General features: G+C 40.9%; 4 protein-coding genes, 2 long non-coding RNA genes and 1 other non-coding gene across 14 annotated transcripts; 5 read left to right on the plus strand and 2 right to left on the minus strand.

Annotated features, from left to right (window-relative positions):
- The first annotated feature begins 2,814 nt into the window (after window positions 1–2,814).
- LOC131241656 (U6 spliceosomal RNA) lies at window positions 2,815–2,917 on the plus strand. The gene has a single exon (XR_009169215.1). It is a non-coding gene; the product is annotated as a U6 spliceosomal RNA (small nuclear RNA).
- Window positions 2,918–4,288: 1,371 nt separating this feature from the next.
- LOC131239237 (uncharacterized) lies at window positions 4,289–23,819 on the minus strand. 4 transcript variants are annotated; one of them, XR_009168103.1, is made up of 8 exons: window positions 23,639–23,819; window positions 16,853–17,295; window positions 16,030–16,215; window positions 11,906–12,013; window positions 9,956–10,153; window positions 7,169–9,258; window positions 5,922–5,989; window positions 4,887–4,956 (listed from the first exon to the last, which is right to left on the minus strand). XR_009168103.1 is itself a non-coding variant. In XM_058236840.1 (7 exons), exons 1-7 carry the CDS (start codon window positions 23,712–23,714, stop codon window positions 4,413–4,415), a joined length of 3,645 nt encoding a protein of 1,214 aa, XP_058092823.1. In that variant the 5' UTR covers window positions 23,715–23,802; the 3' UTR covers window positions 4,289–4,412. The 4 variants fall into 4 exon arrangements, 3 of the variants coding, with proteins under 3 accessions (XP_058092823.1, XP_058092824.1, XP_058092825.1); XM_058236840.1 differs by lacking the exon at window positions 5,922–5,989 and having other exon boundaries at window positions 4,289–4,956; window positions 23,639–23,802; XM_058236841.1 differs by lacking the exons at window positions 5,922–5,989; window positions 9,956–10,153 and having other exon boundaries at window positions 4,289–4,956; window positions 23,639–23,801.
- A 3,099-nt stretch (window positions 23,820–26,918) lies between these two features.
- Window positions 26,919–40,877, plus strand: LOC131239238 (uncharacterized). Of its 4 annotated transcripts, none has more exons than XM_058236845.1 (12): window positions 26,919–27,214; window positions 31,589–31,661; window positions 31,766–31,874; window positions 33,051–33,275; window positions 33,608–33,690; window positions 33,819–34,043; window positions 36,300–36,454; window positions 37,016–37,152; window positions 37,689–37,859; window positions 38,052–38,276; window positions 39,907–39,980; window positions 40,050–40,186. In XM_058236845.1, the coding sequence occupies exons 1-11, from the start codon at window positions 27,079–27,081 to the stop codon at window positions 39,961–39,963; spliced, it is 1,596 nt and encodes a 531-aa protein (XP_058092828.1). In that variant the 5' UTR covers window positions 26,919–27,078; the 3' UTR covers window positions 39,964–39,980; window positions 40,050–40,186. The 4 variants fall into 4 exon arrangements, with proteins under 4 accessions (XP_058092828.1, XP_058092826.1, XP_058092827.1 ...); XM_058236843.1 differs by lacking the exon at window positions 39,907–39,980 and adding an exon at window positions 40,735–40,877 and having other exon boundaries at window positions 26,923–27,214; window positions 40,050–40,283; XM_058236844.1 differs by lacking the exons at window positions 31,589–31,661; window positions 39,907–39,980 and adding an exon at window positions 40,735–40,871 and having other exon boundaries at window positions 26,925–27,213; window positions 31,761–31,874; window positions 40,050–40,283.
- Window positions 36,940–37,356, minus strand: LOC131239240 (uncharacterized). Its single transcript, XR_009168104.1, has 2 exons — window positions 37,223–37,356; window positions 36,940–37,178 (listed from the first exon to the last, which is right to left on the minus strand). It is a non-coding gene; the product is annotated as an uncharacterized LOC131239240 (long non-coding RNA).
- Window positions 40,878–48,069: 7,192 nt separating the features above from the next.
- LOC131239241 (ribonuclease TUDOR 1) lies at window positions 48,070–57,085 on the plus strand. Of its 2 annotated transcripts, XM_058236848.1 has the most exons (18): window positions 48,091–48,220; window positions 48,326–48,487; window positions 49,206–49,370; window positions 50,057–50,131; window positions 50,240–50,353; window positions 50,465–50,569; window positions 51,215–51,421; window positions 51,537–51,746; window positions 51,835–51,942; window positions 53,002–53,172; window positions 53,267–53,464; window positions 53,586–53,954; window positions 54,072–54,302; window positions 54,377–54,565; window positions 54,649–54,729; window positions 54,815–55,009; window positions 55,829–56,206; window positions 56,561–57,085. In XM_058236848.1, exons 3-18 carry the CDS (start codon window positions 49,221–49,223, stop codon window positions 56,747–56,749), a joined length of 2,970 nt encoding a protein of 989 aa, XP_058092831.1. In that variant the 5' UTR covers window positions 48,091–48,220; window positions 48,326–48,487; window positions 49,206–49,220; the 3' UTR covers window positions 56,750–57,085. The 2 variants fall into 2 exon arrangements, with proteins under 2 accessions (XP_058092830.1, XP_058092831.1); XM_058236847.1 differs by lacking the exon at window positions 48,326–48,487 and having other exon boundaries at window positions 48,070–48,220.
- Window positions 51,949–52,687, plus strand: LOC131239242 (uncharacterized). Its single transcript, XR_009168106.1, has 2 exons — window positions 51,949–52,324; window positions 52,381–52,687. It is a non-coding gene; the product is annotated as an uncharacterized LOC131239242 (long non-coding RNA).
- Window positions 57,086–67,903: 10,818 nt separating the features above from the next.
- On the plus strand, window positions 67,904–68,924 carry LOC131239243 (uncharacterized). The gene has a single exon (XM_058236849.1). The coding sequence runs from the start codon at window positions 68,114–68,116 to the stop codon at window positions 68,816–68,818; it is 705 nt and encodes a 234-aa protein (XP_058092832.1). The 5' UTR covers window positions 67,904–68,113; the 3' UTR covers window positions 68,819–68,924.
- Window positions 68,925–70,991: the final 2,067 nt, after the last annotated feature.

A 70,991-nucleotide genomic window follows, 5' to 3' on the forward strand; every position in this document is an offset into this window, starting at 1 on the left:
AACTGTCAATTACTACTGTTTTCTATCCTATGGTCCACTTGAGATTGAGATCTTTTTATTTTTTGGATCCATTTTTCAAATGGGATGCTGCCCCTGCCCATCTCTAGCCACGAACCAGCAATTCTGTGGGCAAGCCCACCATGATGTATCATTTTATCCACGTTGTCCATCCCTTTTCTCATCATATTTTAACATGTGCCCAAAAATGAGGCATATCCAATGCTCAAGTGGAACACACTGAATAATAAGTTGTATTAAATGCAATAGTCATTTGTAGTATGGTCCACTGTAGCACTGGATATGCTTCATTTTTGTGACCATACGTTGAATTGATCAAAGAAAAGGTATAGATGGCGTGGATAAACATATACATTATGGTGGCCTACCTACGAAACTGCCCATTCGTGGCTAGAGGCATGTGAGGGTAGGACGCAATCCGCATCCCCTAAAATGAGCTTTCAACACAAATTAACATCGTAGATGTGAGGAAAATACATCACAATGGTCTTCACAATATGGGATCCCACCCACCTCAATGGATCCACTCCAGTTTGGCCAGTGACATTGGCCAATAACTAGATCACTACAAATTAGTGCTTTATAGGCCTCATCATGTTGCATGTGTTTTATTTATGCCGTTTATCCATTTTTCTCATATCATTTTAGGACTTAATCCCAAAATAAGAAAAATAAGGCATATCTCAATCTTACATAGATTACACGGGAAAAATGGTAATGATTGAATGTTCATGATTAAAAACCTCCGAAGGGTTCCTGTAATGTTTATTTTATGTCGTACTTAAAGATTGGATCCTATAAACTTGGATGAAGGGAAAAACAAATGTTAGTCTGATTTTAAACCATTCTTTGATGTTATTTGTTTTTGTCTTTATTTTCCTTACATTATTATAAAAATATCTTATTTTAAAAAAATAAAAATTTTTGTTTGAATGTGTTACCTTAAGTTTTTTGCCCAAATTACTAGCATTTCGAAAACATTGGCTTATTTTTATGGCATACCTGTTGATTAATTTAGCCTAAAAACCAGCTAAATTATTCATTTACATGGGCTTAATAAATTGAAATAATTTTATTCTTTTTTTTATGTGTCAATTTGATCTTTCAATGATTCCTTATTTTAACTCTATCTCGTGTAAATATTCAATTTATTATTGATAATAAAGTTACAATTTATCCAAATACAAAAACAAAATTATCTTTAAGTAAGTTATAACTTACATCCAAAGAAGATTACCTTTAACTTACTTTTACAACTTAAAAAATGCTACAGGCATCTAAATAGATCCTAAAATAACTTCCAATTGCTAAGTATTGCAAATCATAGGAATCGAGAAATTCACATAACAAAAACATATGAATAGGATTCCAAATCTAGAAATTTTTATTTTTATTTTTTTTGGGTGGGGGGATCTCTGTGTGTCTATGCGTGTGGAGGGATCTCTCTCTCTCTCTCTCTCTCTCTCTGGAGGGGAAAGGGCACACGGATTGCATACTGAGACTCCAGTAGTGACCTCACTCCTAGACAGTGCTATGTGGGCCCCCACAATGATGTGTCTGTTCTATCCACAGTGTACATCTATTTTAGATCATTAATTTAGATCACAATCCCAAGAACGAGGAAGATAAAAATCTCAGATGGGCCACACAACAGGAAAACAATGGTGATTTAACGTTTATCATTAAAAAATATCCTAGAGCATACTGTAATGCTTATTTGCCATCCAACCTATTGATTAGGCCACCCACAGACCTGGATGAAGCGAAAACATAAATATCAGCTTGATCCAAAACTTTTGTCCCAAAAATGAAGCAGACCCAATTATACCATACCATAAGAAACAGCGGTGAATGATCATTAGTGGGACACAAAAGTTTTGGATGAAGTTGATATTCGTTTTTTCCCTTCATCCAATCCCATGTGACCTTATCAACAAATTGGATGGGAAATAAGCACTACCAAAACATTAAGGCACGCCCTAAGAAATTTCTAACCGTAGGGCCTTCAATTAACACTGTTTCCAAGAGTATGGTCCATCTGAGATTTGGATCTTCTTCATTTTTTTTATAATGACCTAAAATGATCTAGGAAAACGGATGCAAGGCATGGATACAAAACACATACATCAAGGTGGGCCCCACGGTATGTGCCGCACCATGTTGCCTCAGATGGGACCGCTCTATAGCTGATCTGGCCAACTGTCTCTACTGCACAGAGGGAAAGGGGTAGGAATATATTCAAGTGGTTTCGTTCTAACAGGCACCTGCACGCTGCCACTCGTGCCACGTGGTCAGCTATGTATGACATCAGAACCACCTATCAGATGGGACCGCCCTATGTATGATCTAGCCTCTCTCTCTCTCTCTCTCTCTCTCTCTCTCTGGTGGGGTTCCAGTGGTTTTCATCCCCACGCGCACTTGCCGACAGCCATCACTCGCCAAACTCTCACGTGTGCACGGCATCAGAACCGTCTAGCAGATGGGACCACCGAACAGATGATCCAGCCAAAAACTCGGACTTGCCACCAATGAGAGAAGCCCCACGCGTGAGACGAGATAGACCACCGACCTTGTTAATAGCTCACAGTTTTTTCGCCAGACGATCTTTTGTGCCATCGGTCCCACGCGATAGACGGATAGGATGTCCTGTGATTTGGCATGTGGGGTCGTGTCGATGGGGCTGCAGATGCTAAAGAGCTGTTGGGTCGTGTCGCTGGGAGGGCTTGAAGATCGTCCCACATCGGATTTGTTTTTCAAGAAAGACTCCTTTTAAATTCTGGAGAGGCGTATCATATTGTCTCTTCGGAGACATCCGATAAAATTGGAACGATACAGAGAAGATTAGCATGGCCCCTGCGCAAGGATGACACGCACAAATCGAGAAATGGTCCAAATTTTTTTTTCTATTTCTTCCCATCTCGTTTACTTGATCCGAGCCGTTCAACAGGCGGGCCCAGCACTGAAAAATTACAGATTTTTTTTTTTTTATTTTTAAAAAAAATTTGCCCCCTCTTCCCGATTCTCATGTGCCTACAGGTACGGGCATTCAGCAGTGAATACGTGCAATTACTCAAAATTAGTCCCCTCATCTCATTAGATGGACCACGCACTTTGGGACACCAGAACTCACATGAGGTGGGCCATGTGGAGATGATGTGGCAGAAGGGTCAGTATGATCCACTTATCCAATCGAATGGCCCACACAATCCATTGACCCGCCTGATTTTCAATTCAGGTTATCAACAGTGGGACCCTCTTGATGCACGGCTCGGATGGGGCATAGAGTGATGATGTCGCAATGGGCTTAGCAAGCACAGGAGTCGCTAAAATGCGCGTTGGTAGATGACGCTCACACATGGAAAATGCGAAGCTACTTTCCCAATGGAATCACACCTGGCATGTGTGAGGGATCCGGGCTTCTCATCATATTACCCTCACCATCTAAATGACATGGCCGATGGCCGGACTTATTAGGTTCAGGTGGCCCACATGCATTCTGCCCTCACCATGTACATGCTGGATTCGTATTCGTTAGAGATCTTGGTATGATTGGTGATGGAAAAGCTGTGGACCCACCATGATGTGTGTTTTATCCACACGGTCTATCATTTTGGATCATTATTTTAGGCCAAGAGCCCAAAAATGAGGCAGATCCAAATCTCAAGTAGAGCACACCACAAGTATTTTGTGATGATTGAACACCCACCATTAAAAATTTTCTAGGGCCCACTGTAATATTTATTTGCCATCAAACCTGATGATTAGGTCACACAGACCTCAATGAAGGGAAAAAAAAACATATAGCGGCTAGTTCCAAAACTTGTGGCCCCCAAGAAGGTCCTAGTGGTGGACACTCAATCGCCACTGTTTCCTGTCGTGTGGTCCAACTCAGATTTGGATCTGCTTCATTTATGGGATAATGCCCTAAAACGATCTGGAAAGATGGATGGATGGCATGGATAAGACATATACATCATTGTCAGGCCCCCAGTACCAGTCATGGATGGATCACTACCTAATCCAAGTCCGTACAAGCCATGGCCGATGGCCCACCATGCACATATATATATATATATATATATATATATATCCTTTCTCCTTTCACTATGTGTTTTAGTCCAAAACGCCTTAAACCCGGAACTTTTCATTCTGAATTTTTAGTGTTCCTGCCATCGAAACTGAATTAAAAACTAACATTTCGACTTCTTTTTCTCTTTTTTTTTTGCCATAGACAAGAGGTAAACTATCAGACCAGATTCCATTCTCCACCTCACTTCAATGCTCAGTGAATTCAATACCCAAGCGACCCCAGGATATCGGGGCAAATATCAATGTGGGGTAACTTCCAAACACAGAAACATGCTAAAACACAACATGGTATTAAGTTAAGATAATCAAACAGCAGCAGATGGCTTCTTAATGCAAAATACAGGACCAGCATTCAAAGGCAATAGACTCCAACTAGAGCCTTTGCTGTCAATGCAACAGCTCTGCCATATGATTTGGTAGCAACCCTCCAGAAAAGCAGATACATCAAGCAAGCACGTTGAAAATCCCTGCCCCCTCTCATTTGCTTCAAAACCCACAAAAGCCTTCACCAGACCCGCATCACCGCCAACCCCATGATGCATTCTTCCGCCATCCTCCCTCATATGAAGCAGCAGCAACTCATTCAAATCCACCATTTCGTCTGTGTTCCAAGGCTGGAAGTCCAACTGGGTCTGCTCCTTTCTTTCTCCATTTGCTTCGGGTAGGCGGTCTGATGCCTTGACTGCAACAATGCAGTACAGCTTAGAGACATGAATTTGAGACTTGGGTGATGTGTTTTTCATTTGGATGCAGAGATTCAGGGAGAGGTGGAAGCCGCGGGAGATGGAGATCCTGCCAGAGTTCCGTGTATCTGCATTGAAAGCAAAGAGCTCGGCACCGATGCAGGGCCTGAAAGAAAATTAAAGATCCAACGCATGATATGGTTAGGGAAGCACCGCTTGTGCAATGACGTAATGGTACATTGCATGTTGAGGAAGTAGGAAATGGCGATGATCCCATCAGGACCTTGAACTTTAGCATAGATAGAAATGCAGAGTTTTAACTAAGGCACACTGCCGAGATGTTTAAAAATGATAACATGTCACCAAATTCATTTATCTTCGACACCATTTAAGGTTTGAAAAACAACATTCTTTTAGTTGATCTTATTTTAATTTGTACTCTCACAGAGACACTAGGAACCATTACGACATGATATTCTGATAGGAATGGAATGTCTGGGTCATGGATTGGGTGTCCGCCCATCCCTATAGAAAACCACATGAACACCACAAACCCTTGATTGGTGCACTTTTGATGTTGTATCTGGACCATTTAGTTAGTGGTTGCATGAACCTTGGCCCAAAAATCTTACCATCTTGAAGTTCATCACCCATTTTGGAAAGTCAAGAAAAGTTGAGGAATTTCCCAGAAAGAAAGAAAAAAAATTGGATCAAATTTCAGAAACAGATAACAAGTCCAATTTCTTGATTGATTGACACTCTTCACACATTTTACCAAACGGCACTGGATGCAAACTGGATCCAGCCTCATTTACAAGGACGTGCATAGGACCAAGCAACATTCAAAAACTCACTAATGGACATTGAACTTAGCTGATTGATTAACTTGGCCTAGCTCCTAGCATGTCAAGTTAAGCTCCAATCCTATAATGCCAGAATTGTATAAGAGCCTGTTCAAATTCACCCTCCAAAACGGTGTTTGAGTCCTAATTGCCATTTTGATCCAAACAGGCAGACAGACTTTCTATGGTGGGTAGGCCGTGGATATCACAGATGTTGAATTACATTGTAAACAAATGCTGTTAATGGCCGCTAGTCATCATCACACACAGGATGGAGCAGGTCAGTTATCTGACCGTGCAGAACTAGAGGGTGTTGTTCCCAGCCCAGAATCTAGCAATCCCTTGATGCTTCAGGTCCTAATAAAATAACCAATCTTCAAAATCACATTGCCTAACATATTGTTGTATAATTCCAGTATATAACTGGTGTACACATCAATCATGCCTGTGATCTGATTTTGATTAAATAATCTGCATTTAGCGTTGAATCATTCTTCACAAAGTGAGAAAGTGAACTGTCCAGAACTTGGGTTCGAGCATGGAAATACCAGGAAATAGTGCGTGAGAAATGCTAAGTTATGGACGGGTTCATCATGGTACCCATGCCAATGAGGCAACAATGTGTAAGAACCTGGCCATTCATCAGGTGGTGCCCAACCCAAAAATGCCCTGGCCCAAAGTCAGCAGGTAGGCCAGGCTTGTATGAGAAATATGTGCAGTTAGAAGAAAACAATTAAAGTCCATAGACTCAATACTCAATGCATGTGGGGCCCAGCTGATGAGTGGTGGAATAACCTCATTTTTGGGCCAGATGCTTGGCCAGTTCTGTGAAGAAAACCTTCAATCCTCTTTGCATGGATCTCTTTGGCATTTCTCTAGCTATGTATATCCACTATCATCAAAATCTCCATGTAGAAAAACAAGAAGTACATGCTATAAATTTGAGTGGAAATCATATAAAAAACTACGGATCAATCGTATCTGCAAGACAATCATGAGTGGATTCTAAGTCTGACGAAATAAAATTCACAGCTCAATCGCATCTGCAAGACAATCAACCATTTAAATATTCTGATTAAAAGAGCTGTCCACAAGCCCGGAAAAGGGGACAGGTTAAGAGAGGACACCTACCCTTGATTTGTTGAGGGGCCCACCATGTTGTGTATACAAAAGCCAGGCCATCCAGACCCTTCATATGCCCTGGTTGAAAGGCCAGGACAAATATATATATATATATATATATATATAAGGTTGTTCAACAAGTCGGGTGGAACCCGGTGAGCATCCCGTCGCGCCTTGTTCCCTATGTTATGGCCCACCAAAGTTTTGGATCAAGCTGATTTCCAGGCCTTGGGAGTAACCCAAGGGATGCATTCAATGGATAGGTTGGATATGATACACTGTGGGCCCTAAATCTGCCCGGTACCATCATTGCTTACGGTGGTACTGGTACCACTGTAGTGCACCTCTCATAACATAGAGTTGAATTAGATCCCTGTCTAAATCCAAAAAGGAGATTTGAGTTAGCTCACATACCTTACTCTAAAGAAATATTGGGGTATCAGGAAAGGCATGTACATCCATTTCCTTACTATGTCGGAAAGAAGTTGCAGCCCAGCCTGGAAAAGTCGGCATAGATCCTCCTCATTTTGCACTCCCTTCAACTCTTCTTGCATGCGGAGAACGGATGATACAGCAACCCTACAAACCATCAAAGTAGCTCTCTCTTTATGGCCACAGCTAGATATCTGCGTTCTTGACTGTAGGTAACTACTTGGCTCACCCATACTACTCAGAAACAGCTGGAGATCTGTGCTGGTCTTGCTGTCTATATGCCACAAGCGCTCAATAAGATCCTGTATCAACATCGAAGGTGAAAACTTCTCTGACTTTTCTAGAATGCAGGTTATGATGCTGTTGTGACCAGGTTGATTCCTGAAGTATATAGCAAAGCCAGCACAGAAGGCCAGAAATGAACAGTTGAGTGCGAGCCTCAAGATGCTTCTAAAGCTTTTGTAATCAATGCCTATGAAAGATGTCGCGAGAAGATCAAACTCTTTTACTAATCTCTTCAGTCGAATAGAAATATGAGTCAAATTGTACTTTAACGAATGCATATGTTGTTTATGTATTGGAAAACCAATCCGAGCACATTCTTCAACCCGACCATCTTCATTTACACCTTCACCAGTACTTTTCATGGAACTCAAGAGCCCAAGTAGATCTATGACAGTTTCGAGAACTTTAGCTCTAAGACTCAAAAACCACCTTTGAAAATAAAAGGGTTGATCCACAGCGACAGCAGCAACCAACGTTTTTTCAGCAGAGCGAACTCTGTTATAAGCGGTGGCAAGCTTTTCCCGAAAGTTACACAAATCAGCACTTTCTAAATCGCCTGGACCAACTTCCCCTACACTCCCATCACCATTCACCTGTAACCCACTGATTAACTGGATCCCTTGTCTCGGAAAAAGCATTAATCGGATTTCACTTTCAGCACCAGAAAATAGAGCCAGAGACTCTAACCAGTGACGACAGGGATCTGATTTTGCTTGTTTTATCAATAGCCTAAATGTAAACATAGCCGCAAACCACGCATCCTGACAAGCAGCATACTTTCCGGCCTTGTACGCAGCCCAAAATTTACTCTCTGCTATCATCTTCTTTGCGAACTCAAGTGTCATCTGTTCATGATCCACCCAACAATCATAGTGAGCTTTGCTTGAGCAAGCAACTAGCTCTAGTTTATTCAAGTCTTTGCTTCTGTTGCCAGTCGTGCCATTCTCGCTTCCAGAGCAATACCACATGAGGCGAGAATTCAAGAGAAGTGAGAAAATCATGCACATGTTGTGGTAAAAAAAGCCAGTCCTTTGTATGCATTCAACCAAAAGCTTCACCAAGTTATAAACTTCACTAGTAATTGCATCAGCTTCATCAAGTGTTTCCAGGAAAGCTCCAACAAACCTGCATAGGTGCAGTATAAGGTCTGAAGCAGTAGGATCCACTTCTTTGCCTTTGAATCCCATGAACCCATGACAAGAAGAACTTGGTTTTTCAGAATCTATGTCCATTTCAGAGACTTCTCCATGAGCACCATCAGCTTCAACATTGAAAGCAGTGCATGTGTTCACAAGCAGTTCTATTGAGCATCGGACACTATCCAGAATCATGAGACCCAATGTAGGATATTCTCCAACCAGACGAAGAATATGGTTGAGCAAGTACTGGCATTCTTGATTCACCTTAGAGGTGGCGGCAACATCAGGGGTTTGTGTCAGTGTATGTACTGACCCTTCTACATGGGACCCACCATGCACTTGTTTTGCAAGCGAGATGACCTCATCTATTACTAAAAGGGCAACACGCTGTGGGAGAGGTCCCATGCCATCTGCTACAGTTCGCATACTGTCTTCAGGATGTCCACGTGGAATTGACAACTGTTCAAGACTGTGGCACCAATGCCCTCTCGGCATCCTCTTGAGGATGCATGATATATCTACAAGCAGACTGAGAGCCAATGATTTCTTGGAAACTATGGGAGATTTAGCCGCACTCTCAACAATTACTATCATCTTAACGAATTCCTGTGCATCCATGTCGGGAAGACTTGGTAGAATACGAGATATCTGCAAATTCCCATGAACACAGTCAGCGACTTTAAGGGTACAACAATCACATGGTACAACACAAAACAGAAGAATATGTTGGTATTGAACTTCGGCACAAGATGTCAAACAACATGATTCAAGAAAGCCTCCCCCACCCCCCCCCCCCCACACACACACGATAAAAGTATTACAGTACATGTAGTCATACATTAAGAGCTTGCCAATTCCACACGGGTGTGTAGCACAGCCTACCAAAATGCTGCATATGTGCGAACTTGGAGTGGATTACAATGCATGAAACAAATGGACAACTTAAAAAACTTGGCTTGGTTCTTGTTGCCATCTATTTGTTTTAAATACATGGTCCACCTGCTGAGTGTACCAGTCTGACCTTTTGCGCCTGAGCATCTAGATGGTGGGACCCACATGATGGACAGCTCAGATGTTCCACGTCTTCCACGCAAGCACGTGTGACAGCACAAACAAGGCAGGGCTGTACATGTGTGTTGAATAAGCAAACGTCTATATATTATTAGTTATTAGTTCATAAAAGTGTAAGATATAGAAAATGTAGACAGACAAGCAGAACTATTCTAAAGCTAGAAGTGTGGAATTACTACAAAACAAGAAAAATATGGCACAAATTGATACTTTACAAGTGGAGTGACTTTTTAAATATTCATCAAGTAGAGAATGGGAGCAGAATGACATTCACCTTATGCAAAATCTGTAAACCTTCACACTGCAAATCCAGTGAAAAGTTGTCATTATCTAGCATTTTGGAAAGTGCTGTTAGTACATTCACATTGACAGGAGAACAACAGACTCCCTTTGAGAGGAAATGCAGACATTTCAGTGCAGTAGGCACAAGAGAAGCAGATTGACAGCCAATAAATGATAAGAGCAGGTCTACCTGCATCCAGAACAACATATTGAATGAAAGCCTGTGTAAACAAAAGTTTCTAAACATCAAAGCTCAAAACTTTCCTATTAGAATTTTAATTTAAAAAATAAAAAATAAAATAAAAGATGAGAGAGAGGAACTTTCTGAAAGATAATATACAGCTCTAGGTAAGAAAGTTAAAGATCTGGTGGCAATCCCAGCCCTGTGATATGTACGGTGTTTGTGATCTAATTGGAGGTGTATCGTGTTGTGAACAACACCAAGAAAAGGACGAATCTAAGATGCCCACTGGTCGATGGTCAGTAAGGTTATAGGTGATTAGCAAAGTTCCTCTCAATGTTGCCCACAGGAGGAATCTAATGATTACAATCTTAAGGAGAGGATAGCTGAGTCTTTCATTGAAACATTGAACTTGACTGAGGACTTGGGGAATGTTTAGATTCGCACACAATGAAAGGGAAGAAATGCCTCTTAAATTTCTTGGCTTAATGGAGCGTTGAGCTTCTTCGTACCCATAGCGAAAAGGCCAGCTTGTCTTGTTTTCCTTCTCAGCTCAGTAATTTGCAATTCAAAAGATAAAAGAACATATCTGGATTGATAAATAGAAGCAAAAGTTTGCAGAGAAAATCAAGCTCATGTCATTTTATTCCAAAATGAATAGTGAATTAATTAAAATAGGCATAAAACCTTTCTACTGTATGTATAGGGTCTTTCTAGAAATATTATGGTTCTTTCAATTCAAGGTTTAGCACCTCTCTGAAAATTTTAAGGTGGTATTGGTGTAGTATCTATTCATGTTTTTCATTAAGCTCAAATTGATTCTTCTTGCGGAGTCAAATCGTGCTGTTATTAGTGATGAATTCATGGTGATTAATGTGAAACATGTCAGGTTAAACTCTGCCTGGAATGGCAGACCAGCCCTGGGCAAAGGAAAATGGTTGATGTCCAACCCCGTCATCAAACTTTCGTCCAGAAATCTAGAGAACGAACTGACCCCAAATAGCTGGGACAAGGCTATGATGAAGATGGATACAACTGTGGATATCAAGTGCCATCCTACAATTGCTTGACTAGTCAGCAATTGCATCAGTACAAACCTTATGAAAGTTCTGCAATGCATTTAATCCTTTGCTCATGGAGAATCATTAAATTGCCAAACGTCTCACACAGCATGAGAATAAAGCAGGAGCCTGACACAGGTTAGGCAAAGAGGAAGGTTGATGTCTAGTAGGCAATCATAAAACTTCTGCCAATCTGCAATTTAAAAGCCAACCAAATTTTCTGGAAAACAGGTAAGATGTTGATGACGGACTCTTCAAAAATATATACCATATGAGTTAAGGCCAAAAACTATGATCGGACTTTTCTAGTTTTGCATTAAATATCACAATCCAAGAAACATATCAACCATCCTAGAAAACAAAATGTATCTTCCAATACAATAATAGTTTAGCCCTATCTCCACATTGGGATTCATTCAATACATCTGCTTTGGAACGTGAAATTAAGATAATAGTCTAGCCCTATCTCCACCTTGGGATTCATTCAATACTTTGCTTTGGAAAATGAAAATAAGACTCCCATAGAATGTGGAACACAAATTTAATGGGAACAAAAGGCACTCCTTAAAGAACCACAGATTAAGCAAGTCCCATTGCGGATCGTCTCATTCTGTATCAAATAGAACATGTCTGCATTATATATAAGTGAAAACCATGACATGAGTGCTGATTCTTTGCAAAAAATGGACAGAACTGATACCTGCTCATGAATCAACAGCATGGACTTGAAAGAGAGTTTTGATAGTGACAACAGCATCTCAGCTACAAATTCTTCCGGTGAAGAGGCCAGCACCAGCTTCTTACAGGCCTGAAAGGGAACAATGGATGATTATATATATATATATATATATATATATATATATAAAGAAAAAAAAAAGTTATAATATAACATGACTAGAGACAACAAATATAACAACTGCATGCAAAAATGTATCTAAAAGGAAGATAAAGTCGACAACTACAACATTAAGTTTAAATTTTACTACTTTGGACATTGAATATGTGTTCAACAATGAATTATTTTTGTTCAAATTTAACAGAACCCTAAGAAAATAAGATAAATAGGAGATGGGGCTTTGATAAGCCCACATGCACAACTCCAAGCACCTCTACATGAAGTGACATGTGTGGAACATCCAAGCCAAGATCAAGCAGACCCCCCACCATGTAGATGTCCTGGCTCAAAAATCAGACTGGTCAACTCATCAGGAGTTCCAGGCATGTACAAAAACAATGAACAGTTCAAGAAGAAATTGCCAGTGGTAAATAATCAACTACACATATCGGCTGCCTAATAGTGCACTGGTCTCAATGTTGGGACATGTCATTTGCACAATTGGACCCACCTAATGCATGGCTCAGATGTCCCACATGTGTCATCAGCGCTCTAGAGGTTCATGTAGAGAGGTGCTCATGGGCTCAGCAAAACTCTGCAAGACAAACACCAGGGTGGTCATCTGTAAACTCGCATTGTTCAATAAATGGCTATGAAAAAAGAAATATTATCTGACATAAACATATGGTTGCTTTAGTGGGTCCTTTGCAAGCTAGGAGTGATAACAAAAGAGTTGCCTCTGATGGCAACCAAGCTAGACATATTCGATGAGCAACTAACCAATCGTTTTGCATGGATGGAGAAGATTGTTGGTGTACAACTGCCCTAAAGGAATAATTACCTGGGGCACTACCTTTCAACTCTTCACTAAATACTTTTTATCCAAGAAACTAAGACCGTTGAGTTTACAACAAAGCTACTCTAGAATGACTACTACTATACACAATTTCTTGAAAGTTTAAAAAAATAGTAAATTCTGTTTAAACCCCAGTAAGACCTCAATCCTCAATCACTACAATGACTCTCTTTTAAGTTACTACAATTGACCCTGTGGCAAGCAGACTACATTAAGCAGGAAAACGGATCTTTAGTGACCATTAGCCAGCATGCTCCATGCTATATTTTGTACAGAATAGATATAATCCCAAACGGTTGTTGGTATCCAAAACAGGACCTGTGTGTATAAAGTATAAGTGAATCAAATATCTACAATCTGCTTTTTTTAATAGGTTGCATTACAGAGCCTGAAGCTCTTTAGAGCTCTTCCCTCATAAGAGATCTCACACATTCGGTATATTGTGTCAATCCAACTTCTGATTCTGAGCATGGAAAAGTGGAATCATCCTAGGTTGGAGCCCCTAGTTTCATCAAACCTGTGCCTTGGCCTTCCTGTTACAGGGATCTTGCCATAAGAAATAAAAAATTAATAAAATAAAAACAGAAGCCAAGTTATTGAGACCTTCTGACAATTGCTGATGTTTGACGACTAATCAATGTAATACATTGTCATGACAACAATAGACTAGGCAAGTTTTTCTTAATATTAAGAAATTGCCGAGCTTTTTCAAATCGGTGCACTCTTGGCACCATCTCAGAATCAGCTCAGAGAGTTGTACTTGCATTTAGGCCCTTCACACTTACACTGGATCCTCTGGAATCACTCCTAGGAAAACCTAGTATGCTAGAACATGCTGGTTTCAAGAGAATTGCAGCACAAAAATCTATGATTGCCATAAAATAAAATTAAATGGGTACTACGAAGCATGCAAACTACAACCCTTGAACCATTATTTTAAACTAGAAGCGTGAAACATCAGCTGAACCCAATTTTGGATAAGGCTTAGATGATAATGATGAAGTGTGAAACGTCCTACAATACCGAGATATGAACATCAATGACTGGCTCCTGATACCATAGGACATGAATACTTGTACCGACCCTAATAGCTTAATAACTTAATACCATGATTATTAGTCTATACAATCTTGTGTGTACATGCAGACCACCATACTACTAGTGTGCAGTCTTGTGTATGTACAGAGCACAATTCTAGAGAATAAATCTTTAAAAAAAATATTGTATTTAATTAATTCTAGCTAAGCACTTGTAATATTGAAATATTATAAATACAGCATCATTATGGGGAGAGATGCAACCCATCCTTTCTCTCCATTTATTCTCTTTTCTTTCTCTATTATCATTGTATCAGAGAGTTTCTTATTCTCTTCCCTGTGCTCTCCTTTATTTCCATTCTTACTCTCTCGTTCTTCCTCCTCAATATCCCCTATTCCTTTTCAAACTAAGGTTGCAAATGCTCTGGCTGATCCCAACTGGGAAGCAGTGATGGTGGAAGAGATGTTTGCCTTCGAAAACAACCAAGAACAAGCTTGATACCATCACAATTCACAAGTATAGCTAATAACAAGCCTGCTACAATAGGAGACCAAAACTTTATCTTACAAGTTACAACTTAAGACTATCCATGTAGTAGCCATTACCAAATACTGGTATTGGCACTGTATAATACAGGTGATGCGCCTGGGTAAACCGTGACCCCATGTACAAACGGAGGTCTCAGGAATCCAATTGGCATATGTGTGCAGGAACAGCCATTAGTGGGGTGTCCTATTGGATTGTAGGCCCCACAGGTTGAATCGAAGTATCATAAACCCTCCCCCGCAATTTATATTGTACTGTTCAGCCATGGCATTCTATTCTAGAATCCAGAATATATAAAACACCCATATGCAACCACCCAGCCCTCCAGAGATCTTTGTGGAAGTATAAATGGTCATGCGCAGCTCTCTGGGCAAACGCACAATCTAAATGTGGAAGGGTCTATAACTGTTGGAGATGTGTTTCTTGACAGGCAGAAAATGCTACAATGGACAAGAGCAGCAGCTGTTGGTATATTTGGGAAGATAAAACAAAACCTTATGGTCTTGTAGATCCATACAGCTGTGTATATAGCCTATAATGGAAATAGGTGTGCAGTCTTTGTTCAGTGATAGATATCTCTATCATGAGCTTTGCTAGGCCCACATGAGTGTGCAATAAAGCTCATGTACAAGCCCAACATGTGCCAGCACAGCACAATAGGCCCGACATCCAATCCACCCATCAGAATGGCAACACTATATTGATGCCCTCGCCCAAGAGTCATGTTGATCCATTCAGGTAGGCCACAGTTAGCAAAACAAATGTACAGCTCTGAAAAACTTGGCTGAAGTTTGCTAACCCACTCACCTGTTTCTATTGAGGCCAAACAGGCTGAGTGGACCAGACATACTTTTGGGAAGCATGTACAAGGTCGGACCAACATGATGGATGGATTGGATCTCACACCCATGTGCCATGCTGCCACATGTGTGGCATGTACATTAGCTATTGCACAAGCAGGTGCGCTTAGCAAAGTTCCTTTAGTATTATTTCTCTGTTTTGATTTTCTTAATAGTAGTTTCAGAGATTTTCTGCTTGTAACAGCATACAACAGGAAAGACCCAGAATATTCAGTATGCAGTCTATAAAAAACTGCAGCGCTCACAAACAGGACAGACAACTCTGATTTAATTAAATAGAGTTCTCGATGTTTACTTAAATGAATTAATTCATGGTAATCATGGATGCTAGTTTTTAGACTAGTGGACTGTTTGAGCCCAGCCAATAGTCCTTTGTTTTAGTTTTATTTCAATTCACTGCTATGTTGTAGGTGTTTGGATCTCCATTTGGTACGTTCACTTGCAGCTTTTGTCTGGTTTGAAGTATTCCTACAACAACAGGTACCCTAAGCATATGAAAGTATATGAGTATATTCCTAGGAAACAACATTTTGTTGCCAATAAAAAAAAGGAACTTTAACAATGATTATCCAAATTTTGCAAAGCTAGCAACTATACTTTCACTGTAATTAGAATATTTTCCATCAAGATGCAAACAGTAGTTCATATCATGTTTATCTAAATATGAGATGGGGAAAGAAACACAGCACCTTGTAAGCTCTACATGCAATTAAAGATGAGCACCTCATTTTAGCAAAAGCACGTGCAGCCGCCAGCTTCACATCACCAGGTGCTCCTTGTGAGGTTACCATATTAATCAGCATCTCTAGAATGATGCAGGCAAAGTCCTCCGATAACTCACAAAAGCAACCAGCAGCAAATAATGATGCTTTTACCTGCCAAATGAAATAAAGACAACAAATCACCTCTTTAAATATTGATTAGTCCTTTTAAATTAACATATCATCTGGCACTGCACAGGTGTGGAAGGAAGAGGAAAAAAAAAAAAAAAACATTAGCCAACTTAAACAAGATGCAGCATTTAATTTTCAAATGCCATTACCTCTTAATTCGCCTTTCAAAATATATACATAATTTTTAAATGCAATCAAATTCCAAAAATCCATTTCAATAATGTCATTTCGGTTTTAGAAAATGATATTTAAACTATGTTATTATACATAGGCTCATTGCCACTTTTGGAATTGGCATAGTGCCAAAAGTTTGTGTTATAATAGTAAAAAGTAGAAAAGATTGTAGGCATCAAAAGGAGAGGATGGAATATCAATTTCCTCTAAGGAGGGTGTATTATAACTACTAAAAAAATGTGCATTATAACTAGTCATCGTTTCACTTCTTTTGAATGGAATTATCATCTCACTTTACTGCAAAAAAATGCATTTGTTTTTATGAAAATTATATATACTTCAAGAAAGGACACTTCTATTAAGCACACAGTATATTAAATTAGGAATAGATCACTGTGGAAAGAGGAAAAAAAGTGCTAATGCTGGAAAGAAATACTAACCTCACCTCCAAAAAGTGGCGTGACTCCAGAGTTGACAGAATCATGTGGCGTATTTCGGCACTATCCTTTGCAAGATCAGCCCAACAACCAAGGAGACGTAAAGCTAATGCTCTTGATTTGACATCACCCGTGTCAAAAACTATCTTTACTCGTTTCAGTAGCTCTATATAATTAGGTACCCTCTCCTTGGCCAGAATGCCATTGTATAGTTTACCCTTCTTGCTACGGTTTTTCAACTCCGAAAGAAAAACCTTTAAAACACAGGCCCTCATATGGTTGTCCCCAGACCTAAATGCATCTGCAAGCCTAAGAAGAATCGCATTTGCAAACAACCTATCTTCTCCCTGGACTAAACCAAACATGTTTGATATTGCCATCGAAATGGTTGGCTCTCTGCTCCATTGTTGGAGTTTCGGCCCAATCTGTAACACAGACTCAATGGGTTGACCTGAAACCATAGAAAAAAAACAAGTTACCAGGGAGAAATATCAACAAAAATGTGTAGAATATTGAGCCATGCATATTAAGTATGAACTAATTCAGGTGAAACTGTAATGTCACTTTAGATCAATTATGGTTATAGCTAGATGGTTAAGTGTCCTCAGCAGGTTCATCCAGTACTTTTATTTCTTTCTTTTCTTTTCTTTTCTTTTCTTTTCTTTCTTTCTTTTTTTTTTATTTCCTTTTATCTTTTTGAAAGATACTGATATTATTCAAGCCAAAAAGGCAGAAAGAAAGCCAGGCTCATCTAGTATGCATGCTCTAGAAATAAAATGTCTGCAAATTCCCCTTTCCGGATTGTGCACAACACTCATACTAAGGTGCAGAATGGTGCATGAGTGTGGTGACATGTAAGTGGTGTGGAGATCATGTATCAACGGGACCCCTACTATTTTGTGAAGCTAACTACTCGAGAGTGACCCTTCATATGTGTCATGGGTGTTTTGTGCTTAGCGGTTTGCCTGGCAGCTGCCCACCATGACCCTACTCTATTCAATTGCCCTCTGCAGTGTATGTGCTCATGTGTGCATGTAATAATCAGCTTGCAAGTCAATATTGGGTGGAATCAGTGTTCAATGTATTAGTATTGCTACAAGTTTCGCTAGCCGGAGTTACAGAAACAATATTGATACCACCGATAACCAGAAATGTAGGGAAACATGGGGAAAACGGTGGAATTTTTCAGTGAAACATCGGGAGATGCTAAAATACAAATATTTGCATATTTAAGAATTAAAAATTTGTAAAAAGAATGAATACATAATAAGTTTCCATTTAATGGGGGCCTAAAAGCATGTGTTGTCGTAAGAAACCATTCCAACCATCCCATCTATCCATCCAAGCATCCATCAATGTTTCAGAATATCAACAACATACAATATTTTGTCAAGAAATTGACAACTAGAAAGGAAACGAAAGATTGTGGTTAGAGCTGGGCATTCTTGACCCGATCCGGTGGATCCGACCCGATCAGACCCGATCCGACCCGATCAGAACCGAATCGACAGCCTGAATCGGTGCGGATTGAGTAGGATCAATCAGATCCGATCGTCTTTTGGATCGATGCCGGATCGTGGTCCATCCGAACCGACCCGACCCGAATCCCGACCCGAACCGATCCTACCCGATTCGGAACGGGTACTTCCTGTCTATAACTTTTAAGTTTTTTACCTTCATACTTTTACCGCTCTTTCTTTCCGCTCTTTCTTTCTTACCCTACCCATCGAACGAATTTTTACCCTCTTTCTTTCTGACCCTACTCGTTGAACAATCCTCTCTTCTTCTAACCCTAGAGCAATAAGTCCGGCTGTCCCTCGATCCTCTGTTCTTCTAACCCCACGGCAACGAGTTCGGTCGTCCCTGATTCGAAGAAGACAGGTACGCTTTCTTTCTTCTTCTTTTTTTCTTTTCCCTAAGTCCATAACCGAATGATTCCAAACCCTAACCTAAGTCAGATAATCAGATCTACTAGGTTGGAAGTTAGAACCATCACGGGGTTCATCTGGTGCAGAAATCAACCCTATCTGCTCCTCAGGTGGGCCACACATGAGAACAATGTGTAGCCATTGATGAATAGAAAAATGTAAATGTGGTCCACCTGATGATTCGATATGGAATTTTTACTTATAAGGTGATCATCATGTTGGTGCCAACCTATTGGATGGTTTGGATGTTGTACATACATGAAAGGTTGAAAGTTATCTACTAGTTGTACCGTAACTTACGGTCCAACCCGCTGGACTTAAGACCTGCATATGTAATTATCAGAAATCGGATTGCGTACTGAGTTACACCTGTACGCTTTTTTCGTACTGAGTAAACTCAGTTGGGCCCACTGTGAATGTATGTGGTTTATCCACACCGTCCATCAATTTTTCCTGCTAATTTTAAGGGTTGATCCCAAATTTGAAGTAAATCCAAAGCTCAAGTGGACCATACCACAAGAAACAGTGTGGAATGATGATTTCCACCGTTGAAACCTTCTGAAGGCCCACAGTAATGTTTATTTGTCATCCAACACGTTGGTAAGATTACAAAATCATGGATAAAGAGAAACCACAAACATCAGCTTGATCCAAAATTTCTGTGGCCTCCAAGAAATTTTCAATGGTAGAGGTTCAATCACACTGTTTCCTGTGGTGTGGTCCACTTGAGATTTTTATATGCTTCCATTTTGGGCTCAAGTCCTAAAATTATCTGTTAATATGGATGAACGGAGTGGATAAAATACATAAATAACGGTGGACCCCACAGAGCTTACTCAGTACGCAATCCACTTCCAACGTAGCTAATCCGCGTCCCTCACGCCAGCTGCACTGACAGGCTGTACGTGTCGTGCGAAGACGACCGCGCACGCGCCTCGAGCTCCGAGTTGTACGAACGGCTCAAATGAGATCAAAGGTACATGGCCCCCCCATGATGTATGTATTGTATCCACGCCGTCCATCCATTTGGAGAGATCATTTTAGGGCAAGATCTAAAGAATGAGTTAAATCCAAAGTTCCAGTGGACCCCAGCAGAGAAAACAGTGGGGCAGTGACGCCCACCATTAACAACTTCGAGAAGTCGTAAGCGTGTTAGATCAACCTGATATTTGTGTTTTCCCTTCTTTCATGCCCTTTTTAACTCCTGAACAGGTTGGATTTCAAATAAACATTATGGTGGGTTGTAGGATAGTTTCAACGGTGGGAATCACTCTCCCCATTGTTTTCTGTGGTGGGGTCCACTACAAATTTTTATCTACTTTATTCTATGGTTCATATTCTAAAATGATATCTCAAAATGGATGGACGGTGTGGATACAACACATACATCATAGTGGGCCCACAGAACTTGGTGACATCACTCCAGTAGCTTAATCAACCGCTAGCCGTTCGTACAACTCGGAGCTCGAGGAGCATTAGTGCTCGTTTTCGAGCGACACGTGCCTAGAGCTGCTTATAGCTGGTGTCAGGTAAGTGGTATGTTTTTTTTTTTTCTTTTCTTTTCTTTTGTCAGCTTGTCATACCTGATTGATAACACTGTACTTGAAATTAAAATTTCTTTGGGAAGCCAACTTGAAACTTCTCTGGGAAGCCATGAGACGTGGTATCTGGTGTGAGCTTGTGTGAGGGCTGTTTTGAATTTTTTGGTTCATCAACACCGTCCATCAGTTTTTCCATATCATTTTAAGGGTTGATACTAAACTTTAAGTAAATCACATCGTAGGAAACAATGAGAATAATGATTTTCGTACCATTGAAAAAATGAATGATTCGAACCTTTTCCAATCCGATCCGACCCAGTTTTCCTAACCGGGTTGAACACGGATCGGTTCTAAGTTAGCAGAGTTCGGGTCTGTTCGATTCCGATGATCCAGATCCGGTACCAGTTCTGATCGAGTTCAGGTCGCACCCTACAAATTTCGAATCAAGTCGAGTTGGACCAAATCCGATCCGACTCGGTCCGATGCCCAGCTCTAATTGTGGTCTTGACATCACCCATGTTGTGATAACGATAATATCATGATATGATTGATACTATCATCGACAATTTGAGCATTGCATACAACAATATGCTCCCATAAATTTATTTTTTTTTTAAATGAAATGGAAATTTTTTAAACAAACAATTTTTTTTGTGGTATCGAATATTAATACATTGGCGATATTAGAAAAATATCGCCGATACACAATACAAGCGACAACTTGAATTTACACAGCCGAAAATATTGGCGATATCAATACATTAACAATATAAGCGACAACTAGAATTTATACGGTTGAAAATATTACGATACATTGGCGATATCAATAGATTGGCGAGACTTTGTGATACATAGCCGATACCTAGAATTTCTACAACTGCCAGTGTTATCAATATCGCTACCAGTGTTATTGGTATCACCGAGCTGGAGATATAGATAATATCAAGGATATTTCGATAGTATAGGGGATACTACTAACAATGGATGGAACTGAGTTAGCATGTAAATGGTGTCAATGTGAGCTTCTGCCATGGCTGGTTCCCACTTCCAAGAGCCCATGTAAAAGAGGTAAGTTGTTGTCTGCTCACAGCTGATAGTAGAATCATTGTCAGTCTACCATTTAGGAGCCAAACCAAAATTGGTAGCAAAAAGGTTAGGATGATGATGACGAGGACAACTAAACAAAAATTAATTAATTATACCTGATATATGCATAAGGATGCATTTGGCTGCACCAAATATCATGAAATTTCATGATTAACCAGTCTAATTTGGTGTCTAAATTTTCATGAAATTTTGGTGCATCAAAACACACCCTTTACTTACCGTAAAATACAATCAACAAAAAATACACTAAGAACTACATAAAAAGTATAAGCAATGTTAAAAATACATGAAGAAACAACTGAAGGCTTCTCCTAACATAAGTGTCAACATGTCTACAGCAGATCCAGCCTGGCTATCACGCATGAAAATTTTAAGAAAATGGAGCGTCCTGATAATGTGAATTGTGTTCATTGATCAGAAACCTTCACTTGCATCGAGGAACTAGCATAAGAGGTTAAAGTTGAACAGTAAACTTGGATCATAATTTCATAATCCTTTCTACAGTTTTAAACAAGACAGAGAAAAGAGAAACTAAAAAACCTTAGAAAACATGTTAGCCCAAAAAGGAATTCTAGCATGGTGAAACGAACAAAACATTCCTAGAGTACCCCTGGCACATATCTATGGTGGTCACTGCTATTGACTTGGCAGGCTATGTTGTGGATGTATTGTCAGCCAAAAATCAAGGCAGCAGCCTCAGTCCACATTCAGAAGGCAAAATCACAACCGTTTGATGGTTAAATTACCCAGTCATCATAATCTTCAGGTAATTTCTCAACATGGTGGCCTGTACCAGATTAATTATCCTGATCGATATGCAGATTAGACAAGTGTATGGTAGGGGTCTGCTGTGTGGAACCTTTTTGCAATGTGTATCATAATGGCATTTCTCATACCCAAAACAACCATAACCTAGCATGCGTACATCAAATTTTGGTTATTTTCTGATATTACACAACATTTCTAAAAGAGGTCAATCAAAATGATTCTTGCAGATCCATCTAACAGCCATAACCAACTCTAGGCTGGTTATTGTAGAAGAGTCTGTTGCTTTTGTTCTCGACAATATACTAACAACCATATCCTGCTCTAGGCTGGTTATTGTGGAAGAGTCATTAGCTTATATTCTCAAGAAATTAGGGACATCATTTTAGATTAAAATTTTCATTTACCCATGTGGGTAGAGTAGCAAACGATTTCAACGACTATTTGGGGACCTCTCTCTCTCTCTCTCTCTCTCTCGGTATTGTATTTTCCTCTTTTTTTTTAAATCTCTCTCTCGGTAATGTATTTTCCTCTTTTTTTTAAAAAAGCCAATAGTTCATCCTTGATAGAGTGGAATTGCATAACAGGATTCTGCCCAATTAGCTGGGATAAGGCTTAGATGATGATGATGAATCAAAGCCAATAGTCCGTGCATAGTGGTCACTGACGGGTTATAAACTACCCCATCAGACAATCCTAGAAATCCAATTTTTTGCCTGCAATGAATGGTAAAATACTTGTATGTAACCAATCTTCCATATGTGGTGGGACAAACTTCACCATTAGATGGCTGGAGATGTTCAGTGGAGGTGGATTTTGGTCCATTGTGCACCAATGGTGTGGCCCACCAGACAAACCTTGAGTCACTAAGCCGGTGGGCCCCACCCATGTGGACAGGAGTGCGGGCGCGAATTGAAACAAAGTTAATTCGTTCTGAACATTGTACAATGCCTCTTCAAACAGCACTATAATTATAGCAGAAATCTTCACAAAGTTAAATAATTTGGACTATCAGTTCATCTTCGTGTAGGGCTAGACTATGCTGTGAGTTTGCTACGCTGTAAGGTGAGGGCTAGCAACGCATCCGGAGTACATGGAGCATGTTGCAGCCCCAAAGATCAACACTGCTAGAGGCGATCATCACCATCCACTTGGTGGTCATCAAATAGTCAAAAGTTCAAATGCTTGAGACCGCCCAATCATTCGGACTTTTGGGGCTATGCTCTATAAAGAAAGGGCCAGCAATTTGGATGGTCTGGATCGACGTAATTTCTGACACCTATACTGTTGATGCATTGCACACACGCCCAAGTCTCTACAGAACTGTTCCCTAATAAATAGATGAACGAATAATCGAATTTTTCCGTGGCCACTAAGTAGTTGCATCTCCAACGAGTTGGAGGAATCGACGGTCAGATTTGCAAGTGAACTAGAGAGTGGTTAGATTACAGACCAGGATTTTTCGATCGGAGGCCTTTTTCGAGCTCGATGCTCCATTCCATGGCGCAAGCTGCCGAAACCCTCTCCATCTCTCCTTCCCACCGTCCTAGGTCCGGCTGCTCTCTCTCTCTCTCTCTCTCTCTCTCTCTCTCTCTCTCTCCGGTTCGTAGCACTGTTCGTTTCTGCCGTTTCGCGTCGGCTCCTTTCGGGATGTGCCGGCGGCACGAGAAGTTACGATGGCGCGGGGAGAGACGGATGAGCGAGAGGGAAATAAATTGTAGTCATTGAATTTTCAAAATCCATTTATAAATTGGCTGTAAATGAGTTATTATATTGAGCTTGTTTCGAAACATGGGAGTATTTTCTCCTCGAAAACCAGTTCAAAAGCACGTACTTCAATTTTTGGGCCCCACCAAGATATATGTGATATATCCTGGCCATCCATCCGTTTTACGGAAACATTTTGGAACATGAAAATAAGGGCCTGTTTGGCCGGCTGGATTAGATGGGCTTAGGTGGGATAGAATTGCATCTGGTCCTGTGCCAATTCCACTTCATGTTTGGAAAGAGTGGAAAAGCTCGTGAAGTAGGTTAGATGGAATCGTATCGGTCCCGTGCTAATATCACTCAGTGTTAGCAAGCGGTGTAGGTCCCACCATGATGTGTGGGCTATATCCATACCGTCCACCCATTTTTCGAGATCATTTTAGAGGATGGGCCAAAAATCCAGGTAGATATAAAGCTCAAGTGGACCCCACCGTAGAAAGCAATGGGGATTGAATACTTACCGTTGAAAGCTTCTTTGGGGCCACATAAGTTTTGGATCTGCCTCATTTTTAGGCCCATGCCATAAAATGAGGTTACAAAACAAATGAACGGTTTAGATATAACACATGTGTGTTATTGTCAATAGTTTCAAATGATAATGGGTATATCCTTTCAATGTACCACCGTATTACAAACAAAAAAGAATTAAGCTTATCCCAGGGTAACAGGGAACAGTCCCTTCCATGGGTAATAATAATGATGTTTTTTTAATCCCATCCCACATAATACCGTGGGATCGGTCCGGCCAAACAGGCCCTAAAAAGTATGCAATTTCAAAGCTCAAGTAGCCCACACCATAGTGGCCTCAATCACTTGGGCCACATTGATTTTTAGTTTGTTAAAAAGTCCATAGAGACATGGATAAGTGGAAAACACAAATATCATGTTGATCCAAAACTTCAATCCCTTACTTGTTTTTGCAGTGGGTCCATTTGATCTTTGAATTTGTTTTATTTCTAGGTTCAAGCCTTATGACGAGCTTGCCGAGTGGACGGACGGTTTGGATATAATACATACCTCATAATAGGACCACATAATTTGGTGACGTCAACACACTAGCAAGGTTGGTAGTGCCTGGTACGCTAGCCAGTCCGCTTCCTCCGTCGCCGTCGACTGGGCCCACATGCTCAACGTCAACTTTAGAGCAAGAATGGAAAATTTTCAATGGCTCACATTCAACTCTAAAAATCAAAGAGTAGGATGAACACTGAATCATGATTATTGGCTAAAAGCTCATACAGGATATCAACAAAAAATTGCATGGTTGAAATCAAGTAACCGATCCTTACTCTTCCTTGGGTGGTAGACTCCCAGGTGTTGAACTCCCAGGAGTTTCAACACCGGGTCAAGGGTTCGAGTACCACGGTGGTGAAATCCCACGGCGTGCGTGTGTGGGGTGTGTGTGCGTGTGTGTAAAAAAAAAAAAAGAAATCAAGGAACTGCCGCAGTGCTGTTGACGCACGCTATCGGTGAGTCGTTGCATTGAAAACTTTGATGATACTCAGGGCACTTGGAAATTGAGCGAAATATAATTGGTAAAATCAAGCCGTCCAAATCATGTTACCAGTGCAGATGTATTATGAACCAAAAGTGGAAGCGGATTGGCTGGTGTACCACACATCAGCGATATAGCTGGTGTGGGTACGTGTAGTGCGAAGACGAGCGCTTACGATCATCAAGCTCCCAGTTGTACGAACGGTTCAAAGGATGTTAAAGTTAAATGGCCCCAAAATGCTGTATGTATTATATCCACACCGTTAATCCATTTTTAGATATCATTTTAAAGTATGATCCAAAAAATGAATCATATCCAAGTCTTAAATGGACCACACTAGAAATAGCAGTGGGGATAATGATTTTCACCATTAAAACATTTATAGCGCCCATCATAATGTTTATTTTCCATCCAATCTGTTCATTTCGTTAAAAATACCAGGATGAAGAAGAAAAAATCATATTGATCCAAATCTTATGTGACCCTGAAAAGGTTCCATTGGTAGATGTTCATTCCTGGTCTTTAAATCTATCTCATTTTGGACACAAGCCTTACAACAAGCTCACAGAGTGGATGGACAATTTAGATACAAGGTATACCTCATGATGGATCCCACAAAACTTGCCAATACATAAGCTATATAGCTTGTGTGTACAATTTAGATATAATCGTATATGTCATGATGGGTCCCACAAAACTTGGCAATACATCAACTATATAGCTTGTGTGTGGTACACCTAGGGTGTACATGAACTGAGCTAGCTCGATCAGCTCACTCGACCGGACTCGAAAACGCTTGATTTGACTCAGTTTGAAGTTGAGTTTGAGCTAAGCTAAGCTATTTTTTTAGCTCAAAACTGAGTTTGAGCTGGCACTAGCTCAATTCAATTTGGATCAAACTTCGCTTGAGTCAAACCAGTTCGATAACTCAGTTACTTAGAGATTGATTACTTTGATATTGATGTCGCTCACCAAGTGTTTGATGAAATGGTTCAACAAAGTGTGGCTGGTGGGAAGAAAGGTATATCATTATTATTTTTCTTAATTTTTATGTTGGTTAGAAGGTGTTTGATAAAATACATGTAAAACTATTACTGTTATTTTCGTACACTGAGAAAATGTTGTACAGGCGAACCTCACTCAAACTATCTCGAGCCGCTGATGGAACCAAGCCGAGCTGGCGAGTCAGGACAGAGGACCAAGATGAGCCATATTCGAGTTAAGGTCAGCTCGACTTGGTTGGACCCAATGTACACCCCTGGTACACCAGCCAATCCGCTTTCCAAAAGTCATGCTTATTTAGGGTATTGGATGTGGGCATTCATTAGACGGCTAAAAATGAAAGAATATCAAACGGTCTTATTTCCCCAAACAAGTGTCCACGTATTAGAGGATAAGATTGCTCAACCAATTTGCTACTGGGGTTTTGTTATTGTGACGTGTTCCGCGCAATAGAGGGTTTTATTACAGTAAACTTCTGAGTGCCTGCGTTTGAAGCGCCTACGCAGGCCGAGCATTATATATCTCTTCGTCTTCGTGAGATCTCCCGCGCTTGGTAAGACTAGCGGGCCTGTAGGCTGTAGCTTTGACAAACAGTCTCTCTCTGACACAAAGCGGCCTCAGCGGACGACATGTGCCGCCAGGCATGGACACGTGGCGATTTCTTCTTGCTTGTAGTCTCTGCCGTCGCTCTCATCTCCCTGACAGCCGCAGCTCGGCGAGTCGTCGACCCGGACGAGTCTGCCTATGAAGCTCGCGTCGAAATGGTCAGTGAAATCTCTTCATCCCATCATCTCCATTTTCTTTCATTCATTATGTCTTCTTTTCTACTGTATCCGTTATATGTAGAAAATGCGATTTCGTAGAATTCTATTTCTGGGTCAGCTCTGGTCGTTTTATATTTGACTCCTCTTATCGTTGAAAGAGGATTCTGTCTTTTGGGGTCGTTTTGATGTGAGTAGAATCTTGTAGATGTAAAGAGCTTACACAAGTGAATCGTCCATTGTGTGGGGAAGATTGCGTTTGGATAGTGGCAAAGAGCTGAGAGTTGTGCATATTCACAATTAAATCGCGTTTGGATCGAGGTTTAAAGTATTGTCTGAAACCGGTACGTATCACCCGAGTTGGAACTCGCCGAAGCACATAAAGCAGAATCAAGCAAAGTAATTACAATCGCACAAACAAACCCAACAAGAAGGCAATCCGAATTTTACATGGAAAAATCCCTGTGGGAAAAAACCACGGCACAAAATGGCGAATAATGCACTATGAAAGCAATATTACAAAAGATAGATGATCTTACCAATTTGAACAACCATCAAATCTCCTTTGAATCCCTAGCTATGCCCTTGAACCATTTAGAAGAACTTATAAAGCCCTAATCCTCTCCTTAGTCCCAATTACACCCGGTATGTATACTACCCAACCGGGATAGTACAAACAAATCTCGCACTTATGCAATTTTGCGCGTGCCTTCGATGGATCATTCGATGGTATCGACAGCCATCGAGGACCAGTCGATGACATCGAGTAGTAACCTCCAAAATTGTCTAGTAATCAACTATGATATTTCTGGATTTTCTTGATGGGCTCGAGCATATGTCGATGACATCGACAGACTTTGTTATATACATATTTGAGACATTAGACAACAATATGCACCTGTATTATCCTCTCAGATTTGGTAGTGACCCCTCTACTACGAGGTCTTGGTACTAGTCGATGTTGTAGGCCCCACCATGATGTGAACGCGGTTTGGCTAGTGACCCAACACCAGCCAACTCGATGGTGTCAAAGCTCCGTGGGCCCCACCATGATGTTTGTGTTTTATCCATGCCGTCCATCCATTTTGGCAGCTCATATTTGGTTATGAACCCAAAAATGAGGCAAATCCAAATCTCAGGTGGACCACACCACAGGAAAACAAAGTTGATTGAACACTTACCATTGAAAATTTTTTGGGGGCCACATAAGTTTTGGATCAAGCTGATATTTGTGTTTTCCCTTCATCAAGGTCTTTGTGACCTAGCAAACAGGTTGGATGGCAAATAAATGTTACAGTGGGCCTTGGAAGTTTTTAATGGAAGGGTTCAATCACCACTGTTTCCTGTAGTGTGGTCCACCTGAGATTTGGATCTGCCTTATTTTTGGTGCTCATGCTCTAAAAATGAGCTGAAAAAATGGATGGACGGCATGGATAAAACACATACATCATGGTGGGGCCCACATCACCAACCAGTGGTCCAGTCCTGACATTGGTACGGGAGAGGCCACCACCAAATCCAAGTCCCTGTATTGTCCATAAACAATAAGGCTGTATCAGTTCGAAACAGCCCAATACAGGGCATTATATGGGCCATATCGTTAGTGAACGATACAATGCTGGATACTACACCAGACCTTGGTTTGGGAATTGTTAAAGAGTTGAGAGCAACCAATTTGTGTGTAGTCGCACCAAAGATAGATTGAAGTAGTACATTGCTTGACTAATGACATGTCAGCAAACCCGGATGGTTCACTTCCATTTTCATAACATTCAAACCCATGAAATGAACCAGTCAAAGGAAACCCTTTACTAAGTGAGACCCAAGTGCGCATTTGGATCTGTGGGTCACAAAATTAGGAGTTCGATGAGAATCTTAGAATGCGATAATGAAACCACATAGCTAATGGTGTATGTAAATTATAGCGAGCTAATGTTTAGGAGATGTCTACTGTGACAGTCATCAAATGGACAGTTTGCATTAATTCTGCATGTTTGCAGAGTCCTAATTCAAGAGATGATCGATTATATCACAATTTAGAAGGTGTATAGTTTGCTGATGCATAGCACATTTTTTCCTATAAGCTATCTGTTGCAGGCTATTGGTAGAAGGGTTGTGATCTTCAAATGTGGAATGACTGCGAGGCATCTCCCACTCATGGTGGTGCATAGTACGATCAACAAACATGGCCCCACTTGCAAGGGATCTTGTGTGTGGGAAAACTTGAAATTCTTCAAGGAAACTTGTGTGCCAGCAAAAATGGTTGTGATGGTGTGATGCAGACTGCATCATTTGCTACACATATTTCAACCCTATATGTTAAGATCCATGGAGCCTGATCATTAGAGGTGTATTGTTTATTCGTAATTTCATATGGAGTTTTATGTAAACCCTACTTCGTTTGAGGTAATATATATTATGTCGTGAGAGAGAGAGAGAGAGAGAGAGAGAGAGAGAGAGTTGTCATTGTATTGAGAGTTGTTTCTTTGCTTTTTTGCCTTTGAGCATAGTGGATTGGCGTGAATCCATGGATGTACTGAAAGGGAACCATGTAAATCTTTTTGTTGTGGTTTGCATCCTTTTTTCTGCTTTCTTTTGATTCCAATATTGTTGTGCATGTGGTGGAAAAGTGATTTTTCTCCCAACACTAGATAAAAGGGCATGAGGCTGGCTTTAACCCAAGCCTACATAAAGGTGCAATAAATCCTGAGACCAAATGCGGATTGTTTATATTTGGACCCTAAATTTCTGTGCAGCTTGGACCAACAAACCTCACATGCAACACAAGCCCTACCTCTATGTTGGGCATGGAACATGATGCATAAGCATCTTGATATACATACAGCTACGATCACTTTGAGAATCGAACCATGAAGCAGAGCCACAACAGTGGAGTCATCCGTGGTCTATCGTCCAACTTCCACAGGAAGGGAAGACTGTATTTACTGCAGATACTCATAGGTTTTGATGGTGTACATGGCCATTAAATGGAGATTGGCCTTGATAAGTGGATAAGCTTGTAGGGAAGCAGGCCGCACCTATTTCTGTCTCCTCTCTCTCTGTATCTCTGGACATGACTACATTAAGTTTTGAACCCTAGACTCGCTGGTTATTTAGGATTAAATGGTACAAATTCGGCTATTCCTTGCATTGTTGGGGATTATTTTAACATGATTATTGGTAATTCATCCTAGTCAAATCCATTTCTTTTGGTTGAGGACTGCAATCCATCCTTGTTGCACTTACACCCAGTGCCTGTTCCTATACACCAGCAGCGTAGGTCATTGTTGTTAACATCTTTTTATTGGATTCCCATTGTTAGGGTTTTATTATTATTTTTTGGATGCTAATCAAATTGAATTTCAGTCTTAAACTCAAGAGAGAGTCATTGACCAAAGTAGGGCCAGATCCTCTCCTTCATTATGAGGGACTAGTCCCGAATTGCAATTAATGTTTTTGAAAGGTGAATTTCAAACATGCAGATTTACAAGTGTCTTTTAAAAAAAAAAAAAAAAAATCATTATGAACTAAAACCGTGCTACCCCTACCTTAGTCATCATTTCTTGAGGGATGATTGTCTCTCTTATATTGCTTTATGAGATGACTAATGCCCCAACAGAGATGGCTGATGTACCATGAACCAACTTAGTGATGTTTGATCATCACCAGCAGCAGCAAAATCTAAGTGTTTCCTCAACTAATTGGATTAGGCTATACACTTGTTCCTCCATTCCACTTTGTTAAGGACAGTATCCTCGATTAAAGCATGGGTCATCAAATGTTTTCTTATTACCTCCATGACTGCACCCACGTCCTTTTGGACTTTCCCTTGCCTTTTTATAGCCTTAGCTAGAACCAACTCACCCCTAAGCCCTGACAGGGGCTGTTCTTGGTCTTCAATACAAATGATCAAACCATCTAAGCCTACTTTCCCTCATCTTATTGCCTATAGGGCTACTCCTAAGTTCCATCGAATATTTTCTTTTCTAATTTTGTCCTTCCTCATCTTGCTACTCATCCATCTCAGCATCCTTATTTCAGCTACATTCATTTTATGAATGTGTTATTCCTTGACCGCCACGTGCCAACATTTTGTTCCATAAAGCTTCATGGCTGATCTTATGGTTGTCATATAAGTATATCCTCTTCCGTTTGATTTCCTTCGTAATGTTTTTTTAGTAAAAGCTTTCTGCAATTATCAAAAGAGAAACTAAGAAGATGTTGTGATTATCATAAAAGAAACTAAGAAGGAGAATGATATTTTGTTAGTTATTGCTCGTTTCATTTAGCTAGCTGTTTGTTTCCCCTCAATATGCAAAAACATAAGAAAATTTCCAGTAAAGTCCAAATTTCTCTCCCTAACTTTGTGTAACACCTTTGAGTCCTTGCAAAAACCTCTTCAAACTATTGTGTTGGAAAATCAATGTCCGTTCCCCTACTTACCTGTCCAGGTAACATATGTTATTTTATGGTAAGAAAATGTTTAGGCACTAAGCTTAACTCCTTTCACATTTCCTTTGATGGATTCTATGAAATGTTTCCTTGATCAGGACAGAAGGGAAGTTGTGAAGAACAATGTTGCATGCTCGAAAGAAAATAGAGAAGCTTTGCTTCTTAAAGATGCATTGAAGTTCTCTGATGCTAATTTCTTCCATGGAGATAAGGTAATGGACTCCACTGGAAGATAATCCATCTGTCCTTCTATCATGCTTTGACTTGACTTCGTTTTTATTATGTAATTGGAGTTAAAATGGTGACATATATATATATAGAGAGAGAGACTCTCAAGTCCAACCAGCTTAGAAATTATGGATTGGTTAATGTTAATAAATATAGCGGAGAGGAGTTATTTCACCTCATTTTAGAAAAGGGGTGGTTGCTTGGGTGGGCCCCACCGTGGTGTTTATGTGAAATCCACCTCAACCATTAGGTGTCACCCTATGTTAGGCCCAGGGCCCGAAAATCAGCTTCATCCATGATTCAGGTGGATCACACGATTGGAAACAGTGTACAAGGTGAAGCTCACCCTCCAAATTATTTTCCTTGGTGTGTCCCACCTAAATTATGGATGGGCCTGTGGGCCTGATTTTTGGACCCCAACCCTAAGTTTTAGTGTGGCATCTAATGGTTGGAGTGGATTGCATATAATCATCACGATGGGCCATGTAAAAATCAAGGGTAGACGTCTCTCTCCCAACTGTTACCCTTTATGTGGCCCACCTGAATCACAAGTTAGGCTGATTTTTTTTATTTGTTTATTTTAATGTTGCTTTGAGCTTTACTTGGGATTACACCTCTAATGGTCAAAGTGGATCTCACGTGCACATCATGGTGTGCCCCGTCAGAAATCAAGGGTGGGCCCACCGTGATGTGTATGTGAGATCCACTCTGACCATTAGATGTGTAATCCCATGTTAGTCCCAGAGCCCAAAAATCAGGCTGACTTGTGATTTAGGTGGGCCACACCAAAGGAAATAATTGCGAGAGAAACCTCCACCATTGACTTGGCCCATCGTGATGATTATATGAAATCCACTCCAACCATTAAATGACACACTAACACTTGTGCCAACGGCCCAAAAGTCAGGTCCATCCGTGATTTAGGCAGCCCACATCATGGGAAACAGTTTAGAGGATAAGCTTTGCCTTGGTACGTCGTCTCCAGTCATGTGGTCCACCTAAATCACATATGGGGCTGATTTTTGGTCCCTGGGCAACACACCTGATGGTTAGGGTAAGTTTCACATTAACACCCAGGTGGGGCCTACCCAAGCTGCTGACCCCCCTCTCTTTCTCTCTATACATGTGTGTGTAACATTTCCTTTTGTGCTTTTTCTCAGGTGCAGGACATGGCTAAGGGTGCGTTAGAATTCAACATTCCTGTTTTTAAGGAGAACCGGAAATTGGTTGCCTCTGTTAATGGAGGATTGCGTGATCCATCTGTTTTAGTTTTCAACCCAGAATGGGGCGGCGGTGAAACGCACCAAAATCACCAAAGATTTAATTATCCTTCAGTTTCCGGCATACAGAGACCAAACAACAAAGACGATATTGTCTTTATGAGTGTGAGTTACACATATTTCAGGCTGCATTTGGATGTTCAACTGAAATGAAACTTGATAATTGAATTCAATGAAGTTGAAATGATCATAGTAGGACTAACCTGCTCATTCAGAACAGTGAACTAGCCCCCAAGTTGACATCCAGTCGTTTCATATCCAACATGAATTGCATGGAATTGTAGTTATGGGTCTAGTCAGGCACCACCAATTCTATTATTTCCTCTAACAGTGAATTGGATTACTCCAATTTAGTTGAATTCTGCAGTTGAAGGTTACTTCCTTTGCCTCTCTGACCTTCTCTTTGCTTTTCATGCTGGGATTTTGGTATCTATAAGGTTCTTGAACTTGGAGAACTTATTAGGACAAAGCAAATAACATCTCAGGAACTTACTGAAATTTTCCTACAGAGATTGAAGAGGTAAGAAAACATACTTCAACCATTTCTGCATTGTTAGTGGCTTAGATGCATGTATCACACGTTACGTGAAGAAGTCATCTTTGCTCTTGGCCTTCCCTATCTGCTGATGCAATGTGGGATTGTGCTAGGTATAAAGATGTTCTTGAAGCAGTAGTCACATCTACAGAAGAGCTAGCATACAAGCAAGCGAGAAAGGCTGATGATTTGCTTGACCAAGGAGTGTATTTAGGTCCTCTTCATGGAATTCCTTACGGGTTGAAAGATATAATATCTGTGCCCCATTATAACACTACTTGGGGTTGCAGAACTTTCAAAAATCAAGTTCTTAATGTGGAAGCTTGGGTTTACAAGAGGTATTCTTTCGAATTGGAAAATGCTATTGATAGTGTATCATTCCCTTCCATATAGTTGATATTGCATTTACTTTCTATCCATGTATAGAGAGATTCTTTTCCTTATATAAGATGTATATGTCTATAAATGCCCCACGGTGGCTAAAGTAATGTACAAAAAATGTCAAGGAGAATTCTCCAAAATCCTGTGTTATCATGATATCAGAGAGGTTTTTCCAAGAGCTCTGTCACGGTCTTCATCGTCGCCGCTGGGCCCCCAAAGATCACAGGCCTTGGCAAAACACCATCATAACCCACGCTATCCCTGTTGAAACCTCCCGCATCATCTCTATTTCAATCTCAACAGAACCCAAACTAAATCCGATATCTGCAATCCAGCCATCTGTAGCCACAACCGCATTCTCGTGCAAACCCACCAAACCCTGATCGAGTGTTGCGTCGATTCCGACAGCCTGCCCATCTTCCCTGACTGTTTCCTGTTCACATCTGACAACCTGCCCCGACTGTTTCCATCGCCATCTTTGACAGCTTGCAGAAACCCATCTCTACGTCGCTCTTTACACGGTCCTCATCTAGTAGTTATGTTATCTCGTTAGTTTATGTTGATGATTTACTTCTCAGTCATAGTGATGAATATGGAATAATGGAACTTTATAATGTCCTTCAGTCATCCTTTCACATGAAAGATCTAGGCATCTTACATACTAAGTAGGTTTGGAAGTTTCTCGTAGCAATTGATGATGCCGGACAATTAACCCCCCAAATCACATGGGTCACCCACCCCAAGTGTGCCCTGCATCCCACAGGCGACCCCACTCGAGCCCAGTATGAAAATGCCCATGCATTAATCACCTCCGGTGAGGAGTCTCGAACACGAGACCTCCTGCTCTGATACCAACTTGATGCAGGACAATTAACCACTTGCTCTAAAAGCTCGAACTGTTAGAGTATGGCGAATTAATCCTTTTATCTTATAGCCCAGACCCCACATCTCATGGGTTTAAGACCTCGGCCGAACCCCCTTCGTGGGCCCCAAATCACATGGGCCGCTCACCCTGAGTGTGTCTTCGCATCCAACGGGCTACCCCACTCGAGCTCGGTGTGAAATGCGCATTAATCACCTCTGGTGAGGAGTCTCGAACACGAGACCTTTCCCGTGGGCCCCAAATCACATGGGTCACCCACCCCGAGTGTGCCCTTGCATCCCACAGGCGACCCCACTCGAGCCCAGTGTGAAAATGCCCCTGCATTAATCGAGGTATACTCGTCAACCAGTGCAAATATACGCAGGACCTCATCAAACTCACCAATCCATCTAATCAATAGATTGTCGAGACACCAATGGAGTAAAATGTTCAATATGGAAAACAAGATGGTGAACTATTGGAGCATCCTACCCTATTTCATCGCCTTGTCAATAGCCTTGTTTACCTAACCATTACATGACCTAACATTGCATATGTTGTCCAAGTGGTTAGTCAGTTTGTGGCTGAGCCGCGTACCTTGCACATGATTGTTGTCTTGCGAATCCTTCGATATCTGTATGGCTCCATCGTTCGTTCCCTGTTCTTTTCCTTGACATCTCCTCTTAAGCTTGTTGCATATTCTGATGCTAACTGGGTAGGTTGTGCTCTTGCCCGCCGATCCACGACATGTTATTGTATGTTTCTTGGCACATTGGTAGCCTGCAATGAGATCATTTGGCTTCGTGGACTTCTTTTAGATTTTGGAATTGCTCTTCCTAACCCAACTCCTTTTCATGTTGATAACATCAACGCCATCCAGGTTGCCATGTATTTCATGAACAGAAAAGAAACATATTGAAGTGGATTGTCACATTATTCGAGAAAAGTTCCAATCTGGGATCATTTCACTTCCACACGTAGCTTCTCAGGACTAGATTGCAGACATTCTCACCAAGACTATGACGACTACTCGCCACTCTTACCTAGTTCGCCAACTGTTGTTGGCTGATCCCCCACATCAGTTTTTTTTTTTTTTTTTGTTTGGTTGGGGCCGTGGGGGTAGCGTTTCATTCCCTTCCATGTATAGTTGAACATTTACTTTTTGTCCATGTATTGAGAGATTCTTTTCGTCGCATAGGATGCACATGTCTATAAATGCCCCATGGTGGCTAAAGTACCATATAGAAAACATCAAGGAGAAATCTCCAAAATCCTGTGTTATCAGCTATAACTGCTCTAGAGATGCATTTTGTTGATCGTAGCTTTTTGGGTCCTTTTTCTTTATTTACAGGTTAAGGTCTGCTGGGGCTGTTCTAATAGCGAAGCTCGTTACTGGATCACTGGCATATGATGACATCTGGTTTGGGGGGAGGACCCGAAACCCATGGAATATTGAGGAATTCTCTACTGGTTCATCTGCTGGACCAGCTGCTGGCACCTCAGCAGGTTTGTTTGAGTTTCTCAAGCTGTTGATTTCAAGATTGCTTTGCTGTCGGTGGTCCTTCCTCTTCCTTTTGAGTGACCTTTTTCAGAACTTAGTTTGATCTGCTGCTCATGCTTGATCCTTGTTTCACCAACATTCCCACATCACAAAGACCTTCCATTAACATGGGTCCATATGTCGCCATCATCATCATCTATGCCTTATTCCAGCTAAATGGGGTCAGCTACATGAATCCTGCTCTGCCACTCCAACATGACTATTAAGATGAAACCTTATCTTCCTTTCTTTTTCTTTTTAGTTTTTACATTTGCTAGTTATTATGCTTACATAAACACGTGCTTTCATAATAAAATCTTATGATGATCTTCATGTAACTGGTAAACTATAAAAGGCATGCTTGATGTACATGAAGAAATGGTATGGAGATGGTTTACATCGTGCAATCTCATAGAACAAGTGGATGTATGATGGTATTTTGAGAATAAAAGGTATAGTCACCTTTTGTGTGGGGCCATTTGAGAAAAACAGATTAAGGATGCTCTTTTTATTTATTTTGGTTGTAGGTCTGGTTCCATTTGCAGTTGGGTCAGAAACAGCTGGTTCCATTACTTACCCTGCTGCCCGTTGTGGTGTGACGGCATTACGGCCTACTTTTGGCACTATCGGCCGATCGGGTGTTATGAGCATCTCCGAAAGCTTGGTAACTTGATTATATTCTCAATTCGCCTTTCAGCTGTTTTGCCAAAAAAAACAAGGATATGATCCAATACTTTATGTGGAATTGCAAGGACCGTGCTATGCATCGGATATGGAGATCAAGAAAACTGAATACATGGTGTACCTGATTGAGACGCCATTGATGTAGATAGGATGCCGAAGTCTTCCTCTCCTTACACCCTTAGAGAAGCTGTGATGGGTTGAAGCTTCTTTCAATGGTGTTGGATTGGGGACCCAACCTAGTTTTATAGTTACAGAGCGCAGAAGAGTTTGAAACCCATCAAAACTTCTCTTCCTATTGCTCCACACGAATTTGATAATCCTAGTTCCTCTAAAACATTGTGTGTGAATCACAGCTGTAGCACTCCACCTCTCACACGAATTTCTGAATGTATCACAGCTTAGTGGGGCCCACTAGTATACCCGATCACATTATCCAACCCTTAGTACAATCCAAACCGTTGATCAATAAGGCCCACCTTATAGTATTCTTGCATCTGAATCTTTTCACTTTAACAGGACAAGCTTGGTCCTTTCTGCAGAAGTGCCGCAGATTGTGCTATAGTTCTGGATGCCACTCGGGGGAAGGATCCGGGTGACCTATCGTCCAGAGACATTCCCCTTGAGGACCCTTTTTCAATTGACATTACAAAACTTACTGTCGGATATCTTGAAGATGCTGAGATGGAGGTCAGAATATCTCTCATTTTAGTCATGGAATGAATACAAAACAAAGTCCTTGTGAATTTTAACTTGGATTTGTTTCCGACCGTCTCCAAGTCATATGCACCCCAGCATGTAGTTGTCTGAAACAGATTTCTGAAGCTTTTGGAATTGCTTCTGTTTTTCATATTGCATTGTAATGTTCTTTTCATTTACCAGGTGGTTCATGTTCTTGCTTCAAAGGGTGTTAATATGGTTCCTTTCAAGCTAAATTACACTGTTGAAACCGTTCAAGCGATTTTGAACTTTACCATGGATGTCGATATGTTGACCCACTTTGATGAGTGGCAACGAGCCAGGCATGATGAAATGTATGAAGCTCAAGATCAGTGGCCAGAAGAACTGCGGCGTGCACGCTTGATTCCTGCAGTAGATTACCTTCAGGTATGTCACTAGAACTTGTTTGCTGTTGTGAAAATCAAAATGGAGTATAAAACCATTAGGCCGTGTTTGAAATGTTGTATTTCATGTGAATTGTTTGGTATTTAACATCTTTTTACATTAATTACTTACCATACGAATTTCTCAATGAATAGACACCGCTTGACAGTGACAGCAACACTTTTTTCAGTAACTCATGACTCAAAAAAGGAGACAGACTTTATGGGCCCACCATAACATGTGTTTTATCCACACTGTCCATTCATTTTTTTAGATCATTCTAGGGCACAAGACCAAAAATTGGGCAGATCCAAAGCTCAAGTGGACTACAATACAAGATAAACTTTTCAGTGGTTATCATTAAATCCCCACTTTTTTGTGTAGTGCAGTCCACATCCACCTGAGCTTCGGATTTGCTTCATTTTTGGGCCCATGCCCTAAAATGATCTGAACTAATTAATGGACGGCATGGATATAATACATACATCATGGTGGGGCCCATGAAGTTTTGGGCTTGAAATCGTTGAAATTGTTACAATTTTCGAGGTGAAACTACTTCCATTCAAACACCTGTAAAACAGTATAATTACCTTTTTACACCCCAATACACAAGAATTACCCCATTTCAAACAGGCCCTAAGATAGCTCACTCTCCATCAGTCTTTAAGAGTGTTTTCCATGCTGTTTTGCACTGTTCTTTTGGGCTGTACTGAGCAGCATGTGAGGTTCTGATACAGAGTTGGGAATTATACAATACGTGGCCAGTATCATTTCATGGTGTACACAGATTTTCAGTTCTGATGAGTGAGGCCCATGGTTCTTGAGTCCCAACATGGATGGGGAAATGCTGCCAAAAAATCCTCCAGATTGGAGGACTCCAGCAACAAATATTAGCACCCTTTTCAGTTGAATGTGGAGTCGCATTTTCCTTGCTTAACCGACTGTTTTTAGGCCGCATCTTCCAGCCGAATGTAGAGTTATGTTTCTCACTGTGCACCGAAAATGTCTCAGATGGTGCTGACCCTTTTGCTCTAGCAGATAGCTAAGAAAGAAAATGCAGCTCCACTTCACATCCAACAAGTAAAAGGGTGGATATTCTATAGCCAGATGTTCACATCTGGGGGATTATGGTGCATGGCCGTCGACAGTGAGGCCCATCATATCAACAGTTTTGTATCACTGAACCCTGGGCCCCTCTTTTACAGAATGAAGACTCGAATGTTCTCTATGAACTCTATTGCATAAACTGAGCTCCTATTGAGTTTTGCGAACTTGCTATGCAGTAACGAACTATAAATAGCATGTAGCTAGTCACTGGAAGAAGCTGGTATTAGTATGCCAAGCTGAAACAAAATAGAAAATGTGTTACTTGCAATTATGATTGGGGAGTACTTGTCAAACTCTCAGCCAGTGCAAATGGGGCCCATGGTTGGTTGATAGAGATGGGACCCGCTGTTAATGGGACCACGCCCCACAAATCTCATTGATGGAAATCCTAACCCTTTCAAATGGTTGCATGAAAATAGATGACTGAGATGGAAATAGCAACATCCATTCTCTACTGAAAAAGGCTAAAAACATTGCTAGGAGTCTTCCAATCTTCCAGACTCACGACATGGCCCATTCATGGCAGATCAGTGGTCTAGATCATGGAACCATGGGGCTCCTTGTGCTACCCTGGAACCAATGATCCCATCCACATCCTGGGTTGGCAATCAAACAAATTTTCTTGTTTGGATTGTAAGTTTTTGAGAATGACATTTGGGTCATCCACAGGCACAAAGAGCACGGGGTAGACTGATCCGTGAAGTCCGTGCGAGCTTTACGGTCGATGCGTTTGTCGGAAATGCAACCGATTGGGAGAAAGTCTGCATGGGAAATCTTGTGGGCTTGCCTGTCATTGTCATTCCAACAGGATTCAAGAATATCATCAATCCACCAGCGAGCGGTACTCGACGTAGGACCACTATCACAACTGGCATTTACGCTCCCCCTCAACATGACCACATTGTAAGTTTTTTTCTGTCAACAGAAAGCATCTATACCATTCATTTCCTAATCATGTGTTAGAATCTGTGGTCTGTTCGGCCGATCACTTTATTTCTCGTCATGAAATTTTCTTTAATTTCTTTTCGATCCACACTGCTGAAACAAATGAACACCTCAGTTTCCTCAACTGCCCGTTTACATGGAAAAGGATATACGAAATCTGAAAATGTACTATCATGGTGTGAAGGCGCCTTTTGGTGATCTAACCATTCATCTGATGGTCCCATCATGGGGTAGACGAGACCCCGATGTCCAGCCTATCAGATGATCCTAGACAATTACAACCGATGGTTAGGATCATCGTATGGTGAAGATTCTTGGCATATCTCTCATCCATCATGTGTCCACCTATCGCCAATGTTAATATTTATATATCTTAACATGTTCATTTGTATTACTTTGGTGAATGCAGGCTCTAGCTTTGGCCATGGCCTACCAATCAATCACTGATCACCACAAACAACGGCCACCAATCGATGAGTGAACGATCCTGTCAAAATAAAATGAGAATATGAACATTGGCAGACATGAACACCACCATTCAAATCTAGTGAATTGTCTACTTCCACACGTGCAGGTTCCAGCATTGGCCAGGTCTGCCACCGGGTGGCCCACAGATTACAACAGTTGAGAATCCTCTTCCAGCTTTGCAGATTGGATGCGGCCATGCATGTGAGTATTTGTATCTTGGTTGTTTCGGTTATCAATTTGTCTATAGACCATTCATCTGATATGTACCCCAGGGTTCTAGGATGTGGGAGATTGTAGTGTTTATTTATTAATTTGTCTAGACTGTTCATCTGCTGGGCCCCAGATGTACCCCAAGGATCTCCTAGATGATATGATTATAGCCATCAATTGGAGTTTGATGTTTGGAAAACTATTTGTACTAAATAAAATTAAAAGGAGAAAATGAGAAAATTTATCAGTTTGTAGAAGTTGAGGCTTGATTTGAAATCACTTTGCTTGAAATTAAATTTGCCATCCTTGGATCATATCCCAAGCGTAATAGGATTCTTTGGGCAATCGACCTAATACAACGACTATCACCAGGTCCCAACGATGCATTTACTGTCCACAAGCTCAAACCATTTGTAGTCTTAACCTGAATGTAAAAATACTTAACCATGCTTTGAAAGAAAAATTACACTTATAATATTCTTTTTCACACATAAAAATCAGAAAAAGAGAAATCTATTTATAAACTTTGTAAAGACGCCCTTAAGGTGTAAAGACACAATTTAAAAAATAATAGTGACTATTAGGTTTAAATCTAATTGGTGCGGCCCTTAGGTCTATAAATACAATTTTTCAAAACAAAAAAAAATGAGAAAAGGTGTTATCTTTTGGACAAGCTTACACACATCTAGGGTCACAGCTAAGGCTGGCCTAAACGAATTTTGAAACACCAATATATTTTTAAAACAACTTAAAAAATACAACATCAATATCGCTCTATTATTTCACCATTGAAGTGCACCACCCAATCCATGTCCATTTGAAAAGTCGTACACATTGTTAGAAGATCCGGTGTCTCGGATAAATTTGTCCCTGCCTGCGTTGAGTCACTACTCGAAACTGGGAATGCAGCGATAACTTGCAACCATCTTTGAAGGTGTGCAACGAGATCCGCCGCTGATGTCACGTCTTTGGGCGCAGATTAGGTGGCACCACCAGCAGTTGGGACGTGAATTGCATCCCACGCCTGTCAGGATGGACTCGGTCCTGACAGGTGCTTTGCGTGGTCTAACTTCATGCAGTCCATCCATTTTAACCTATCATTTTAGGGCATGGCTAAAAGGGTGCAAATCCACGGCTCGACTAAGCCACAGCACATGAGGCAGTGGTGATAACAGGGCCACCATTGAAACCTGCTTATGGCCCACCGTAATGTTTATTTGCCATCTAGCCTATTCATAAGGTCACGCATGCTTGGATAAAGGGAAAACAAAATTGTAATACAGTACCTGCTAAAAAGTTTTCAGTGGTAGGCATTCAATCCCTACTGTTTTCTGTGTTGTGGCTCAATTGAGTCTTGGATCTGCCTCTTTTAGGGCTCGTGCCTTTATAATAACTGTTTAAATGAATGGACGGTGTGGATAAAAGACATACATCATGGTGGGTCCCACAGAGCCCCTGCCAGGAACACACACTGCCCCCATGGTGTGTCAATGCGTCGAGCTCCGTGGGGCCAACCTGATGTATGTATTTTATATCCATGCTATCCATCCATTTCACCCCTCATTTTAGGGCATGAAGCCGAAAAATGAAGCAGATCCTATGCTCACGTGGATCACACTGCGTGAACAATGGTGATTAAACGCCCACCGTTAAAAACTTCCTGGGGCCCACAAAAGTTTTGAATCAGGCTGATATTTTAGTTTCCCTTCGTCCAGGTCTGAGTAACCTCATCAACAGGTTGGATGACAAATAAGCATTACGGTGGGCCCTAGAAAGATTTCAACAGTCAGTGTTATTTTCCTACCATGTGGTGTGATCCATTTGAGCTTTGGATTTGTTTCGTTTTTGAGTTCGTGTTCTAAATTGAACTAGAAAAAGAGATGGACGGCGCAGATATAAACGCACGCATTACGTTGGGGCCCACGGAACCCACACATCAACACACCACCTATGGGGTGGTGATGGCAACACCACCTAATCCGCGTCCCACGGCTTTGACCAGATCAGAATTAGCTGGACGCGGTTTAGGTCACCAGCTAGACAGCCGTCGAAGTGGCTCAGTTGAATGTGCGGTTGTTAGGGACGTGGGAAACATTCCCTGTCGCATTTGTGGCATGCACCTAAAATCCCAACCGCCCAAATAGTGGGACCCACTGTAGAGTGATTTATAGCCCAGTAAGGTACAGATAAAGCATGATAGATCACCAATCTGATTGGTAGATATCTAAAATGGACTAAAAACAGCGGTCCATATTTGAGAGAAAAGTGTCGGTTAACCAGATATCAGCATTATCAGATATTCTGATTTTGACTACTTGATCAATCTACAGTGGTACCACTGTTTGAGCAGCTCTGAATTGAGCTGCATCCACCATTTCCAAAATCATAAACTCCTCTCTTTAGTCTTTTTAATCTTTTCTCAAACCTCTCTCATTTTACTCATTTCAAGTCCTAAATAATAGTAGAATTTGTAGGGAAAATAAGATGTATACTAATAGAAGTATACGAAGGATGCAGTTTTTAGTTTTGCATAAGAAAACTCACATTTTTTTTCGTTCAAGTGAGGGTTTCAAATGTAGATTTGCCACAACTTTATTTTGTAACTGGTTTAATTATCAATAAAGTATGAATATTACTTTAAAGATAATGACATCTTAATGTTGGGGAACCGATTTTACTTGGAAAAACCCATGTAAAAAAAAAAAAAAAAAATACAGGACAAAGTAACAATAATAAACTATTAAAGCAAAAAATTATAAAAAAAAAAAATGGAGACTATTAATTTAAACAAGCCTCGAATCTTCCTCACAAGCCAAGCTATGCTCTTAAAACCTCTAGAAACCAATTTACAAAAAACTAAAACAAGTTCCATGGCATCGAGTGATCTGTTGAGCATTGACGAACTTTATTGATTACAGATTCGAGAAATTAACAACACTTAATACATCTAAAGCTTTAGACATGTATTTTACTTTATTTTCGACCTATTTCATTCTCTTTAATTCTTACATGGCCTTGTCTCTTCCACACATTCCAACTTAGCGCAAGGAGAATAATAATGGAATGGCTATTCTAGCGGGTGGCCATAGCTCTTTCTCTTAAGAGGTTTTCTAGAATACATATCCGTTGTGTTGCAATATAACACATTGAGAGAATTATAATTTCATGACATCTCTTGGTATGAAATGTGCCCTTTTAATATTTTTGAAGAGGGTGATTGTTATGGAAAAAATAGGGTAACCTATGAAAGGGTGTCAAATTAACAGCCAATATAAACTAATAGGCCAAGCTACACGAAAGATAACCATGATCAGAGAAGGGTCAACCATAAGATAGGTTAGCACAACCATAGGTCAGTGCAAGTATAGGTCGGCATAACCTTTGATGAACTTCCTAGAAGAGCAGCCTAAATGGGATTGTTAGACCTAGCAAAGTAAGCTAAAGACTACTGGAGTCAAGGACATCCTAAACGTACTTGGTCGGTATTATCATCGGAACGATACTGACCTACTAATAGCTCAGCATTATCCGTCTCCAAGACGCTGTCTACATCTACCATCCGATCCTATCTATAGGTCGAACAAGTTTATCAGCCTTCGACTAATGTCTGGTCATATCCAAAGGAAACGGCCCAAAGGTCTCTCCTGAGATCTCGAGGGATAGGATCGGAATCCCAGATATCTTGAATGCCGAGGATCTTGGGAAGGTCCCCGAGATATTAGGAGTTCTAAACAGAGAAGATTTTCAACGGTGTGATCTTCCCTTCTATCTAACAAACAGGATATCCGACAATGTGATCTTCCCTTTAATAGAAAAGATCTTCCGACTGTGTTATCTTCCCTCTATTATAAATAGAGAGGCTCACAAAAGGTGAAAGAAACACACAAAATACAACTCAAAAACTTTTACACACTGATAACTATTTTCCTTTAAAGTCATTTGTACAAAGACCCAGATCCCTAACTTTGGCATTAGAGGATCCCCTTCATGAGCCAAGGTCTTCCTTTTGTTTTTTTTTTTTTTTTTATGTGCAAACACCCAAGAGTGTAAGAAGTGTCTACCGGAAAATTGCATCAATAGTGAAAATATAATTAAGGCTGAATAACTGTAGTATGGTAAGCCATCTCTCTACGGCATGTGGAAAGATTAGATCCACTAAGATTGTTGCACCAAGATGGATGTCTTAACTTTTAAAATTCCATCCAATATTTTTTCTATACCTTTTCCCATTGCATATTTAATTGTTAATTGTCCATTACTTTATGTGGTTACATATTAGATGGATCGTGTTATCTATTATCAATGATTTTTTAAGTCATAAACCCCTTATGCTAAGCCCTACATGTGGGTGGACCTGATTTGCACATTTCCCTCTCCCATGTCATGTAGATAGATGACTTTACCACGTCATGCTTCTTTTGGCTCCACATTATCATCTCTTTTAAAAGACCCAAGTTCAATGAACTTTCCTTATGTCTCTGTTCTAACTGATTGCTTAGTGGTAGATAGAGTATATTTCAACACTAAAGTTAAGGTGTGTGAGAGGGCTTGTGTAAAATAAAGAAAAATCAATTAATAAATAAATAAAAGAAAGTTTATAACCACTAGTGCCTATGAATAGAAGAGTTGAAGGATGCTTGATCAAGTGATCGACCTTCCATTCTGGTACCATGTCAAATTAATGTACATTGAGGGGCTTTAACAATCTCTTCTCGGTTATCATAATTTCAAAGGTGAAAATTCTATTTTCAAATTGATTTTTAGAGCATGGACCATCCATATCAACGGCATAACAAAACTGATGGCCAGTTGGACTGGAGGGCACCATGCAATGCCTTGGGAGAGGTGTTGGTTACAGCTCATTTCCTTATTATTATTCTTCAATGGTTGGGAGTTGGTGGTTGCAACTTTATATCATCTTTTTAATGTATATGGATGAACATATTAAGGGTCACAAGATATCAATGGAAGATGACTGACCCTATCATGAAGTAGTGTGCCATCAATGTCTGAATTTATTTCTAAGATCTGATGGATGATTTTTATTGACCATAGCACAGACACAGGCCCAACTCTGATTGTTGATTCCTCTAAAAATCACAATGATTGTACATCTGATCAACCGTCAGGAAATGCAAGATCGGTATTTATTAAATCAGAAATTCTCCAACCATTGTCATAGTAAGGGCCCACCGTTGATTGACCATCTTTCTAAAAACATTGTTTGATCAGATGATGCCAATCATTAAAGAAATGGCTAGGAAAATAGACGGTCCCCATTGATTATACTGTAAAGGGCCAATGACTTCATGAGGATTCACCCCTACCACAGTTGAGCCATGACCCGACTCGGGACTAATCGCGTGGCACAAGTCTCTCCGAATCTTTTAACTATGCTATCGATGATCCGGTCATGACCTATCTAACCATAATAGGTTGAAGGGTAATAAGTTGAACCCTTCAAACCTAAGTACCATTTGATTTTCCAAATTCAGTGTAAATGCCCAGTAAGTAATTAAATATTACAATTTTACCTACTCGAAAATAGACGGGCATAAAATTGTGGGCCCCACTGTCAGTTATATGACATATCCACTTCGTCCATCCCTTTTACGGGAATATTTTGAGCATAAGCTGAAAAATGAGTCAAATCCAACATTCAAGTGACCCACGACAAAGTAAACAGTGGCCCCAAGAAGCATTTAACGGTAAGTGTTCGATTCCATTTTTACCATGGTGTGGTCCACCTGAACATTGAATCTTCCTTATTGTTTAGCTAATACCCTAAATTCAGTTGACATGATGTATGGACGGTGCAGATAATCCACATTTATCACAGTGGGCCTCACATACATTTGGCAGTGTACTTGGTTTTCGCGTTGAATAAATAAGAGTTAAATTAATCATAAGAGGTTTTCGCTTTGAATAAATAAGAGTCAAATGAATGGTAGTGGTGATTACCAGAGTAAGTAATTATTACCCATTTATAATGCATTTATATTTACTTTAGAAAAACAAACATACTATGTAAGGTCAACCATAGCGTTTGTGTAAAGATCCATCCTATCCATTAGTTTCACCAGACGATGCTACCATGTGTTTATAAAAATGAACCAAGTCAAGACCCAAGTGAGCCACACAACAAGAAGCAGTGAGGACTGGACTCACAAAAATCTCCAAATACCCATGGTGGTCGCCAAATGATGGTTGGATCGGCCACTTTCATGTTGGGGCCACGCTACTCAGGTTGGACGGAATACACACACCCCTAGGGCGTACGAGGCCGGGGGCCATTAATGAGGTGGGCCTCACGTCATATGAATTCTGGACCCTAAAATCAGGCCAATCTAGTCACCACGTGGGCTAGAAGTATCCATCTTTTTAAACCGTCCATCTTTCCTCGTTTACTTGTGCCCCACCTGACGAGCAGACTAGCCTACACAATCAAAGGTGGCGGCCGTCCTGATTGAAGCATGATCCCACGCACGGCTGAAACTCTAAATAGTAAAAATCTCGCCACTGGCCAGTCATTCGCCGCAAATCTATCTAATAAATAGAACTATTTTTGATACTCTCGCAGCGCATGCCGCTTGATACGCGGGCACTACGAACTTGTGCACGTGACAGACAATAACTTCAATTTAACCAAATCGTGGAACCCCCTTCTTGTAATTAGCAGTCCCAAAATCATGTGTTTCTAACATATATATAACCTCTGATTCGCGTCCATTTTCCTGTTGAAGTAGGACCATTGATTTTTTTAATTTCAACCATCCGATAAATTTCTGCCAATCCGATGGTCAGATTGTCAAGCGTGCTTAAGGTTCGGTTCATGGTATATTAATTTGGACCTGCTTAATTGAATTTCCTGTATAACACACATATAATTTATTAGTGCCCGCGTATCATCCATTTTGTTCTCCAGAGTATCAAAGCTTTTCTCAATCTTGTTGGCAGCTATAACAGTTTTCAGCGTCTACGATAACTCCTGTATGGGTATTTTTGGTAATTTTCCTTAAAAAGCGAGGTTATATAAACTTATCCCTAACAACGCTCCTCGACAGGTATATAAACAGATGTTCTCTATGTCATCGTTCTTTTCACCCATCGGTCTTCTCTCCCTCTTTCATCATCTTGGAGAGAAGAGATCAAGAAACTGACGGAAATCCCTTCTCTTCTCTCCATCTACAGAGGGGATTTTCGCGATTCCTATCCAGGTATGTTTTTCTCAGATCTCAGATCTCAGATCTGTTTCTTTCTTGCAAAATCGGCGTATCTTTTGGTCCATTTGGCTTATTTTCGAAATCTTGTGTTTTCTGAAGGTTTGGGATCTCTTCCTGTTTTCGATCCACCGTCTATGTTAGCTTTTGTCATCGATCTGCTCAGTTTCGGTTCTTTTGTTGAAACTGCCAGAAGTAGAATCGATTTGATTGGATCGTTTTGATATCTTTCTTCAGCTTGTGTCGATCAGTGGAATTTTAGCAGTGAGTGATCGGATTTTACTGAGATTTTGAGTGTTTTTTTTTTCCTTTGTCTTTTTGAAGTTTTATTTGTTTCCTGAGGTGGTTGACCTTGGATCTGATTCCATGGTTTTCTGCTGTTTCAGTTCTTTTTTTCTTTTTTTTCAATGTTTTTTTTTTAATTTTTAATTTCTTGTTTTTTATGAGGTCGGAATTGCTGCATGTTCGGTTTTTGCTTGTAACTGGCAGGGTTTGATTGTAAAAATATGTGATCTTTTATTTATTTATTTATTTATTTATTTTTACCTTCTCTCAGTATTGTATTGCTATATATTGCTCTGTTCGATTGTAAAAATGGCGATTTTCTTATCTTTCCTCGTGGCTTGCTAGACATTGAAGATTGTTGTAAAGTATGCTCTTCTGATCATTAGTTTCAGAATAATTATATTGCTAGCAGATTGTTGAAAAATGTGATTTTCTTTAATTGGATCAATATTTACCCATTGCATATAAACTAGGCCTAGAATGAAGCATTTCAACTGTATTATGATTTCGTCTTCATATAACATCATTGGTCTGCTTGAAATTGAGGCTCCAAGTCCCTTTATGTTGTTTATACCGAGTTTTAATTTGTTTCTGGTTATTTTTGTGCAAGAAATAGGAAAAAATACAGCTGAGACACTCAGATTGGAAAATTTCGTTGAGAATTTGGACTATCTTTTATTTGATTTTCTTGATGCAGATTTCAACTGTTGTCATGGCATCAGCAACTGCTGCGACAGGATGGCTGAGAGGGAAGGTGAAAGCTGTTCCGTCGGGTGATTGCTTGGTTATAATGGGGAGCACAAAGGCTGAGATCCCGCCAGAGAAGACAATCACATTGTCTTCACTAATTGCTCCTAGATTAGTATGTTCTGGCTTGAATTATCCATCATACACGTTGTCTTGTTTAACATTAAATTATGTACCTTGATCCCATTTTATTTGCCAGTTGAATCCATGCCATAATGCTTTTTTTCTCGGTGATTCTAAATATATGTGTAATTGCATTTGAAACTAGCCTTGTTTTTGGTATGGTTTTGTTGGATTTTGAAGAAATTCTTGGTATTTTACAACATGACTTATAAGATTGTCGGTTGAACTTTCTCAAGGATTGATTTATCTTTTTCAAAATTTTCTCTTCCTATAAGCTGTTGCAAGGTAGATTTCGATGTCAGGACAGTTGATTTACCTTTCAGTAGTTTTCATCCTGCAAAAAGTTTGTTTGTCATGTCTGATCAAAATATGGTCCTTGTTCTTGAGTTTGTACTAGCGCATAACTGAATTAGTCAAGTCTAAAATCATATACGCCAAGCCCATTGTACGGTTTATGGCGTTCAATGCTTCAACCCTAAGCTATTTCTTGGACGATTTTTTGGCATCAGAAGGTAGATATGGTTCTTTGGATGCTAGCTTCTGCCACTAGGAAATTTTGTAATTTAACTAGTTTTGTAGAATTTGGTTAGTTATCCAAACACTGAACATAACTATACTCACTACTTTATGGTATGCCATTTGGATGCTGAAACTAACTCCTTTCATCACATGTCCTAGGCTCGTAGAGGCGGTGTTGATGAACCTTTTGCCTGGGATAGTAGAGAATATCTAAGGAAGTTGTGCATCGGAAAGGTGCATTCTATTTGAACTTCTTGGTCTTTATTTAATTTTTACACATACGCCAATTTTTTCTTCAATGACTTTTATCCACTTCTAACGTTATAGTCTTGATTATTGTAGGAAGTGACTTTTAAAGTAGATTACACTGTGCCATCCATAGCGCGTGAGTTTGGCTCTGTTTTTCTTGGTGATAAAAATGTGGCGATGCTAGTTGTTTCTGAAGGCTGGGCAAAGGTAATTCTTATACTTGTGGACATTATGAACTTACAGTTTCACATCCACTCCTTCCCATGAATACTGAATCAGACATGCCGTTTCTTGGTTGCATGGATATGACTCATACAGGTTAGGGAGCAAGGTCAGCAGAAAGGAGAAGCAAGCCCCTTCTTATCTGACTTGCAGCGTCTTGAAGAGCAGGCCAAGCTCCAAGGTTTAGGCCGTTGGAGCAAGGTTAGTATAGTAGGATTTCTTTGTTTGTGCTTTTATGTAATTGCTGCAAATTGGAAAAGGATTGCTAGCCCCCTCATCTTATCCTAAGAGGCCGATGCTAATTCCCTTTTGAATGGAGAAAGATGAGTATGACATCTATGGAGCCATCCCTTTTTGACCTTCTAGGAGTATGACTTCTTTTGTCAAAGAGAGCAATTTCTATCCAAGTTAGAGACCACCAACTTGGTACATGACTGCTTTGTCCTTGATTGCTTTTCTTTCTTTTTCTCCACATTGAATGTTCTAGATATTAATCGAAACCCGGATTGATGAGAGTTCTGTCACAATGGTGGTCTATGAACTCACTTGTCACCCCTCGGAGGTTATATTCAGCAAAAATTAATTGGTTAGATTAAAGCGTGATTACATTTTTGGGATCACATACGAAAAGTTGTCGTATGTATTTGACAAAATTTTTGTCCTTGCTTCTAGGCTAAACATTTCGTTTATCCATGTTGGCGGAGAGGCGGGCTTTACCATGGATAGTCTTGCTACAGAAGGATCTTTCCTTCTCCCTCTTCTAGGGAACTCGTTTCCCCTATCTCAATTGTTTTAAATTACAAGAAATGCTAAATGTTATATTGGTTGGTTTACTCACTAATGCAGGCACCTGGTGCATCAGAGGCATCCATTAGGAACTTACCTCCTTCTGCTATTGGAGATGCCAGTAATTTTGATGCAATGGGCCTCTTGGCTGCCAACAAGGGCAGACCTTTGGAAGGGATTGCCGAACAGGTTCGTGATGGAAGTACAGTTCGAGTCTACTTGCTCCCGGAGTTTCAGTTTGTTCAAGTTTTTGTTGCAGGCATACAGGTAAAATGTTACCATTGTCACCCAAATTCTCGTAGAATAGTGGGTTTCTCTTGGGGTTCATCAGTATCAGTATGATTACTTTAGATTGATAAAAGATTTGTGTTTTTAAAACTAGTCTCCATCAATGGGGAGACGGGCTATGGTAGAAACGATTGTAGAGACAGAAGTAACATCCGAAGACACAAATGGGGAAGTTTCTCCTGAAACTCGAGCCCCACTAACATCCGCACAAAGACTTGCAGCTTCCGCTACTACTGAAGTTTCGCCTGATCCATTTGGAAGGGAAGCTAAACACTTCACTGAGATCCGTATTCTAAATAGAGATGTGAGTTTCAGTTTTTATTTTTGTGGATTATGCCTTCTTGTCTATTTGTATTTTGTTCTTTTACTCAGCTCTTAGGTGTACCTGGCAGGTCCGAATTCTACTGGAGGGTGTAGACAAATTCAGCAATTTGATAGGTTCTGTCTATTATGCGGATGGTGATTCACTAAAGGACTTGGCATTGGAGCTCGTAGAGAATGTATGTTTGTTAATTTATTTTATTTTGTCATGCTGGCAACAATGTGCACAAAGCACACCTGTGCTATTCCTAAACTAATTTGGAATGGATAGCATTCATCATTAATGGCTAGGTCATTTTTTCTTCTCCATGACAACATTGATTGCTTGGCTTTACTACAAGGAAAGAGATGCAATCTTTTCTCATGGGGAGTGTGGTTCCTCTTGTTCTTCATGATGCCCCGTGTGGCCATGTCAGTCTGATTGGTTACCACAGAGTTATATCTTTGCGATACAATTTGTATCTTAGGGTTGCATTTGTTAACCGGTTCTTTTGCGGATTATCAAGGAAAACAATGAAAGTGTATCAAAGAAAACAATGAAGTGTATGAAGACTGCCTAAGGTCTTTGGTACTGTACAGATGTAAGAAAACAATTAAGTGTATGAAGACTTCCTAAGGCGTTTGGTATTGTACAGACGTATAGTATAGTTGACGAAAGCCATGGATCGGATTCCACTCAGCCTTTTGTATTGAGGTTTTTTAATGGAAGATTACTGTGCCTGTATTTTAAATCTGCTCGTGTGAATTTGAAACTATGTTGATTCTCACTGATACAAATTTGGAAGATGGTCCTTTAAATGGATGTTTCCATGAGTATTACGATTCCAACTATCGAGTCCTTCCCATTTTAAAGCACTTAAGAACTATTACTTTCAAAAAGCTGCAAAACATGACATTCTGTGATCATTATTTTCAATTCCCTTTTTTTTTATTTCCCACATATTCTATTTCCTTTGAGACCTTCAATCGTCTGTTGCTTGCCTATTTATTTAGCTGCATGGTCTCTCATCTTGTTGCTGCTATTTGAAGACATTGCTTTAACATCAGTCACTCATTTCTGTAGCGGCAGTAAATTTTCCTTATAACTCAAAGTTATAATTTGGGAGTTTTTTGTCTAAGTCTTTCTAGATCCCTTCCATTTTCATGTCTCTGATTTGTTATTTCCAATCATTATATGTTTATCTCGCGGGTGGCTGAGTAATTTCTAGCCAATCATATTAAATTGGACACCCATGTAGGGTCTGGCTAAATTCGTGGAATGGAGTGCCAATATGATGGAGGATGATGCCAAACGTAAGTTGAAGGCTGCTGAGCTCCAAGCAAAGAAGGATCGTTTAAGGATCTGGACAAACTATGTTCCTCCAGCTACAAACTCAAAGGCGATTCACGATCAGGATTTCACAGGAAAGGCGAGTGGCTTTCCCTTTTGTTTACAAGAAGTTTCCTCTTTCCATTAATCCTTGTATAATTTTCCATTCCTCTACATGCTTCTACTTTCTTTAGGTGGTGGAGGTTGTGAGTGGGGATTGTATCATAGTTGCCGATGACTCCATTCCTTATGGAAGCCCATCAGCTGAACGGCGCGTGAATCTTTCGAGTATCAGGTCACCCAAAATGGGAAATCCTCGTAGGGATGAAAAACCAGCACCCTATGCCCGTGAAGCTCGAGAATTCTTGCGACAACGCCTTATCGGCCGCCAGGTATGTATTTAAGTGCCTATTTACATCTCTGATGGGATCTGTCAAGATTGAGCTGACAACTACAGGGACTTCATTTAAATTTGTTTCCGGAAAGTTGAAATAAAGGTTGGCCTTCTTTCAGGTAAATGTTTCAATGGAATATTCTAGAAAGGTCGGCATGGCTGATGGGCTCAATCCAGTGCCTACGGCTGGCTCTTCAGATTCCAGAATCATGGATTTTGGATCAGTCTTCCTGGCATCTCCATCCAAGGTCGATGGTGATGACACAGCACCTACTCTAACTTCTGCAGTCAGCCAACCAGCAGGAATAAATGTTGCTGAGTTGGTTGTTGCGCGTGGCTTTGGCACGGTTATCAGGCACCGAGATTTTGAGGAAAGGTCAAATTATTATGACGCGTTGCTTGCTGCTGAATCTCGTGCAATCAATGGAAAGAAAGGGATCCATTCTGCAAAGGATCCCCCAGTGATGCACGTAACGGACCTGCTGACGGTCAGAAAGCTGAACCTTCTTGTTTCCTTGTACTTTCTATCATGTTTGGTTCTATAAAATGATCTCTTCTGGAATAAAATTGTTCCTTCAGAACTTGCTAAATATATATATTTTCAGGCATCTGCAAAAAAAGCTAAAGATTTCTTGCCCTTCTTGCAACGGAGTAGAAGGCTACCCGCTGTTGTGGATTACGTCCTTAGTGGTCATCGGTTTAAATTGCTGATCCCCAAGGAAACTTGCAGCATTGCATTCTCCTTCTCTGGTGTTAGATGCCCCGGCCGCGATGAGCCTTTCTCAGATGAAGCAATTGCCTTCATGAGAAGAAAGATCCTGCAGAGGGATGTAGAGGTACCATGTTCTGCCTCGGTGTTTTCCATTTTACTTCATGTTCAGTGCTGTTAAATTTCTGTAATTTTGTGCAGATTGAAGTCGAAACAGTTGATAGAACTGGAACCTTCTTGGGTTCTTTATGGGAATCAAAGACCAACATGGCTGTGGTTCTTCTAGAGGCTGGGCTGGCAAGGCTTCAAACTGCTTTTGGTGCTGACAGGATTCCTGATGCTCACCTACTTGCAAAGGCTGAGCAGTCTGCAAAAAACCAGAGATTGAAGGTTAGTGCTTAAGGTGCTTTGTGATTTAGAAAGTCGATGCCGAGCTTGCTCACTTTGTGTCTGCTGACACATATTTATTGCAGATTTGGGAAAATCATGTTGAAGGACAGGAAGCTACTAATGGGTCATCAGTGGCTGAGACCAAACAGAAGGAAGTGCTTAAGGTGCTGTGTGATTTTCGCTTGAGTGATGCCTTGTTTTATTTCTCTAGGTGGATAATTGACTTGCCTTCCTGATCTTTACTTTCAGGTGGTGGTTACTGAGGTACTGGGCAGCGGCAAGTTCTATGTCCAAACAGTTGGAGATCAGAAAGTGGCTTCTATTCAGCAGCAACTAGCTTCATTGACCCTCCAAGATCCTCCTGTCATTGGCGCTTTTAATCCTAAGAAGGGGGATATTGTCCTTGCTCAGTTCAGTGCAGATAATTCTTGGAACAGGGCCATGGTGAGACTCTCATTAACTACAAAAAGTGGCTCCTTTTATGTTCTGGAAAAGTTGGTGGCAATCACTAGTTGTCAGTAAGCAGTATTTATAATTTTATTGGCTTTGATGCACCATCTGGCATAGCTGTGCTTGGCTTAAGCAATCACTAGTTGTCTCTAGCATTTGTTTCTTCTATCAAGATAACGATGATTTTGGCCCCTTGATGTATCTTTTTTTTATTTTTTAATAACAATTTTTCATGTGTTAAAAAAAAAGGGAATATAATGAAGAATATTGGTAATTAAATTTAGAATGTTGTAAACACTAACATATATTTGTTTTATAAAAGCAAACTACCATCATTCAACCAAATATGAATGGCATGCTGTGGACGGGATACCTATGTGCCATGTCTTGCAAATTAGGAAATGTGAATTTGCATCCTAACTTGTATCTGGAGTTTGTATCCATCCTGCCTTGGAGCATTATTGTTCTTGCTTGCTTTGGGGATTTTAGATATTGCCTTCATGAAATTTCTTTTAGCTATTTTCCCTGTAATTTAAAATTATTTTTGGGAATTGCAGTTGATTTTATTTTAGTTCATTAGAGTTTCTGGAATAAACTTGAAATTAATGGTTATCTATGATGTGGCTGATATGTGCACTGAATCTGTGAACAATGATATGTTTTCATTGATATTACCCTATTTGTTACAGCTGGTAATTTGCTGGAAATGTTATTTTCTTTTTATTTTCTTCTTCTTCTTCTTTTTTCCCATGCCGCATGATCCTCAATTGCATTTTACATCATTATGATTGATGTTTTCAATCACATGTGAAGATTGTCAATGCACCACGAGGAGCTGTTGAATCACCAAAGGACAAGTTCGAAGTGTTCTACATCGATTACGGGAACCAGGAAACGGTTCCTTACACGCGCTTGCGGCCTCTTGATCCCTCTGTCTCTTCTTCACCAGGCCTTGCCCAACTATGCAGTCTTGCCTACATTAAAGTCCCCAGTCTAGAGGAGGATTTTGGTCAGGAAGCTGCAGAGTATCTAAGCGAATGTACCCTAAACAGCTCAAGAGAGCTCAGGGCCATGGTTGAGGAGCGAGACACTTCGGGTGGAAAGGTGAAAGGCCAGGGAACTGGAACAGTTCTTATAGTAACTCTGGTCGATGTGGAAGCTGGTTCCAGTATCAATGCTGCCATGCTGAAGGTCAGAGCACCACCTCTGTTTAATTTTCTTTGATCCTCTTTTCCATGAAATTAGCCAATGTCCTCTTTTCCTTGGTATTTATGTTGATAATTGAGATATGCGCTCCAAGTTGGAGTTTTGGACTTTCTAGCATGCAACTGCAATTTGAGGGTCACACTTCTCTTTATGAAATGCCATTGATTTTCATCTCCTCTCAATTAGATTCCATGTTTCCAATTCGATTCACTTGTGCATCTTGACACTGCTGAGGCTGACATTTTGTTTGTCATTTGATTACTGTGGGTAAACTTGGTAGAGTTCTGCTTGCTTTGTATGCAGTTTTTTACTCAAAACCTCTTCTAATGTCATTTATAGGAAGGACTTGCAACACTGGAAAGAAAGAAGAGATGGGACACCAGGGAAAGGCAGTCGGCTCTTGATAACCTGGAAGAACACCAGGCGAAAGCAAAGCGTGAGCGCCTCAAAATGTGGCAGTATGGTGACATCCAGTCTGATGAGGAAGACTTGGCCCCACCCATGAGGAAAGCCGGAGGACGCCGGTAGGGCAACACGAGTCCAGAAAATGATCGGGCACGTGGGGGTGAGTTTAAATTTATAGTTTGTTTTAACATATATTTAGCAGAGAAACTGAGGCTGTCAAAAACAATCCCGGGAGAGTTGTTTTTAATTATTTCTTCATTTATTTTTTTTTGTTTTGTTTTTTTCCCATTTTACCCTTTTTCAACTTGAAGGAACATTTGTTAGTCTCATCTCTAAATAAGGTAAATCCCACCCGTCTCCTCTGTGGTTCCGGCCCAAATGGCTGCAGAGGCTAAAAGCCCTTTTAAGTTTTGTAGCATTAGCATTGCCTTGAGTTTGAAGATGTTCTTTCTTCTTGTACGTCACGAATCCTACTGAGGATATTTTGTAAAGATGTTTTATTATCCCACAATACGTGGGCTAGCATGGAACACACCTGAGATCCAGTTCGTTCCTCAATCCACTATGGATGTGCTCTGGTCATCTTCACCAGTCCACACTCGGGGACACATGCTCCACTGCACATTTGAACTACCTTATTTTTGCCCAAGGCATACTTATAGGTTTAGTCTTGACTGATGGCCCACCCAGATTTCACCTTCTCATTATATAATAATTAACCAACCTTTTCCTCTTTTTTTCTTTTCTTTTTTTTATAAAAAAAAAAAAATTTTAAAAATTTTTAAAAATTAAAAAAAATGCTTATTGCATCCTTTTGATCTTCTTCTTATCCAGACAAACTGATCTTTTTATATTGCAATTGAGTTATAGTCGTTGGGGAATATGAGTTGGATTTTCACACCATTGGATGCCAATCCAAATGATTGAAGTGTAAATAATAATTAAAAAAAATAGTCGTTGGGGAATAAATAATACAGTAGGTGCCTATGGTATGCAGAGATTTTTCAGTTCTGACAAGCTATGGCCATTATTCTGATGCCCCAGACCATTGGTCTGTTGTCGCTCAACATGCATTGTCTAAGCTTTCGATTCGGGGAAGAGAAATACACCACCCAACTTACCAGCAGACCAATGTTTCTGGATTATCAAACCGTGGGTTCCACTTGTAAGAACGTGTTGGATGTCGTACAATACCTAATCTGGTTCTCTTCTTGTTTCTGGATTACCAAACCATGGGTCCCACTTTGGGATCAGCTTGATGGGTGGCTGGGATCTTTCTCATGTCTGCCAAAAAAAAAAAAAGAGGTTATGATTCACATGCGGTGGATACCGCGTGCTTGATGGATGGCTGGGATCTTTCTCCTGTCAGTTTTTAAAAAAAAAGGGTTACCGTGTGATGTACAATTTTTGAAAGATCGAACGGATCCATGCTTGCCACGCAATAATCTGTTTTTGAAATATCGATTGGTTCTACCCTGTTGCCTCTGCCCCAACCAATCGAGACATCGAGTCAGCCCCACCATAATGATGAGATGTAAGCATGGCACTCTAATCATCAGGTGGACCACACCATAGAAAACAGTGGGTATCCAACCAGAAATCTCCAGAATACGCAGTGGTGGCCCTTGTGATGGATGGAAATCGTGGTGAGGTGGCCCTGTTTGATGGGTTGGATCAAAACTCCCAAGAGGGCACGGTGATGATCTATGCCATCTAGTGCGTAGCAAGGTTTCGAGGGTATTCCTCGTTGCTGCTGTTTCCTCTCTTGCGGCCCACGAATTCTCGTTCTGCTTGAATTTTGGCATGGACTACCATGATCTGATGCAACTGATGGACGAAATGGATGGAACAAATACATGCTGGTGGCCCCATGTGTGTACGCGGGAATTCATGATATCTGCTCTGTCCAACAAGTACCACGCCTTTTATTTTTTGCTGGGAATTCACGAGATTTGCTCCGTCCATCAAAGACGACGCCACCCTATATTGGCCCTGATCCCAAAGGCTGTTTCAACACTCACGTGAGCCTATTCACCGGGAATTATACGAAAAAGCTATAAATTCAAGTGCTTATGGCCCGCCTAAGTTTTGAATGATTTGGAATGATTTTTCTTAAATCCTTTCGCGGTGATGAGGCAAGCTAAATGAACGTAACGTATTAAATATGAACGCCGGGGTTTAGGGTTTAATTCTTTTTACCATTTTTAGAGTTCATATCGCAATATTATAGCAACAGAAGCTTGATATTTTAAAATCTTCAGAGATTTTGAAATATCCTGACAATATACCGATAATAATGTCTATTTAAATTTTTTTAAAATAATAATAATAATAATAAAATAAATAAAAAATAAAAAAATCTCAGCGATATTTGGTGCTGCGGCTGTCCCGGGTTCGGAACAGGATATAAGCCAAAAAAATTAGGTAGATCCAAGGCTGAGGTGGACCATACCAAAGAAAGCAGCGGTGATAATGACTCCCATAGTTGAAACCTTCCTAGGGTCCACTGCAACGTTTATTTTCCATCCAATCTGTTAATAAGGTCACGTATACCTGGATGAAGGCAAAACATAAATATCGGATTTTGTGGCGGGTCCTAAGAAGTTTTTAATAGTGGAAGTTTAATCTCTACTATGTATCTCACCTGACACTTGGATCTACCCCATATTTTGGCCTATATCCTAAAATGATATGGAAAAACGGATGGACGGTGTTGATAAACCCATTAATCACGGTGGGACCCTCAAACCCCATCCTGTTCCGATCTCGGAACAAGCAAGGGTAGTACCTAATCTGCATCCTTGTCACACGGGTTATAAATGCATCGTTGAGATCGCTGTTACGTACCGTGTGGATAAAGTTGGTAGCAGGGGCCATTCATTTCTATCCGTTAAATAAATAGTCCACACGATAATATTTTATGAGAAATAATCTAGTAGACTGTGCGTATGGAGACCTTTCCATGCACACAGTTGTATTTGGACTTGTCATCTTTCATATCGCCTATCTGTTCTGTCCATTAGATCTAATCTAACCTTCTATCATTTGTTTGCAGAAACTTCAATAATCAATTAATAATCAAATGGTCCTAATTATCCATGGCTCCACCTATCTTTAATAAACAATTGTCCATCCATTTCTTAAATCCGACAGTTTGGATCATCCAATCATTATGATTTTTTTCAAAGATACATAGGAAGATTGGCTGGACCTAATGGACGGTCTAGATAGGTGATTTAGATGCCAACGACTCCATGTGTAACTTTGTCCATGGTAAGGTTCCCATGCACTCACCCTACCGGATCATTACTTGGGGAGTTAGCCGGGAAGCGGATTGACTGTGACCTCCGTGAGCGGGGCTGTGTGGGGCCCATATAGATCTCTTTGATAAATCCACTTCGTCCATCTGTTTTGAATGGACACGATAGGCAGGATGTCAAAAACCAGGAAGAGATATATATATATATATATATATATATATATATATATATATATATATATATGGGCCATACCACACGAAAGAGTGGGGATTGAATGCTTGGCGGTGACGGAAGTTTTTTATAGGATGATATTTGTTCATACTGTTTATCTAAGTGGTAATAATTATATGAACGGTTTGGATGGAATATAGACATCATGGTCAGATCCAGGAATGTTTCAACAGTGGACGTTGCTGTTCCACTGTTTTGTTGGTGCCTTCTCTCTGAGTTTTGGATCTACCTTATTTTTAGAATCATGTCTTATTTTTGTCTTTCAAAACATATGGACGGAGTGGATTTGCCATGTCTATCTCTGTGGACCCCACGCAGCCCATCACAGGCAATCCGCTCCCAGTCAGCCAGCACTTCCGTGCACGTGCGGAAGAATGGTGCAGATTGGGAATAAACAAAGTAAAAAAATGAGTTGCAGATGGAAAATGGCACACGTGAGAGAATTTGTTCAAAGGGGAGCTTACGGGAAAACATCCGTACCAAAGGTGGGCGCGGATTGGGTTCTACCCCGCCGGGACGTAGCCAGCGACGGACGATCATGTCAGGGGATCCGTGGGACCCACCATGATCTATACGTTTTATCCACGCTGTCCATCTATTTTAACATATCATTTTAGGGCATGAGCCAAAAAATGAGGCAGATCAAAATCTTAAATGAACCACAACACATGAAGCAGTTGGAATTTAAATCCTACTGTTGAAAACTTCTAGGGGGCCACAGAAGTTTTGGATCAAGTTGATATTTATGCTTTCCCTTTATACAGTTCTATGTGACCTTATGAACAGGTTGGATGGCAAATAAAGATCACGGTGGGTCCTAGGATGTTTTCAACTGTAAAAGTTCAATCGCGACAAGTTCATGTTGTGCAGTCCACTTGAGCCGACGACCAGCCTCTTTTAGGCTCTTAACTTAAAATTATATGTTAAAACAAATGTACGGCCTGGATAAAACATATAGATCACGGTGGCCCCACAGAGCCCCTTATATGACCGTCCGTCCGTTGCTAAGTGCTGGTGGGGGTGGTGCCGAATCCACAGACCAATGCCCGGAAATGGGCCCATTTGCTCTGTTGTTGTGTGTGAAATACTACGGTATGGCAGGCTATGATTGTCCATATACGTGCACCACTAAATACTTTAAGTGGAATACAGGTAACTCAAATTAAACCGTTCAAAATCGTGGGCCCTACTTCAAATGGTTCTTAGACAAGAAATTGAACTGAACTATTTCCTAACCTTCCAGTTGGTGGACATATAATGGACGGCTAAAGTCCAAGAGAAATGTTCACATTCGTCAGCGACTATTGCAGTGCATACGGCCTACGTCTGACGTACATGCAACATCCGAGCTTCGGATAAGGTTGGCCTAACTTGAAGATTATTGTCTGAAGACAGCTAATCCATCCATCAGCGGGCCACACTGTAATAATTAGAGGTGTACACGAACCCAGTTAGACTCGACTCGAAAAAGCTCAATTCAACTCAGTTGGAAGCCGAGTTCAAGCCTAGTTGAGTTGATTTTCTGAGCTTGAAAATGAGTTCAAGCTGCCCTGGGTCGACTCGACTCGAATCGAATCCAGCTCGACTCAGTGCAAGGTATATAAACTTTTTAAAAGTCCTAATTTTACTTCCTTCTCAACCTAAACAAACCCACGCCCTTACCCTTAATCTTCTCAACCTACATCGACCACGGACTGCTTGATCTCTCCTTCTCTCCCTCTTCAAGTTTTCGGTCTTCCCCCCTCTCGCTCTCTCTTTCTCAACCTGTTAGCCACTTGCTGCACCAGCATCGCTCACCCGAGCTCTTAGCCTGTCTCTCTCTCAGCCTCTCAGCCACCTGAGAGGCTGCACTGCTCATCTGAGGCCTCGGCCCCCGAGCTCTCCCTCTCCCTATGAGGTTACGCCGCTCACTCGAGGGCCCTGCTCAACTGTCCTACGGCCTGAACTCGGCTGGAACTCGTCTCGAACTGGTCCAATTGCAGATTGAGCTGAGTTGAGGCAGAGATGCTAGCTCAGCCACCAAGCCGAGTTGAGTTCGAGCTAGGTGTCTAATCAAGGGTTGGGATCTTTCAATCAATCTGATCTCGAGGCTATGACCTCTAACTTGGTTTGGTAGTTGATTTGAATACGTATACGCCACGTGTCCTGTTGTAAATTGAATCCGCTCATTTGTTGGCCCATGCCCTAAAATAAGCTGTAAAAACTTATGGACGGCTGATAAATCAAGGTGGGCCCCACGGTTACCGCCTGACCGAACTCGGCGTTACCCTAACGTCACCGAATTCGCACCTGTCGTAAATGCATGTGCACGGACCATTGCACTCGACCCAACAACTCACGTGCTCTATTAAGGTGGGCCCATTTTCCGTAATCAATGATCTTGATCAGATGGTGATGGAATGTGTTCGCCACGTGCTTTGACTTTTAGGCAGTGGTGTGACACGTCTCCCTTTTTTAAGAGAGTAACTATAAGGTGAAGAGACTTACTAGTTATATGTGGCCCACCATCGGGTAATCCAGAACGTTGTCCTGATGGGCCCACCTTACTTGGCGGACGTCCCAAAAAATCTCCTAGATTGGAAGATGGCAGCCATCCAATATACCTATTTTCTGTTGATCGTAGACATGTAACCATCTATTTATAGGCCTTTAATTGAAGGGTTGGGATCTTTCAATGTGGGATACAATTAAAGTATTCCCCATCCACAGTGGGGCCCATTAGATCAACGGTACGGATTACTGAATCATGGGCCGGAAATGGATCCAACGACGAGCCTAGGCAAACTCTAATAAGAATGCGACGGTGCTCTTAAGTCAATAAAAACGTGGAGTCCTGATCGATGGGAAATTGAACATCGTGGCCCATTTCCCACCGTCCACGCCACGTGGCATTCTCCATAAATTGTAACTGGACCATCTGGTCATCAAGCATTTGATTTCGATACACGTGGCACATTTACGTGACTCGGATTGCTCACTTATTGGGCTATGTTGTGGATAAGATAGGCCATGCGTCCGAATCGAAAATCAGACCATCCTAGCCGTCAAATGCAGGACTTTTGCGTAATGGACATCCACTGTCGGTTGGATTCTTGGCCCACCACGCATTCTGGAGTCCTCAAGAGTTCTAGAATCAGCGGTTAAAATCACCCGATCGCTGTGATTTTTGTAGTAGAGCCTGTCCACACAGGGCACAACAGATGCAAGGTCAGAGTCTATTACACGTGTACCGCGTGTACGGACATTAAACGCTTGATAACAAACATATAATATTATCATAAAACTCGATCTTCTCCAAACGGAGAAAAAAGGGGCTCTGTTCGAGCGCTCACGACCGTCCAATCGGTTCAACTTTTGGCTAATGCTCCTTTCATGGTGGGCCACATCTCCAACCAATCCCAACTTTATCATTGATTACACGTGACTCGTTAATTACACGTGACTTGTTACCCACGAGTTCCCATTAAGATATGTGGCACACGTGTAAAACACCTGGATCAGTCAATTTCATCAAGAAAGACTCCCTCCCCACTTGCCAGTTGCTACAAGTCCACACAACACCCTTGTGCTCATGAAGAAAATCCAAGCCTCTGATTTAGGTTGGCCCACCATGTTGATTCTATGGTCCAACAGTCTGACTAGTCAACCGATCAGGTGGGCCGTAAATGCTCTAAAACAATGGACGGTTTGGAAGAAGTTTATTGTAGCAAGGGTCGGATTGCCTAGAGACCCGGTCAACTCTGTGGGGCCTACTGTGATGTATGTGTTTTATACAGTCCATTCATCCATTTTTCAGGTCATTTTAGGAGATAAGCCCAAAAATAAAGCCAATCTAATGCTCAAGGAGGCGTCCAATTCCAACTATTTCATATAGTGTGGTCCACATACTTTAAAATGAGCTGGTAAAACAGGTACATCATGGTGGGACTCAAAATCTGATATTTGTGTTTTCCCTTTGTTTTGGTCGGTGTGACCTTATGAGCATGTTACAACAAATAAATATTACGGTGGGCTTTAGAAAAGTTTTTAATGATGTACGTCATCATCCTAACTGTGTCAAACGCTGTGGTCTGGTAACTTAAAATGAGCTCGTAAATGGGATGGACGGTGGAGATGAAACACATACATCATGGTGAGGCCCACAGGATCGGGTCACAAAAATATCGGTGGTGAAGGGTCTCCAGGCAATCTTCGTCCCTGATGACCAAACCGACGTCATTATCAAAACGGTGGGGCTCACCTGCCCTTACCATCCGGCAAAAGAAAGAAAATCAGCTTCTCTGTCGATGTCGGCCTCGTTTGGCGACGGAGAGAAAAAAAAAAGAAAAAAATAAAAATAAAATGGGAGTGGAGTAGGGATTGGGCAGTGTAGAGATTCGGATCTCAAAAGAAATTACCCAAAAGAGACGGCGTGACTCGTGAGCAATTGCAGTCAAAGTCTCCAACTTCAATGCAAAGGAAATGCCACGTACGCTATTCGTTCAGGAGTCCAGGCTGCCCTTTCGCCCCCACCGACGTGATGATCAGGACCGTTCCTCTACAAGGTCCTAATCGATCAAAACTGGAGACCCATTAGTAATCTTGTAACCTTATCTGTCAATCGAATGGATAGGATTGTTTTTGGAAAATCATAGTTTTCGTATTACCAATTCCTTCTGACACTTACTCTTGAACGGTTCTGATCATCCATAGCCGCCCTTAATGAGCCCCGTGGGTTGAACTTTCATCAGACTCTCTATCCAAAAATCTTAATGATCCAGACTCAGACCACACGTAGGAAACGATAGGGCTGAAAGTCGGTCGGGTTGGGTCGGGTTGGTGCTCAATCCTATCCCAACCAAGGTTCTTGTACCTCAACCCTAACCCAACCTTGGGTTGGGAATTCTCAACCCGAGCTCAACGCAAGCGGTTTCAGTCGAGTAGATACATGCTAATATTTTAATGATTGCATTGGTTTATTATATTTTAATACATGTCTTATTTTTTATATTTATGATTTTGTTAATTATATATATAGTTATTTATCATAAAAAAAACTTTATTTATTCTAAATAAACAAGCTAAAATATAGGACAACTACTTATTTAAAAGTCCTGTTGTGTAGCACACAATCTATTTGGGAGAGAGAAATCCAACATTTTTTGTTAGCCTGAGTCATCGGAGATGATGTGGACCAATGAGACCCGACAACATCAGAATTTCCTATGTCTTCAACACATACGTTCCACATTCAATTATAATTTATAAGTAACTTATATATCGATCGGGTTCCGGTTAGGTCGGGCAACCCAAGACCTCAACCCGAGCCCGACCCAAGATTTATCGGGTTGGTGTTTGTATAGCCCAAGCCTGAGATCGGACTTGATACATCTTGCATAAGCCCAACCCAATGTCGGGTTGATCACGGGTCGATCGGGTTCAACTAGCCCAATTTTCAGCCCTAGGAAACAGTTGGGACGAGACATCCACCGTTAGTTTTATGTAGGGCCCATCGTGGTGTTTATATGTCATCTACTTTTGGGATTGAGGTCTGTTGATGCTAAAATCTAGTTCATCCTTTACTGAGCTACGAGCACTCGAACCGAGTCTCATATCCTACACAAAGGAAAGACAAAGGAGACCCTGGCTAGAACAGATAACCCTTCGATGCCAAAGTCAGGTTAGGAATCTGGATCTATGTTGTGTAGAGTAGGCTTAGGGTGTGAGATGTTGCGTACCTGTTTCCATAGATATGTTTTCTATTTATACCTTTTGATAGAAGTGAACATGCCCGTCAATCTTGGCACGATCTCTGCCATTAAGCGAGAGCTACGCGCGTGCTGATGTTGGCTGTTACCTGGAGATCGTGCCCCGAATGATGCTCCAGACATGCGTTATTGGAGTTAATCCCTTAGCGTAATCTTCAGCCATGTTCTCATCCGAGCCACCCCTTACAACCGTTCAAGCTCATGAGCGAGCTGATCTGAGTCGGAGTCTACGGGTCAGATGTGTAATGGCTTCTTCCGGGTTCCAAGTCGGTGTCAAATCTCTACAAAAGAACTTAAAATTAGGTCGGTTCGGATGAACTACTATCAGTCTAAGGTTCTGCCCGTCAACTTCTCTAAGTCAACCTCTGTTAGATTAGGCTCAAATTTTCCATAACAAGGTCAAACGAGGCATGATTTACCTGATGGACGGCATGGATTTTATGCACATCAAATCATTTACGATGATTAGAGAAGGTTATCCTGAGTGCGTACTTAAGTGAGGTGCACACTAGTTTTCCTGATTCAATATAAGCCACTTAGCTATGATGACCAAATTTGAATGTAATGTGATTAAAAAGGATTTTATAATCCAAACATTACACTTTTTGAGTAATGTTTATTTCAAGGTTTAAAAAATATATAAAGCGTCCAATGATCTTATTTCAACAAACATGTGTCATTGCTAAACCATATGGACATAAGCTTCTACAATTTAGTTTAATATGAGTTAATATATAAAACGGGTACCATTTTTAAGTGCTTGCGTATGAAGCACCATTTGTAGCCAAAGTATTAAATAATTACCCCTTTGGATATGGATGCATCTGGGGTAGTTTGACTTAGGTCAATGGTCAAGCCAACCCAACCTTAAGAGTTGACCCAAACCAAGGCATCAACACCTAACCTCAAATATAGTTTGAGATAAGCTAGATTGAATTGAGTCAGGTTAACAACAATAAATAATAAACAAACTCGTAAACAAAACACACACATGTATATATAGAGATAGCTATGCTCACCTACACACCTTATGTGAGCACCTGTGCGTACCTTTGCACAGGTATTATAGGCACAAAATTCAATCAGTCCACATGATACGACACCCCATGAAACCCTTGGGCCCAAATTTCAGCACAATCAAAGAGAAGCAAATCAAAAGAGGAAACTGTTTTCTTTTGCCATGGCCCACCAAGTTTTGGATCATGATGAAAGTTGGGCCTTGAGTGTTTCATGAGGTGCTGCATCATGTGGACTGATCAAATTTTATGTTCATGACACGTATGCGAAGGCACGCACAGGTGCTCACCTAAGAGTGTGCAACTGGACATTTATGTGCATGTAACATTAGTGAAATAAAGACTATAATTTTAACTTTTAATTTTTAAGTTAAATAAGAGTCATTAAAATTTCTCTTCATTTTTTAAAATTCATTTACTAATAGTGATGATTATAAGAGTTCATTCAGTGTTAAGCTTCTTATAATTGACCACATAGTATAAAGTTCACAACATGAATGGTTCTAATCATTGTACCAATCAATGTATAAGCCTTGGCGACACACCTTATACCCCTGACTTGTGGCAGATACTTGGGAGGCATGTGGATGGCCAGTTACTTAAGATAAGCTACTTATGCCTTAAACAGTCTATTTTGTTCCCTACTTATTAAATTAAAATGATTAATTAATTTTAAATTAAAAATTATAAAAATTATAAAAAAAAATATTTAAAAAAAAAAAAAACACTAGTTATGATAAACCAAACTCAATAATTTCAAATAAGTTACTTATCTTATGCTATAAGTAGAAAAAGTAATGTATCCAAACAAGTCCTTAAAGTCCCAACTCATACATATTCAATTAACAGACCCTCATGTAAACATGTGAGAGATCCAACACTTATTAGAGATCTGTGCCATTCATCAAGGTGCAATGTGAACATGCTATGGACCAAATAAAGGTGGTCCCTTGATCACTTAGGGAAAACCTGCATGAACCCTTTTTTATATTTAGGTCATGATTTTATGTTCATCTATATTAGTCGTAACTCACAAGCTACATGCACTGCATCCGGAACGTAAGGTTGTGTTAGTGTCGGGTTTCCTCGGCTCGACCCGAACCCGAAGTTTGGATTAGACCAATCGGGTTCGGGTCTGACCCATCTAACACACCTACCTTATATATATATACCCACCTCTATCCACCGAGAGAAATCCAAAGGCCCCCCTTTCTCTCATCCATATATGGGCTGATGGGCATCAAGTTCTTAAGCTTCCACATGCTTCCCTACTGCTTCCACCTCATCTCCAACCACATCACCTGCCTCAGTCTCCCACCGTCCCATTCCCCAGCCCCCACCATCAAGCTCATCAAATCCGACGGCCACATCGACATCTACCACCGCCCGATCCCGGCCTCAGATCTCATGCGGCAATTCCCCAAACACCTCATCTGCGACTCCGATTCCTTCTTCCTCGGTCAACGAATCCCCGCCCTCTCCGCAACCGACACTCTCCAGCTCGGCCACAACTACTTCCTCCTCCCTTCTCACCTCTTCCAGTCCGTCCTCTCCTTCATCACCGTCGCCTCCTTCGCCTCCTCCTCAAAAAAACCCGCCACGTGTCGGCCCTTCGACGTACACAAGACCCCATCAGGGACGCTCCAGATTCGCGTTTCAGACGAGTTCATCGATTCGCTGCTGTACGAAGGAGAGGAAGGAGAGAAAACCAAGAAGGAGAAGGTTGGGAGGGTTTGTTCTACGCCCGAGTTGGAGAAGGATTATACGCGACTGGTTGGGTGTGAGAGGTTTAAGGAGTGGAGGCCGAAGCTGGAGACAATAAATGAGAAGGAAAGAAGGAAGCTTGGAGGGTTTGGAATGAGAAGAAGGAAGAAATCTCAAAACAAAGGAAGCCAAACGAGCCTTCTTCATGTAAGTAGAGCGAGAAAAGGCTCTTGAAGATTGGGGGCTTTTTTGCCCTTTTTTTTCTTGAATGGACTGTATTTTGTAAAACTGGTTTTTCATTACACTGATATATATATATATACAAGTGATTAAACTGTAATTCTCTCTATTTGTTTCCTAATTCCATCAGTACCAATCGAATAATCCGGACCGACCACTCAGTCCAGCATACATTTCATGAGCTGCCATAAAAAATTCACACCGATCATACGGTCGTTTGCTTGAAAAATTGACGGTCAATACCATTTTTTCGAATTTGAGCCATATAATTTTTACGGCAGATGATGGATTGGTTATGGTTATAAATAATTGCTTTTGTAAGAGAAACCTAACCATCCAATCCATGGCTTGGAATACGGATGGCTATCATAAAGAGGGCCAACTTATGCATGGATCAGATCGTCTGATCGGTGTGGCTTTTACAAGGTATACCCTGAAATGCGTGATGGATGGACAAACCAGATCGGTTCGTTGGACTGTCCAAGTATCCCTATGCAACTGCGAGAGCACGGGGTCATTTATCCTTTTCATTGGATTCTCTCTTTTTTATTATTTGAAGGTTGAGAAACGTACACGTGGCAAGATGGAACAAGATCTAGACCATCCATCAGGTGGATCCTGTAATGGATGGACATTGGATGGAAAATCGTGCTGATGAGGCCATCATAGCCCTAGGATCAGTAAGCTTTTGAGATGACCATTCATGCGACATGTACATGGCATTTTAGTGAGAAGAAATGATCCGTACAGGCATTGTACGTGAACTTTCACATATGGCCCCGTCTTTATTGACAATCTCCCATGCGTGTATATAATCAGAGCCCTTCAAAAGTTGGGCCACACCATGATGATCTCCTGGTTTGAAATCAGGCTAGTCCGCTCATTAGGTGGGCTACATGATTGAAAAAATCATGACCTCAGATTAATGATATTTGTTTATAAATCACCATTATGAGTGGGGCACGTGATTTAGACCGTTCGGATTGATTTAAAAGCACGCCACGTGGACAGAGGCTGTTTGCGAGCGTGTAGATTACTGTAGTCTCTCAGAGTACCAGAATTTGCTCTTATTATTATTATATTTTTTTTACGTAGCCGTTTGCACCGTCCGTCACCTTCAGGTTCCCCGATGTCTTCCCGGGAGATGATACGGTAGAGAGCCGGTGCAAACGGAATATGGCAGATCTATCTTGTCACAGTACACGTAGTAGTGTTATATAGCAATCGGAACCGTCCATATAGTGGAGCCTATCATAGATACCATATGATTTAAAAATCATAGCTACTGGAGAATACTATTCATGAGTTTCAAGGAGCGATTCTGTTTCCTATTATGACTTTCAAGGCCACTGATCAGACGGCTGAAATCATCCAATGTCTTTGTATTTTGAACTATTTCCCACCCAGATTCCAAACTAACAATTCCAAATCGGGTAAGCCTATCCATCTGATAAGTGGGCCATCAAAACAATGGTATGAAACATTTTTATTTAATTGTAATAAAATGGGCCGTTCATGGTGCGGTCCACTATATGTTTGGGCAGGATTGATAGATGACCATACCAGGTGTGGCGTGGATAGATGGGGTGTACGGTTGTTGACTATAGTCAGAAGAAAGAGGGTTGGATAACGTGGGTAGGGTTTTGATGTCAGGAGACAGCTCAGTCGTTGCGGCAGCTGTCGCCCAGTTTTGAAGACCAAAGCGGTGATTCCCTCCTTTCCCAACTTAAAAAAGACAAGATAGTGGTCAAAGTATGTCAGCTTTCATAATCACATATGAAGCTCATGGCCCACCTCGCGGAAAAAGCGTTGCGAATTTCCTAATACGGAGCCCATCCAACGGAACTGAAGCGGCCATCGGCCCACCTGATGTCCGTCTGGGATTGAATCCGGATGGAACGGGAATGCAAAAGGAAAGCGGATTGGGTCCCGAGATCGGAACAGGCTAGGGCTCTGAGGGCGTGATGTATGGGTTTATCAACGCCGTCCACCTATTTGTAGTATTATTTTAGGTTATTAACGAAAAAAATGAGGCAGATCCAAGGGTCAAGTGGACCACACCACGGCGGTGATGATGACGCCCACCGTTGAAACCTTCCTAAGGCCAACCGTCATGTTTATTTGCCATGCAATCAGAGATCATTGGATCACATGGACCGAAATGAAG

Source organism: Magnolia sinica, chromosome 3 (assembly GCF_029962835.1).
Source record: "Magnolia sinica isolate HGM2019 chromosome 3, MsV1, whole genome shotgun sequence".
NCBI classification, from domain to species: Eukaryota; Viridiplantae; Streptophyta; class Magnoliopsida; order Magnoliales; family Magnoliaceae; genus Magnolia; species Magnolia sinica.

Bases quoted from the DNA above. Each gene is read 5' to 3' on its own strand.
- LOC131239237 (XM_058236840.1), bottom strand. From the start codon at position 23,714: ATGGAGAGGGTTTCGGCAGCTTGCGCCATGGAATGGAGCATCGAGCTC. The intron at 10,154-11,905 runs GTATCAGTTCTG...TTCTGGATGCAG, and splicing joins TGCTGTTGATTCATGAGCAG to GTAGACCTGCTCTTATCATT. The intron at 4,957-7,168 runs GTATGTGAGCTA...ATTTTCTTTCAG, and splicing joins CAATATTTCTTTAGAGTAAG to GCCCTGCATCGGTGCCGAGC.
- LOC131239238 (XM_058236843.1), top strand. From the start codon at position 27,079: ATGTGCCGCCAGGCATGGACACGTGGCGATTTCTTCTTGCTTGTAGTC. The intron at 33,276-33,607 runs GTGAGTTACACA...GGTATCTATAAG, and splicing joins ACGATATTGTCTTTATGAGT to GTTCTTGAACTTGGAGAACT. The intron at 40,284-40,734 runs GTAAGTTTTTTT...TGGTGAATGCAG, and splicing joins CCCCTCAACATGACCACATT to GCTCTAGCTTTGGCCATGGC.
- LOC131239241 (XM_058236847.1), top strand. From the start codon at position 49,221: ATGGCATCAGCAACTGCTGCGACAGGATGGCTGAGAGGGAAGGTGAAA. The intron at 50,570-51,214 runs GTTAGTATAGTA...TCACTAATGCAG, and splicing joins GTTTAGGCCGTTGGAGCAAG to GCACCTGGTGCATCAGAGGC. The intron at 56,207-56,560 runs GTCAGAGCACCA...TGTCATTTATAG, and splicing joins TCAATGCTGCCATGCTGAAG to GAAGGACTTGCAACACTGGA.
- LOC131239243 (XM_058236849.1), top strand. From the start codon at position 68,114: ATGGGCATCAAGTTCTTAAGCTTCCACATGCTTCCCTACTGCTTCCAC.